At 43.4% G+C, this 72,089-nt stretch overlaps 2 protein-coding genes and 1 non-coding gene across 6 annotated transcripts; all 3 read left to right on the forward strand.

Annotated features, from left to right (window-relative positions):
• The first annotated feature begins 20,693 nt into the window (after positions 1-20,693).
• Positions 20,694-28,158, forward strand: LOC115830351 (melanoma-associated antigen D4-like). 4 transcript variants are annotated; one of them, XM_030807408.1, is made up of 13 exons: positions 20,694-20,834; positions 21,460-21,998; positions 22,264-23,097; positions 23,522-23,725; positions 23,829-23,892; positions 24,086-24,165; positions 24,554-24,645; positions 25,272-25,351; positions 25,437-25,479; positions 25,871-25,933; positions 26,881-26,995; positions 27,321-27,763; positions 27,947-28,158. In XM_030807408.1, the coding sequence occupies exons 2-12, from the start codon at positions 21,789-21,791 to the stop codon at positions 27,753-27,755; spliced, it is 2,220 nt and encodes a 739-aa protein (XP_030663268.1). In that variant the 5' UTR covers positions 20,694-20,834; positions 21,460-21,788; the 3' UTR covers positions 27,756-27,763; positions 27,947-28,158. The 4 variants fall into 4 exon arrangements, with proteins under 4 accessions (XP_030663268.1, XP_030663265.1, XP_030663266.1 ...); XM_030807405.1 differs by having other exon boundaries at positions 27,321-27,751; XM_030807406.1 differs by having other exon boundaries at positions 21,737-21,998; positions 27,321-27,751.
• Positions 26,505-26,632, forward strand: LOC115833460. Its single transcript, XR_004028890.1, has one exon. It is a non-coding gene; the product is annotated as a small nucleolar RNA SNORA11 (small nucleolar RNA).
• Positions 28,159-35,701: 7,543 nt separating the features above from the next.
• LOC100586678 (putative uncharacterized protein FLJ39060) lies at positions 35,702-38,804 on the forward strand. The gene is made up of 2 exons (XM_003276874.3): positions 35,702-35,997; positions 37,007-38,804. The coding sequence occupies exons 1-2, from the start codon at positions 35,746-35,748 to the stop codon at positions 37,124-37,126; spliced, it is 372 nt and encodes a 123-aa protein (XP_003276922.1). The 5' UTR covers positions 35,702-35,745; the 3' UTR covers positions 37,127-38,804.
• Positions 38,805-72,089: the final 33,285 nt, after the last annotated feature.

Genomic DNA, 72,089 nt, shown 5'->3' on the forward strand with positions numbered 1-72,089 from the left:
CAACCACCCCTGACCGAATTCCACACCATCTGGCCATCCAATGGCCTGCCGGTGTTTGCTGGTGTCTGTTGGTATGCTGTTCTGCTCCTCTTGACATCCAGGTGCTTGTGTGTGTGCCTGCTACGGTCTCAGGTCTTTATGGGCACAGGATGAGAGGCATGGCAGGCCAGAGTAGTCTTGGAAAATGCAACATTTGGGTGTGAAAACAGGAGTGCCAGTTCTCACTTAGGTTCATGGGAACAAGCCTGATGGTGCAGCCCTTGCCAGGGATCCTGCCCTTCTCTACCCAGCACATCCCTGCCCCCCTCCCGTATCAGAGCCTTGGCAGAGCAGCCACTCAGGCATTCATGGAGACTCAGGAGCTTTAGATACTCTGGCTCTGGGCTTCCCAGAAAAAGTAACTGCAACTCTGGTGAACTGGGAAGTTAGATCCCTGTACATACTTCTAGGAAAGAGCCTGAATCCAGGAAGCCAAGCAGTGACAGTCTGCGGTTCCCACTTCCACAGTGCCTCCTAGGACAAGACCCACAGGCTGGGAATTTCAGCCAGTCACTGGTAGCAGCGTTGTGCTTCCCTGGGACAGAGCTTCCAAGGGGAGGGGAAGGCTGCCATCTTTGGGCAAGCCATTCCAACTTGTGGGCTGTGGAGAGTCCAAACCAACTGGGACAGAAGGGATCCCCCAGCACAGCACAACTGCTCTACCAAAGAATGGCCAGACTGCTTCTTTAAGTGGCCACTGATTCCATTCCTTCTCACTGGGCAGAACCTCCCAACCAGGGCCTCCAGCCAACACTGCCAGTGTTCTGCAGCTGAAAGTGATTTGAAAGCTCCATGGGATGGAACTCCCAGAGGGAGGAGCAGGCCACCATATTTGCTGTTTGGGCAACTTAGCAGTTCCAGCCTTTGGGCTTTGGAGGGCCTAAACTGAACAGGAGTGGACACACAGTACCCCAGTACAGCACAACAGCCCCACAAAAACATGGCCAGAATGCTTTTTTAAGGATGTCCTTGATCCTGTTCTTCATCACCAGGTAGAGCCTCCCAACTAGGGTCTCCAGCTACCCCCACCAGTGTTCTCCAGCTGACAGAGGTTTCAGGCCTCCCTGGGACACAGCTCCCAGGAGGAGTGGCAGGCCTCCATCTTTGCTGTTTGTGCAACTTAGCCATTCCAGTCTTTGGGCTTCACAGTGTCTGAGGCAACCAGGGGCTGAAGTGGACCCCCAGCATAGCACAACTGCTGTGTGAAAACTTTGTCAGGCTACTTTTTAAAGCAGGGCCCAATCCCATTCTTCCTGACTGGGTCAGACTTCCCATCTGGGGTCTCCAGCCACCTCCTACAGGTGTGTTCAGGCTGGCAACAGGTCTGGGATGGAGCTCCCAGAGGAAGGGGCAGGCTTTCATCTTTGTTGTTTCACAGGCTGGTGATACTTTCAGTTACTGGAAAATCTGAGGTGACTAAGGGTGAGTGGAACCCCAGTATACTGCAGCAGCCCTACAGAAAAGTGGCCAGACTATTAAAAGAAAAACAAAAGTCCAGAGTTCAGCAGTCTCAAGAATTGAAGGTGAAGAAGCCCACAAAGATGAGAAAGAATCAGTGCAAGAACACTACAAACTCAAAAATCCAGAGTGCCCTCTTTCTTCCAAAAGACCACATCACTTTTCCATCAAGGGTTCAGACCCAGGCTGAGGCTGAGATGGCCAAAATGACAAAGGTAGAATTCAGAATATGGACAGAAATAAAGTTCACTGAGCTAAAAGAGTATGTTGTAACCCAATGGAAGGAAGCTAAAAATCATGATAAAACATTGCAGGAGCTGACAGACAAACTAGTCAGTATAGAGAAGTATGTAACCAACCTGATACAGCTGTAAATCACACTACAAGAATTCCATAATCCCATCACAAGTATTAATAGCAGAATAGACGAAACAGAGGAAAGAGTCTCAGAGCTTGAAGACTGACTTTCTGAAACAAGACAGGCAAACAAGAATAGAGAAGAAAGAATGAAAAGAAATGAACAAAACCTCCAAGAAATATAAGATTATATAAAGTGACTGAATCTGTGACTGGTGTACCTGAAAGAGACAGGGAGAATGGAACTAACTTGGAAAACACATTTCAGGATATCATCTATGAGAACTTCCCCAACCTTGCTAGAGAGGCCAACATTCAAATTCAGGAAATGCACAGAACCACAGTAAGATACACCACAAGAAGATCATCCCCAAGACACATAATCATCAGATTCTCCAAGGTTGAAATGAAAGAAAATATGTTAAAAACAGCTAGAAAGAAAGGCTAGGTCACCCACAAAGGGAAGCCCATCAGGCTAACAGCAGACCTCTCAGCTGAAATCCTATAGGCCAGAAGAGATTGAGGGCCAATATTCAACATTTTTAAAGAAAAGAAATTCCAACCCAGAATTTCATATCTACCCAAACAAAGCTTCATAAGTGGAGGAGAAAAAGGATCCTTTTCAGACAAGCAAATGCTAAAGGAATTTGTTACCACTAGACCCGCCTTACAAGAGCCCCTGAGGGAAGCATTAAATATGGAAAGAAAAGACCATTACCAGCCATGACAAAAACACACTGAAGTACACAGACCAGTGACATTATAAAGAAACCACATAAACAAGTTTGCAAAATAACCAGCTAACATCATGATGCAAGGACCAAATCCACACATATCAATACTAACCTTATATGTAAATAGGCTAAATTCCCCAATTAAAAGACAGAGAGTGGCAAGCTGGGTAAAGAACCAAGACTCATTGGTATGCTGTCTTCAATAGACCCATCTCACATGCAATGACACCCCTAGGCTCAAAATAAAGGGGTGGAGGAAAATCTACCAAGCAAATGAAAAACAGGAAAAGCAGGGGTTGCAATTCTAGTTTCTGACAAAACAGACTTTAAATCAACAAAGATTTAAAAAGACAAAGAAGGGCATTACATAATGGTAAAGGGTTCAATTCAACAAGAAGACCTAGCTATCCTTAATATGTGTGCACCCAACACAGGAGCACCCAGATTCATAAAGCAAGTTCTTAGAGACCTTCAAAGAGACTTAGACTCCCACACTATAATAGGCAGAGAGTTTAACGCCCCACTGACAATATTAGGTAGATCACTAAGACAGAAAATTAACAAAAATATTCAGGACCTGAACTCAGCTCTTGATCAAATAAACCTGATAAGATATCTACAGAACTCTCCACCCAAGCACAAAGGAATATACATTTTTCTCATTGCCACATGGCACTTACTTGAAAATTAGTCAATAATTGGAAGTAAAACACTCCTCAGCAACTGCAAAAGAACTGAAATAATAACAAAAAGTCTCTTGGACCACAGCACGATCAAATTTAAAATCAAGACTAAGAAATTCACTCAAAACTATTCAATTACATGGAAGTTGAATAACCTGTTCCTGAATGACTTTTGGGTAAATAATGAAATTAAAGCAGAAATCGAGAAGTTCTTAGTAACTAATGAGAACAAAGATACAATGTACCAGAATTTCTGGGACACAGCTAAGGCAGTGTTAAGAGAGAAATTTATAGCACTAAATGGTGACATAAAAAAATAGGAAGATCTCAAGTAACAACCTAACATTACAACTAAAAGTACTAGAGAACCAACAGCAAACAAGTCCCAAAGCTAGCAGAAGACAAGAAATAACCAAAATCAGAGCTGAACTAAAGGAGATAGATACACAATAAACCATTCAAAAAAATCAATGAATACTGGAGCTGTTTTCTTGAAAAATTAATGAAATAGACTGCTAGCTACACTAATAAAGAAGAAAAGAGAGAAGATTCAAATAGATATAATCAGAAACTACAAGGGGGATATTACCACAGAAATACAAACAACCATAAGAGAATAATATGAACATGTCTATGCACATAAACTAGAACATCTAGAAGAAATCTATAAATTCCTGGACACATACACCCTCCTAAGACTGAACCAGAAAGAAACTGAATCCCTGAACAGACCAATAACAAGTTCCAAAATTGAGACAGTAATGAATAGTCTGCCAACCAAAAAAAAAGTCCCAGGACCAGGTGAATTCACAACTAGACTCTACCAGATACACAGGGAAGAGCTGGTATCATTCCTACTGAAACTATTCCAAAAAATGGAAAAGAAGGGACTCCTCTCTAACTCATTCCATGAGACCAGCATCATTCTGATACTAAAACCTGGCAGAGACACAACAAAAAAAGAAAACTTCAGGCCAATATTCTTGATAAACATAGATGCAAAAATCCTCAACAAAATACTTGCAAATTGAATCCAGCAGCACATTAAAAAACTTATCCACCATGACCAAGTAGGCTTCATCCTTGGGATGCAAGGTTGATTCAACATATGAAAATTAATAAATGTGATTCATCACATAAACAGAACTAAAGACAAAAGCTACATGATTACCTCAACAGATGCAGAAAAGACTTTTGATAACATTAAACATCCTTTCATGTTAAAAACTCTCAATAAACTAGGTATTGAAGGAACGTACCTCAAAATAATAAGAGCCAACTATGACAAACCCACAAGCAGCATCATACTGAATGAGCAAATGCTGGAAACATTCCCCTTGTAAACCGGCACAAGACAAGGTTGCCCTCTCTCACAACTCCTTTTAAACATAGTATTAGAAGTTCTGGCCAGGGCGATCAGGCAAGAGAAAGAAATAAAGTGTATTCAAATAGGAAGAGAAGTCAAACTATCCCTGTTTGCAGATGACGTGATCCTATATCTAGAAAACCCCATAATCTCAGCCCAAAAGCTTCTTAAGCTGAAAAGCAACTTCGACAAAGTCTCAGGATACAAAACCAGTGTGCAAAAATCTCTAGCAATTCTATACACCACAAACAAGCAAGCCAAGAGCTAAATCACAAACGAACTCCCATTCACAATTGCCACAAAAAAGAATAAAATACCTAGACATACAGCTAACAAGGGAAATGAAGGACCTCTACATGGAGAACTACAAACCACTGCTCAAAGAAATCAGAGATGACACTAGCAAATGGGAAATCATTCCATGGGCATGGATAGAAAGAATCAATATTGTGAAAATGGCCATACTGCTCAAAGCAATTTATAGATTCAATGCTATTCCCATTAAACTACTATTGGCATTCTTCACAGAACTAGAAAAAACTATTTTAAAATTCATATGGAACCAAAAAAGAGTCTGAAGAGCCAAGGCAATCTTAAGCAAAAAGAGCAAAGCTGGAGATATCACGCTACCCGACTTCAAACTATACTACAAGGCAATAGTAACCAAACCAGCATGGTACTGGCACAAGAACAGACACATAGATCAATGGAACAGAATAGGGAACCTGGAAATGAAACCACATACCAACACCTTATTTTCAACAAACCTGACCAAAAAAAGCAACGGGGAGAGAATTCCATATTTAATAAATGATGCTGGGAGAACAGGCTAGCCATATGTGGAAAACTGAAACTGGACCCCCTTCCTTACACCATATACAAAAATCAACTCAAGTTGTATTAAATACTTAAATGTAAAACCCAAAACTATAAAAAATAGAAGAAAACCTAGGCAATCTCATTCAGGACATAGGCACAAGCAAAGATTTCATGATGAAGACACCAAAAGAAATTGCAATAAATACAAAAATTGACAAATGAGATCTAATTAAACTAAAGAGCTTCTGCACTGCAAAAGAAATTGTGAACAGAGTAAACAGACAACCTACAGAATGGGAGAAAATTTTTGTAAACTATGCATCTTACAAAGGTCTAATACCCATTATCTATAAGAAACTTAAATTTACAAGAAAAAAAACAACCCCATTAAAAAGTGAGCAAAGGACACGAACAGCCACTTCTTAAAAGAAGACATGCATGTGGCCAACGATCATATTTAAAAAGCTCCACATAACTAATCATTAGAGAAATGCAAATCAAAACTGCAATGAGATACCATCTCACACCAGTCAGAATGGCTATTATTAAAAAGTCAAAAAATAACATGCTGGCGAGGTTGTGGAGAAAAAGGAATGCTTTTACACTGTTGGTGGGAGTGTAAATTAGTTCATCCATTGTAGAAGACAGTGTGGTGATTCCTCAAAGATCTAGAGAAAGAAATACCATTTGACTCAGCAATCCCATTACTGGGTATATACTCAAAGGAATATAAATAATTCTATTATAAAGACACATGCATGCAAATGTTAATTGCAGCACTATTCACAATAGCAAAGACATGGAATCAACCTAAATGTCCATCAATGATAGGCTGGATAAAGAAAATGTACATATACACCATGGAATACTATGCAGCCATAAAAGAATGAGATCATGTTCTTTGCAGCAACATGGATGGAGCTGGAGGCCATTATCCTCCTGTTAGCAAACTAACACAGGAACAGAAAACCAAATACCTCATGTTCTCACTTGTAAGTGTGAGCTAAATGATGAGAACATATGGACACATACAAAAGAACAACACACACTGAGGCCTACTGGAGGGCAGAGAGTGGGAGGAGGGAGAGGATCAGGAAAAAATAACTACAAAATAAGCAATGGAAAAAGGACTCCCTATTCAATAAATGATGCTGGGATAACTAGCTAGCCATATGCAGGAGAATGAAACTGGACCCTTACCTTTCACCATATAGAGAAATCAACTCAAAATGGACTAAATACTTAAACATAAGACCTAAAACTAAAAGAATCATAGGAGCAAACCCAGGGAACACCATTCTAGACATTGACCTTGTGAAAGAATTTATGACTAAGTCCTCAAAAGCAATTGCAAAAAAAAAATTAACAAGTAGAACCTAAGTAACCTAAAGAGCTTCTGCACAGCAAAAGAAACTATCAACAGAGTGAAAAGACAACCTACAGAATGAGAGAAAGTATTTGCAAACTGTGTACCTGAAAAAAGTCTAATATCCAGAATTTATATGGAACATAAACAATTTCACAAGCAAAAAATAAATAACCCCATTAAAAAGTGGTCAAAAGACATGAACAGACACTTCTCAAAAGAAGACATGTGGCCAAAAAACATATGAAAAAAATGCTCCACATCACTACTCATCAGAGAAATGCGAAGCAAAACCACAAAGAGATATCATCTCATGCCAGGCAGAATGGCTATTAACAAAACGTCAAAAAACAGCAGATTCCGGTGAGGCTTCAAAGAAAAGGAAATGCTTATACACTGTTGGTGGGAATGTAAATTAGTCCGGCAACTGTGGAAAGCAGTTTGGAGATTTCTCAAATAACTTAAAACAGAACTACCATTCAACCCAGCAATTCCATTACTGAATATATATCCAAAAGAAAATAAACTATTCTACCAAAAAGACACATGCACTTGTATGGGCATCACAACACTATTCAAATAGCAAAGACATGGAATCAACCTAGGTGCCCATCAATGGTAGATTGGATAAAGAAAATGTGGTACATGATACACTATGGAATATCACTTTGCCATAAAAAAGAACTAAATAATTTCCTTTGCAGCAACATGGATGCAGCTGGAGGCCACTATCCTATGGATTAACATAGCTGCAGAAAACCAAACACTGCGTGTTCTCACTTATAAGTGGGAGCTAATCATTGGGTACTCATGGACATAAAGATGGCAATAATCAACACTGGGGACTATTAGAAGATGGAGTGAGGGACTGGGGAGGAATGAAAAACTAACTTTTGGGTCCTATGCTCACTACCTGGGTGATAGGATCATTCATATCCCAAACTTCAGCATCACACAATATACCCATGTAACAAACCTGCACACGTACCCCCTGAATCTAAAATAAAGTTAAAATCATAAAAGAAAGAAAAGATCCTTGATATGATTCCCACTTTTTTGTTTAATTTGATGAGAATTATTTTGTGGTCCAAGGTACGGTTTATTCTGGAGAATATTCCATGTGCTGATGAAAAGAATGTGTATTATGCAGCATTTGGATGAAATATTCCGTAAACATTAGTTAGGTCCATTTGATCTAGAGTGTAGTTTAGCTGAAATGTTGCCTTGTCAATTTTCTGTCTAGATGATCTGTCCATTACTGAAAGTTGGGTGTTGAAGTCCTCTATTACTATTGTATTTCAGTCTATCTCTCCATTCAGACCTATTAATGTTTGCTTTATATACTTGGAAGCTCTGGTGTTGCCTGTGTAGATATTTATAATGGTTATATCTACTTGCTGAATTGACCCCTTTATCATTTCATAGTGACCTTCTTTGTATCTTTTTATAGCTTTTGATTTGTAGTATATTTTATCTAATGTAAGTATAGTTGATCCTGCTCTTTTTTAATTTCCACTTGGGCAGAATATCTTTTTCTGTTCCTTCACTTTTAGTCTGTGTTTGTCTTTATATGTGAGATGGGTTTCTTGTAGGCAACATACAATTGGGTCTTGTTTTTATCCATTCTGGAACATAGAGTTTTATGTTTTTAATTCAAGAATTTGGTTCATTTGCATTCAGTGCTATTATTGGTTAAGGACTTACTACTGCCATTTTGTTGCTTGTTTTCTGGTTGTTTCGCAATTTTTCTGCTTCTTTCTTCCTTTCTTACTGACTTCCTTTGTGGTTAAATGATTTTCTCTGGCACTATATTTTAATTCATTGCCTTTTTACTTTTTATGTATCTATTATAGTTTTTTGCATTGTGGTTACCATGAGGCTTGCAAAAAATATCTTACAGATATAACAAGTTATTTTAATGAGATGACAAAAATAATAGAAACAAGTAAAAACAACCCTCTACACTTTAACTCCATCCCTCTACATTTTGACTTTTTGTTGTCTCAAGTTACGTATTTTCATATTGCCTATCTCTTAACAGGTTGTTGTAGCTATTATTGTTTTGATAGATTTGGCTTTTGGGCTTCATACTAGAAATATGAGTAGACTGCTCACCACAATTACAGTATTAGAGTATTCTGGGTTTGTCTGTGTACTTAATTTTACCAGTGGGTTTTATACTTTCAAATGGTTTCTTGTTGAATATTTAGTGGCTTTTTTTTTCTTTCAGATTGAATAACTCCCTTTAGAATTTCTTGTAAGATGGATTTAATGGTGGAAAATTCTCTCAGCTTCTGTTTGCCTGGGAAAGTACTTATCTCTTCTTCGTTTTTGATGAGTAGCTTGGCTGGATACAGTATTATTAAATGACAGTATTTTTTTCAGCATTTTGAAAATGTAATAAAACTCTCTCCCACTCCCAATCTGTATGGTTTCCATTGAGAAGTTTGTTGCCAGATGAATTGGAACTCCTTTATATGTTACTTGCTTCTTTTCTTTGCTGCTTTGAAGATTCTCTCTTTGCTCTTGACCTTTGATAGCTTGATTATTATATTCCCTTAGGTAGTTTTATTTGAGTTTTATCTGTTTGGTGTTATCTAACCTTCCTGTACCTGATATATTTCTTTCTTTCTCAAGTTTTGGAAAGTTTCTGTTAGTATTTCTTTGAATAAACTTTCTACCCCTTGACCTTGCTCAAATTCCTCTTGAACACCAATAATTCTTAGATTTGTTATTTTGAGGTAATTTTCTGTATCTTGCAGATGATCTTCATTTCCTATCATTCTTTTTTCTCCTTTGACTATGTGTTTTCAAATAGCCTATCTTTGAGCCCACTGATTCTTTTTTATTTGATCCAGTCTGCAGATGAGGGCCTCTAATGAATTTTTCAGTTCATTAGAAAATAAATATTTCTTTTCCAAGATTTCTGTTTGATTTATTTTATTATTTCAATCTCTGTCTTAAATTTCTCTGATAGGCTGGGCATGGTGGTTCATGCCTGTAATACCAGCATTTGGGGAGGCTGAAGCAGGCAGATCACTTGAGGCCATGAGTTTGAGACTAGCCTGGGCAATACAGAGAGATCCTGTCTCTACAAAAACTAAAAATAAATAAATACATACATACATACATACATAAATTTATTTCTCTCATAAATTCCACAATTGATTTTCTGTGTTATCTTGGAGATCACCGCATTTCCTTAAAACTACTATTTTGAATTATTTGTCAGAGGGCTCACATATGATCATCTCATCAGGGTCAGTCAGTTGTTTCTTGGTTTGTCCATTTGGGGAGGTCATAGTTCCCTGTCTGCTGTTGTTTCTTGTGGATGTTTCTGTGAGACCTTACACTAGTCTCATAGAAAGCTAGTGATCCTTATTTAGGCCTCATTTGATCTCTAAGAACTTTGAATTTGACATTTAGATGGTGCAAGTTGGAAATACATCCCATGGCCAAGTCACTGGCTTCTGCTATTTCTCAGTTAGAACTGACCACGTAGGTCCTCTTCAGTAAGTACTCCCCTATATCTAAATAATCGTCTTTCTTTGCATGCAATTTTAAAAATGGATCTCACATTTTATAATTGCCTTGAAATAGACAATGTATATCACTACTGCTCTCTTGAGAAATCTATTATAGCTATTACTAAGTAATATTTTGAAAATATTTGGCACAATACTTTTTGGCTTCTCACCAGTCACCACCCACACTCCCCACAAAAGGAGCTTAAGATAAAAAGGGATTATTTGATTATAAATTTTTTTCTTAACAACCACTCTGAATCAGCCTTACAAGCATGCTGGTTGATCAGCCACTTGGTTAAGTCTGTATTAACTGTTATAAGGCTGCTAATTACCAATGGATAACCAATGCTGGACTCTTACAAGTTGTCATAATGTTTTTTTCCTCTGTCCTTCCCAAATAAACACCATTGTAAAGCCATACCCATGCCACATGCACCGTTAAAAGGTAGCCAGACTTGAGTCATTGTAAAATTTAACCTACCCCATGTTTCAGGAGAGAGGAAAGGAAGAGCTTATGCGAAAGCTAAAGTCACAGTATTACAAAGATTTCAGTATGGGAAGCATTTCTCCATTAGAGCTCATTAAACTATGCAAGATATTGCCCATAATACTCTATCAGGGTCAAGTAACAATTCACCCCTATGGTGAATTAAAACACTGTGGAGCTTTGGAAAAATCAACATTTAAAGAAAATGACTGTTTTCTCTGAGTCTCCTTACTCTTACAATACCTGCAAAAACATTCTTGGTATCTAATGATGATGGTTCCAATATTTTTATGGCTTGTGAAATTAAATTCTCTATTTCATTTTAGAAGTTTGATATAATGAATTTCCAATGCCAGCAGCGGGGCAAATTCCATTCGGAATTCCTTGTTTTGTCCCTGAGAAAATGATTCAGTTTCACCCCCTGCGCCCCATAGTGGGGAATTCTCCATGGCATATTATACAAAAGAGTTGATATTTCATTATTTTTATCCTTAACAACAATTAAAGGAGAAACCCTATATCAGTCTACTACCCTTGCAATATGTGTTTCCCACACAGACACATGAATGCAGCTTGCTTCTGAAAGAGGAGTGCCTTCTTGTCCTTGTCCCTTTCCCTGCAGCTTTATTACTGCTGAGATGTCAGCAACTAGCTTTTCACCAAAAGCAATGCCTAAAGTGGTACCTTTAGGTTTTAAGAACAGCTTTAATTTCTCATAGCTAATGCTAAGAGCTTGTGGTAAGGAAAAGAAAAGGGGAACATGTGGAATTTCATATTTTGATCACTGCACAGCTGTCAGGAAGATGTTCCTGTGCTTTCTTCCTGCTCCTGGCTTTCTGCTTGTCACCTTGTAGTACAACGTCCTGTCTCTCTCTCCCATCACTCCCTCATCTCCCCTGATTCTGCCCTCTCTGTTTGCTGCTATCTATCTATCTATCTATCTATCATCTATCTATCTATCTATCATCTATCTATCATCTATCATCTATCTATCTATCTACCTATCTATCTATTATCTATCTATCTATCTATCATCTATCTATCTATCTATCTCTCTTTCTTTCTCTCTCTCTCCCCCTCCTTCCTGCATCGTTTCAGTCCTCCAACTGGCTTTTCATTCCATCCTTCTCCCATCCATGCTTTCTCCTTCTGTATTCCAGGTTTGGGACTCTTTCATCACTTTGCTCTCCCACACACATCTCTGTCTGTTTCCCCACTACCAGGGAAGCCAGCATGTGGGAAGATCATCAGTACTTACATAAATTCACCAGTCTCTCTGTCAAGCCATCCATCTTTTCCATTTGGTTTTTCAACTCATTCATTCATTCACTCATTCATGCCTCCAACAAACATATTTGAGATTCTAATATATAACAGGCACTGGACTAGGCAGGCCCTTAGGATATACAGTGGAGAAGAAAACAGATGATGATAACTTTCACCCTGGGGCTTTCACTGCAATGGGGAGAGAGTTGTTTCAAGAAGAATCCCTCTAAAAATATGTATCATTATGACATATACTGGGATAAATGGTATAGAGGAAGTTTCCAGACCACTAAGAGAAAGTAAAAGAGAAAAAATAATTTAAATCGAGGGTGAAGTGTTTTGTGGCCAGAAAATGCTATCATGAAGAAGTGACATTTAGCTGAGGACTTGGAAATAAGCATGAGCTACACAGGTGAACAGCAAAGAGGGTTACCAATTCAGGCATATTGGGAGCAAAACTATAAAGTCAGTCACTAAGACCAACAAGCATGGCTTCAACAGGGGACTTAAGAGAAGGTCAGAATAATTCAAGCAAGGGGAGGGTGGGGATACGTTAGGGTCAGAGGTTTGAGAAAGTCATTTCCAGCTCACATCACTATTCTTGCCATTCTTTTAGGCAAGGCCCCCTTCTTGTTGCCATTCATTTATTTAATCCTTTTTGTTTGCATTCTCTACTCCCACTGTGCACTGCTCATCTAAATGTACCATTCTAATATGTTTGTTATTTATCATTTTTCTTATGTGATGAAAAACACGTAAAGTGTGACATGTGTTCTTGCTTTATGTAAGATTATTTTTAGATATATAGTTATGTATGTTACATAATATGATATATAGACAGTGATATCCCATATTGTGTCTATTTTTTTTTTTAGAGATAAGGTCTCACTCTATCACCCAAGCTACAGTGCAGTGGCATCTTCTTAGCTTACTGCAGCCTGGAACTCCTGGGCTCAAGTGATACTCCTGCCTCAGTCTCCCAAGTGGCTGGGACTCCAGGCATATCCCACCACACCTGGCTACTTGTTAAATTTTTTGTAGTGACTGGGTCTCACTATGTTGGTGAGGTTGATCTTCAACTCCTGGCCTCAAGTGATCTTCCTGCCTCGCCCCCACAAAGTGCTTGGATAACAGGTGTGAGCCACCACGCCCGGCTTCTTTACATCTTTGTTAATTATAATCGACATATGTTAGACTGAGCATATTTAACATATACGATCTAATAAGTTTTGGTACCACACCTGTGAAACAATCATTATAGTAATGATAATGAACATCTGTATTACAAACTAAAATATCCTCGGGCTCCTTTGAAATTCCAGAATTTTAATAAACATAATCTTACTCCCTGCACCCTTTTTTTTTGGTTTAGCTTCTTTCAGACAGCATGTTTTCAGATGCATTTATGTTGTCGAAAGTGTCAACAATTCATTTCTATTTAATGCTCTGTAGTATTCCATTGTATGGACATAGCACAATTTCATAATTCATCTCCCTGTTGATGGACACTTGGGTTGTCTTCAGGCTTTTGGCTATTACAAATAAACTTGCTATGAATATTCATAAACAGGTAATCATATGAAAATATATTTTCTTTTCTCCTGTGTATGTCTTGGAGTGGAATGGCTGGTTTATGGGAGGCGAATATTTTCCTGGGTAAACGACTACCAAACCAATTTCCGAAGTGTTTCCATCATTCAGAAGTTCCACATCATTGCTAGCACTGGCTATAATCAGTTATTTTAATTTCAATCATGCTCGTGTATCTACAACAGTATTTAAATTTGATTTTAATCTGCATTTCCTGAATGATAAATGATGGTATCTTTTTGTGTGGTTATTAGCCATCTGTATATCTTCTTTGGTGAGGTAGTCTGTTGAAGTCTTTTTTCCATATTTATGGTTGAGTATTTGCCTTCTTATAATTGAGTTATAAGACTTGTTTATAGTCTAGAAGTGTCCTGTGTTGGATATAGATATATGAATTCTAAATATTTTATCACAGACTGTGGATTTCTCTTTCAATTTCAAAAGAATGGCTTTTAAAGGCCAAAAACTTTAATTGTGGTGGAATCAAATGTATTAATTTCTTTTCTTTTATAGTTTGTGGTTTGGGTGTCTCATTTTGAAAATCTTTGCCTAAACCAAAAAGATGAAGAAAATTGGAATTTCCTCAAAGAGGGCATTACATAAGGGTAAAGGGTTCAACTCAACAAGAAGGCTTAGCAATCCTAAATATATATGCACCCAACAATAGGAGCACTGGCACCCAACAACACGATCACTCAGATTCATAAAACAAGTTCTTAGAGACAAACAGAGGGACTTAGATAACCACAAAATAATGGTAGGAGACTTCAACACCCCACTGACAGTATTAGACAGATCATCAGGCAGAAAACTAACAGAGTTATCCGGGATCTGAACAGTATACTTGACCAAATAGACTGAACAGACTATTCTACAGGACTCTACACCCCAAAACAGTAGTATGTACATTCTTCTCATCTGCACATGAAACATACTGTAAAACTGACCACACAATTGGCCATAAATCAATTTTCAGCAAAATAAAAAAAAAAATGAAAAACTACCAACAACCCTCTCAGACCACAATACAATAAAAACAGAAATCAATACTAAGAAGATCATTTAAAACCATACAATAACAAGGATGTTAAACAACCTGCTCCTCAGTGACTTTTGGGTAAACAATGAAATTAAGGCAGAAATCAAGAAATTCTTTGAAATTAATGAAAACAAAGCTAACACATACCAGAATCTCTAGGACACTGCTAAAGCATTGTTAAAAGATTTTAGTGCAAAATGCCCATGTCAAAAAGTTAGAAAGATCTCAAATTAATAATCTAACATCATACCTAGACAAACTAGAAGAACAAGAGCAAGCCAACCCCAAAGCTAGCAGAAAACAAGAAGTAACAAAAATTAGAACTTAACTGAATAAATTTAAGTTGCAAAAAACCATACAAAAGATCAGTGAAACCAGGTGTTGGTTACTTGAAAGAAAAAATAAGACTGATAAACCCCTAGCTAGACTAATTAAAAAAAAAAAGAGAGAAGATCCTAATAAACATACTCAGAAATGACACAGTGGACATTACCACCAACCCCAGAGAAATACCGAAAAACCCCAGAGACTATTGTGAACACCTGTATAGACACGAACTAGAAAACCCACAAGAAATCAATAAATTCCTCCCAAATCAATCAAATACACCCTCCAAAGATGGAGCTGGGAAGAAATTGGTTCCTGAACACACCGATAATGAACTCCGAAATTGATTCGGTAATAAACAGCCTAACAACAACAACAACAACAAAACAACAACAACAACAAAACAACAACAACAGCAACAAGAAAAAAGGACCTGAGGAATTCACAGCTAATTCTACCAGATGTACAAAGAAGAGCTGGTGCCATTCCCACAGAAACTATTCCAAAAAAAAAACTGAGGAGGAGGGACTTCTCCCCAACTCATTCTATGAGACCAGCATCATTTTGATACCAAAATCTGGCAGAGACACACACACAACAAAAGAAAACTTCAGGCCAATATCCTTGATGAACATCGACGCGAAAATCCTCAACAAAATACTGGCAATCCGAACCTAGCAGCACATCAAAAAGCTAATCCACCACGATCAAGTAGGCTCCATCCCCGGGATGCAAGTTTGGTTCAACATACAAAAATCAATAAATGTGATTCATCATATACACAGATCTAAAGACAAAAAACGTATGGTGATCTCAATAGATGCAGAAAAGGCTTTTGATAAAAGTTAACGTCTCTTCATGGTAAAAACTCTCAATAAACTAGATATTGAAGGAACATACCTCAAAATAATGAAAATCCATCTGTGAAAAACCCATGGCCAATATCATGCTGAATGGGCAAAAGCTGGACGCATTCTCCTTGTAAACCGGCACAAGACAAGGTTGCCCTCTCTCATCACTCCTACTCAACATAGTATTGGAAGACCTGGTCGGGGCGACCAGGCAAGAGAAATAAATAAAGTGCATCCAAATAGGAAGAAAGGAAGCCAAACCACCTCTGTTTGCAGATGACATGATTCTATATCTAGAAAACCCCATAGTCTTGGCCGAAAAGCTCCTTCAGCTGATAAACAACTTCAGCGAAGTTGTAGGATACAAAATCAATGTACGAGGATCACTAGCATTCCTATACACCACCACCAACCAAACTGAGAGCCAAATCAGAAAGGCAATCCCATTCCCAATTGCCACACACACAAAAATAAAACACCTAGGAATACAGCTAACCAGGGAGGTGAAAGAGCTCCACAATGAGAATTACAAAGCACTGCTCAAAGAAATCAGAGCAGACATAAACATAGGGAAAAACATCCCATGCTCATGGATAGGAAGAACCAATATCATTAAAGGGGCTACACTGCCTAAAGCAATTTATAGATTCAATGCTATTCCCATGGAACTACCAAGGACATTCTTCACAGAGCTGGAAACAATTATTTAAAAATGTACATGGAACCAGAAAAGGAGCCTGGATAGCCAAGGCAATCATAAGCTAAAAGAGCTATACTGTAAGACTACAGTGACCAAAACAGCATGGTACTGGTACTGGTACAAAAACAGGCACATAGACCAATGGAACAGAATAGAGAGGCCATAAATAATGTCTCCCATCTACAACCAGCTTTTTTTTTTTTTTTGACAAAGCTGACAAAAACAAGCGGTGGGAAAAAAGACTCCATATTCTATCAATGGTGCTGTGATAACTGGCTAGCCATATGCAGAGGATTGAAGCTGGACCCCTTCCTTACACTATCTACAAAAATCCACATGAGATGGATTAAAGGCTTTAATGTAAAACCCAAAACCATGAAAACCCCGGAAGACAACCTAGGCAATACCATCCTGGACACAGGAGCAGGCAAAGATCTCACGACAAAGGCACCAAAAGCAATCACAGGAGTAAAAATTGACACATGGGATCTCATTAAACCTAGAGCTTCTGCACAGCAAAAGAAGCGATCAACAGAGTAAACAGACAACCTACAAAGTGGGAGAAAATTTTTGCAACACTATTCATCTAACAGAGGTCTAATATCCAGCATCTATAAAAAGCCTAAACAAACGCACAAGAGAAAAACAGACAACCCCATTAATAAGGTGGCAAATGACATGAACAGACACTTCTCAAAAGAAGACATACATGTAGCCAAGAAGTATACGAAAAACAGCTCAATATCACTGATCATTAGAGAAACGCAAACCAAAACCACAATGAGATACCATCTCATAGCAGTCAGAATGGCTACTACTAAAAACAAAAAATAGCAGATGCTGGCGAGGTTGCCGAGAAAAGGAAACCCATATACACTGTTGGCAGGAGTGTACGTTGGTTCAACCATTGTGGAAAGCAGTATCGCAATACCTCAAAGAGCTAAAAGCAGAACTACCATTTGACCCAGCAATCCTATTACTGGGTATAGAGCCAGAGGAATATAAAGCATTCTACCATAAAGACACATGCACCTGGACTATTCACTGCAGCACTGTTCACAATAGCAAAAACGTGGAATCAACCTAAATGCCTATCAATGACAGACTGGATACAGAAAATGTGGTGCATATACACCACGGAATATTATGCAGCCATAAAAAAGAACAAGGCCATGTCTTTTGTGGGAACAAGCATGGAGCTGGAGGCTATAAGCTCAGCAAACTAACGCAGGAACAGAAAAGCAAATCCCACATGTTCTCGCTTATAATTGGGATCTAAATGATAAGAACTTATGAACACAAAGAAGGAAACAACACACACTGGGGTCTCCTTAAGGGGGAGGGTGGGATGACGGAGAGGAGCAGAAAAGAGATAACTATTGGATACTGAGTTCAATACCTGGGTGATGTAGTCGCATGTGCAACAAACCCCCGTGACACGTGTTTACCTATGTAACAAACCTTCACATGTACCCCCCAAACATAAAAGTTTTTAAAAATGTTACAGTGCAAGTCTATTGATGATCAATTCTTTCAACTTCTGTATGTCTAAACACCTACTATTTTAACTTCATTTGAAAAGATATTCATTGAGTATAGACTTAAGAGTTGACATTTATTTTTATTTCACGATCTTAAAGATGGTGTGCCACATGACTTCTGACTTGCATATTGCTAATGAGAAGTGTGCTGTCATTCTTTTTTTGGACATCTAAATGTTTCTTATGGTTTTTTTTCTGATTTTCTAGTTACTTAGGAGAAAGGGTAAATCTCTGGGAGAGCAGATAGGTAAAATGTCAGGAATGCGCACCATGGATTCTCTGTGCATAGCACCTTGGACATACTTTAGATTATGCGTGGCAACGTGGATGCCTCCTGAAAGCACAGGGCTCAGTGAAAAGAAAATTAAGAAATCTGGTGGATACTTGTATTTCCAGCCATGATGCATTAACAGGGACCGGATTTACCATCTCGCCCAAATACGTGTAAACCAAAAAGATTATAAGGCTTAACGTCATGGCACCACCTGCATACGGGACAGTGATCCCTGAGAGAAAGGGAACCTGACCAGGTGAGCCCTCTGATCGCCCAATTCCAGCAACTTCTTGCCCGGACAGAGTTTGCAGGCTGCAGCACAGGGGAGCTGAACACAACAGAGCCCGGTGGACGGTCTGAGTGAAGGAGACAGAGTTGAGAGCTCAAGAGGGCCATGGGACCAGAATTTGCCGGGAGTAATGGAGAGGAGACAGCTGCACAGAGAGGCAGCTCTGGAGACCCTTCAGAGCTTGCCCTTCTGGATGCAGCGTATCAGAAAGGGGGGGGGGGTGGTGATCGATGACTCCCAGTTTCTGGAGTGAGTGGTTGTGTGGATAATGGCGCCATTTACTGAGACTGTGAAGATGGGTGGGACAGGGGGAACAGGAGCGATGGGGATGTGTGAGTGTATGGGAGGAGTGAGTATACCACGTGACCAGTTTTGGACAGGCAAACCATGAAGAGCCCTTGAGACTTCCAAGTGGAGATGCCACGTAGGTGGGTGAATGTATGTACTTGGACCTCAAAAGTGAAGTTCAGACTGGGGTTGTAGATTTTTTGGAGTGATTAGCACGTAGCACTTTCTGAAGGCGTTCGTTTGCAGGGTGTGTTCCTCTCCCGCAGAGGACGTGTTACAGGGGAAGGGCCAAAGAGGCACAGGCGGCTGACAGGAGAGATTGATATACAACAGCTGGAGAAAGCCACAGAGCCAGGCAGAATGGATACTGGTCAGCGGAGAGTAAAAGCTGCTGTCCTAGCAATACCTTCCATTCATACACAGGGGTCCTGGTGAGGCTGACATAAAAACAAATATAAAAATCTACTACGAATTTTACAAACAGTCCAGGTTCGACTGCAGATGAGACCACAGCATTTTCTGCCTCAAAAGACATCCAAGTGGAGATGTCACGTAGGCGGGTGAATGTACTATGCACTGGGACCTCAAAAGTGAAGTCTGAACTGGTCTTGTAGATAGTGGAGTAATTAGCTCAGACACACAGGTGTCTAATTGTCCTGGCGGACACCAGGAGGGTCTCAGCGGCAGCGCGATTGTATCACTGATAAGGAAGAGGCCTGACAATCTGAGTAGAGAGTGAACCCGGCGGAGCAATTCTCATACCTGGATGGACCCACACAGAGCCGCAGAGGCGGGGGGCGAGGCGGGGGGAGGCTCTGTCTCCCTGTGTCCTGAATGCAGAGCATGAGCTTAGGCCTTCTACAGCACAAACCTTTCTTCTTTGGGACAGATGTTGGGGTGGGGGAGGCCTGTCACTCAAACGGGGGAGGCGGTGCCTCTGTCCCCAGGCCAGCAGGAGCAGGAGGTGGGCTTAGGAGTCCGGAAGACCCAGGCCCAAATTTTGCATTTTCTGTTTCCTGGCTCTGTGGTCTAGTTCATGCAATGTGTCTGTGCCTCAGCTTCCCGATCTGCCAAATGGGGATGCTGACATCCACTTCCCAGCGCTGCTGTGAGAGGAAGAAAAGCCCCAGCACAGATCCCTCTGTGACATACAAGCTGCATAAAGGGTAGCTGAGGAAGCAGATGTTCCCAGTATGTCTGGGGGCCAGAGAGTTGGCTAGTGGAGAAGCACACAAAGCGAAGTACCATCCTCTGGCCATGTCCATTTCGTAGCCCCGCAGGTTGAGGATTTCCACTTGTTGCAGTTAGAGACCCAGCTTATTAATTGTGAGACCTCACTAATTGTGACCTAAGGGGTCGTGCCGGGGAAACGGGGCATAGTGTATCCCAGACCAGGCTGGAGGAGTTTGGGTGAAAGGGCAGGGCACGACAGAGAAGCATTGTGCAAAAGTGGGGGGACTGAGAAGAGATGATTGGGTGGGTCGAGCTGCACTGCAGGGTATGAGTGTGCGCGCCTGCTGTAGGAGGAGGAGGAGGAGGAGGAGGAGGAGAGGTGAAGTGGATCTGGCGGGAAGAGCCCCCCCACCCTACCTTCGACCCCACCGCCCACCCACCCGCGGAATCGCATGCGCACTGGAGACCTGGAGGAAAGGGCTTTTGTTGGGAAAGCGGGCGGGCTGGAGGGGTCCGCGCATGCGCAGGCTACCCAGCCGCGGGGGGTGCACGGAGAAAAGGGGCGGGGTGGTCCGGGCTGCTGTGCTGGCAGCAGTAGGCGAGGGCGCGGCTGCGGGGTTCCTGGTGCTGAGGACGGACGCCATTGGAGCCCCCGAGAAGGTAAGGATCCAGCCCCAGACAGGACCGGGAGAGGGCGAGTGGAACCCGACACGCTGCGCCCTCCCTCCGCCTCCGGATCTGAACAAAGCCCAAGCACTCAGAACCGGAACCCCATTAGACTCAAGGTCTAGATAGGAGCCCCCATCACCATCAGACCCCGGCGCCCCGATCTGAGCCCTACTGAAACCGGAGCCCGGGAGCCGCACCCCTTTAGCAGACCCGTGTGCTCCGAGCTGAGCTCCCTTGGACCTGAGGCCCCACCCCCACCCCAGCCACTCCTAGATTACTCGGACCAACCGAGCTGACCGCTTGCCCCCTTCCTGGAGTGCCCAGTCCTCGCGTTTGAGATCTGCAGCGCTCCGATTGGAGCCTCACCTAGGTCTGAGGCCGCCACTCCATCCGCCTCTAGTGCTCGAGTCTGAGCCCCACCTAGGCCCCCCGCCCGGACCTAGCCAAAGGTCCCTGGGGTTCTGTTTCGCTGAGCTTGCGGCTTGCCACTGCCCCCGTTGTCTGAGCTCTCCCATCTGCTCCCCCTTCATCCCGGTCCCCTTCTCTGGCCCTTAAATCCAAACCCTTTGTTTCTCTCTTCCCCAATGCATCCCCTTTGGGACTCTTCGGACCCCAGCCCTCAAGAACACCCCCTCGTCAAATCTAGCCGCTGGGATGGCGAGCCTGCCCATCCTAAACTCCGCTTTCAGTGCGGCGCCTCCTGCGACCTCCTCTGCCCCTTTCCTTGGGCTCTGTCCTTGACCAGGTCTACCCCATCAGAAAGCCAAACCGTCTCCCCCCCACCTCCCTCCCTGCGCCCTACTGCCTAATATTGCCTAGTAACCTGATGATTGTCGCCCCTCACCTCCCGGGAGATCCCGCCTCCCATTGGATCCCGCCCCCTTCCCCTGCAGCTGCTTCACCCTCCCTCTCAGGCTGCGCTCTCATCTTCCTGGGACCCGCAGCATGGCTGAGGGAAGCTTCAGCGTGCAATCGGAAAACTACAGCGTTGAAGACATGGATGAGGGTAGCGACGAAGTCGGCGAGGAAGAGATGGTTGAAGGCAACGACTATGAAGAATTCGGTGCGTTTGGTGGCTATGGCACCCTCACCAGCTTTGACATCCATATCCTCAGAGCCTTCGGAAGCTTGGGTCCAGGCCTTCGCATCTTATCGGTGAGGCCCCTTCCTGGCCACCTGCTGGCCTGGGCCTTTCCCCTGTGAATGGGGGAGGGAGGAGGGGGGAGCAAGGAGGGTTGTGTGGGAAAGGACTGCCCAGCTTCCCCAAGCCTTCCCTCCCCTGCTCGGAAGAAGAAGATTTGGGAAGGTCTTGGGGTGTTCAGGGCTGACTGCTGGGAAGAGGCTGGCCAGCACAGGGAGGCTAACACAAGTATGTCGTCGAGCGGCCCGCCTTCCCCAACCCCTCTCTCTGGCCTTGCAGAATGAGCCCTGGGAACTGGAAAACCCTGTGCTGGCCCAGACCCTGGTGGAGGCATTGCAGCTGGATCCGGAAACACTTGCCAACGAGACGGCCGCCCGTGCTGCCAACGTAGCCCGCGCCGCCGCCTCCAACCGTGCGGCTCGGGCCGCTGCCGCCGCTGCCCGTACCGCCTTCAGTCAGGTGGTCGCTAGCCACCGGGTGGCCACGCCGCAGGTCTCAGGAGAGGATACCCAGCCCACGACCTACACCGCCGAAGCTCAGGGGCCCACCCCTGAGCCACCCCTTGCTTCTCCGCAGACCTCCCAGATGTTAGTCACCAGTGAGATGGCTGCCCCCGGGGCTCCGGCAACCTCCGCACAGTCCCAGACAGGCTCCCCGGCCCAGGAGGCCGCTACCGAGGGCCCTAGTAGCGCCTGTGCTTTCTCTCAGGCTCCGTGTGCCAGGGAGGTGGACGCCAACCTGCCCAGCACAGCCTTCCTGGGTCAGAATGATGTCTTTGATTTCACTCAGCCGGCAGGTGTCAGTGGCATGGCCTTCCCGCGCCCCAAGAGACCTGCCCCAGCCCAAGAGGCTGCCACAGAGGGCCCCAGTGCCGCCTCCGGTGTGCCCCAGACGGGACCTGGCAGGGAGGTGGCAGCCGCCCGGCCCAAGACCACCAAGTCGGGGAAGGCGCTGGCCAAGACTCGGTGGGTGGAGCCTCAGAATGTTGTGGCAGCAGCTGCTGCCAAGGCCAAGATGGCCACGAGCATCCCTGAGCCGGAGGGTGCAGCTGCTGCCACTGCTCAGCACAGTGCTGAGCCCTGGGCCAGGATGGGAGGCAAGAGGACCAAGAAGGTGAGATCCCCCTGCCCCCTGCCACCTCCACGCCCCCTTGCTCCTGTCCTTTCCTTCTCCTCCCTTTCCTGCTCCTCTCCTCCCTCTCCTCTCCCCCTTCTTCCTCTCTTCTCCTCTTTCCCCTCCTTCTCTCCTCACCTCCCCTCTCCTCCCCTCCTCTCCTCTCAGCTAGTCCATGTTTCTCCAACACAAGTTTGCTGAGCATGTTTTCACTCCACGTAGTCCCTACCCTCAGGACTGGTGGGAGAAGAGGCTGGCTCAGTGCCTGGCACTTAGTAAGCACGCAGCACATGCCAGCCGCTGCTGGTACTGCTCTCGTTTCCAAGAGCCTGCTACGGGTGAGGTGCGTGCCGGGTGCTTTTGTGTCTCACTTTGGCACGGGAAGCCTGGTAGCCCTGGGTCTCTCCTCTCTCGAATGATACAGTCCAAGCACCTGGATGATGAGTATGAGAGCAGCGAGGAGGAGAGAGAGCCTCCTGCGGTCCCACCCACCTGGAGAGCATCACAGCCCTCATTGACGGTGCGGGCTCAGTTGGCCCCTCGGCCCCCGATGGCCCTGAGGTCCCAGATACCCTCAAGGCACGTACTGTGCCTGCCTCCCCGCAACGTGACCCTTCTGCAAGAGAGGGTAAGAAGCCCACCCTCCCCCATCTCCCTCCTCTCCTCCCTTGTGGGCCACATCTCTGCTGTCACCCATGCCTTGACCTCCCCGCATGTTCCTCCTTCTCCAGGCAAATAAGTTGGTGAAATACCTGATGATTAAGGACTACAAGAAGATCCCCATCAAGCGCGCAGGTAGGCAGCCCGTGCCCCCTTCACCATCCCCTAGTCTGTGGGCATCCCTTTGCTTGCGTGCCGCGGCTGGTCCCTCCGTAGCCACGGGACGGGGTCCTGGCTGTGCCACCCTCGGCAGGGCTGACCAAGGGGCTACAGCTCTGTGACCCCTGCTCAGCCCAGGTGCTTTCTCCAACTCTTCCCCCTCCTGCAGACATGCTGAAGGATGTCATCAGAGAATATGACGAACATTTCCCTGAGATCATTGAACGAGCAACGTACACCCTGGAAAAGGTGGGTGCAGGATGGGAGCAGCTCTGTGGAGGAAGAGCGGGCATGGGGGTGGGGTGACCCTGCAGCCCCTCAAGGCCCAGTCTCTGGAGCCATCTCTCACCTCTCCGACTCTGAGCTTCCACTGCACTGGCAGTTTGACTTGTGCTTCCTGCCCTCGGCTTCTCTCTCTCATGCTCTCTGAGTCTCTCGCCGTCTGGCCAGGTGGGTCTCATCGCCTCTGCCAGCGTCAGCTCCCACAGCGAAGGTCTTCCGTGCGCTGTCTTCTTCTGCCCTCGCTCACGAGTTTGGATTCCTTGCTGAGGAGCAGTTCTAACTGGGAATCACTGTCTGCCGGCAGGATGCCCAGCATGGGGTTTGGATCTCACACTCTGTTTTCTCCCCCATGTAGAAGTTTGGGATCCACCTGAAGGAGATTGACAAGGAAGAACACCTGTATATTCTTGTCTGCACACGGGACTCCTCAGCTCGCCTCCTTGGAAAGTAAGAAAGGGAAGGCGGGTCGTGGCCTTCCTCCGTGGTGTCCCTTCCCTGCCCACACCCCTTCAGTGAAGCAGGAAGACGGGGCTTGAGTGCGGCGCACGGCTCCCACACACAGCGAGGGCTGCCTGGTGACCGCTGGATGAAAGGAATGATAGCCTGGGGTGAGGCCTTGCTGCCGTCAGGTCTCCCCAAGTTGCTGCCGGGCTTTATCCCCAAAGCTTCGGAGGAAAGTGGCTTGCCTCTTTCTCCTGCCTGCCTGGCCTGGGCCCGGCAGAGCTGGCCTAGGGGACAGCTTCCTCTTCAGTATAGGTCCTGATGTGGAAGCGGCAGGACAGGTCTGGAGCCATCTCTGGACACACGTTTGCCATTTGCAGAGCTTCGGCTCCCTGCCTTGCCCTGTCCTCTGCAGAACCCTGTCAGGGAAGTGTTAGTACCCATGTTTTATAGAGGAGGTGATTAAGTCTCAGGCGGAGGTGCGAATGGTCTGCCAGCAGCTAGTGAACTGTGCCTGTCCTGGGAAGAGTTCCCCTCAAGCTGGGAAACCTGAGAGAGGCTAGTTGGGAGAGCCTGGTGGTGGCTCTCAGGCAAATAGCTGCCGAACAGGATTTCTCTTTCCACACCTTTAGAACCAAGGACACTCCCAGGCTGAGTCTCCTCTTGGTGATTCTGGGCGTCATCTTCATGAATGGCAACCGTGCCAGCGAGGGTGAGTGGCTGGACCTGGAACTGGGGGGCTGCCCATAGTCTCATCTTCTGGGTGCCAAACTCTTGTACCTCCTCTCCCCTCGCAGCTGTCCTCTGGGAGGCACTACGCAAGATGGGACTGCGCCCTGGGTATGATTGGCCTCTCCAGCTCCTCCCCTCGGTGCTGTCCTCTGGCCAAAGAGGTCCTGGGATTGCAATAGCCTGGTGGTCTGGCGCAAGGGCGTGGGGCGCCCTGGGCTCGGTAGAGAGCAAAGGATCTCACCGGGGCGGATGGGGAAGCAGTGCTGGACACTGCTCAGCCCCCTTTCTGTTCTGTGGCCCCAGATGACATCTAAGAGGGACAGTCAGAGTCAGGGGTTCCATCAAATCCCTACCTGGGGCATCCCTGACCAACAGTCCTCTGGCTTCTGCTGCATGCCCAGGCCTCCACAGCGACTCCCCGTGGGCTGGGAACTCATAGTCATGCTAGGGAGGGCCCCTGCCACCGTCTCTGCTCATGGATTCCTTTCCTGGCCCTCAGGGTGAGGCACCCATTCCTCGGCGATCTGAGGAAGCTCATCACAGATGACTTTGTGAAGCAGAAGTAAGTATCACCTGAGCTAACTGCGGCTCTCACTCGAGCATCCTTTGTGTGCTGGTCTGGCTGAGAAAGCAGTTCCCTATCCCAAATCTTCAACTGGAGGGATGGGTGTCTCTGGCCTGGGAGTGAGCGGCAGTGGGGGTATGCCAGCGTGTGGGGAGCCGAAGGCCAGGGCGGTCTTGGGAAAAGGGAGCGCACATCACCTGAGAACATGGTGTGGGGTGTGATAATGGCCACTATCTCCTTGAGCACCTGCCCTGTAGACTGACACAAGAGTTCCCCCTGGTTTACACCTAAGGAACCCGGAGCTCAGAGAGGGGACGTCTCTGAGCATGGCTCCCAGCCGGTAAGGGCCTCAGCCCAACTCTCCTGATTTTCAGGACAGGGGCCACCCTCTCCCCGTCCCTGGAGGACTTGCCAACGCACAGGCGGGCATGCACACCAACAAAGGGTCAGGACTTGAGGAGGATGCCTGGAGCACGCTTCTCCTGGCTGACTGGTTCTTCCTCTCCAGTCGTTTCCTCTGGTGGGCCTCTCCAGGGCTCCGCCGGGGTGTGGCCAAGACCCTGGAGGTGGGGTGTGCTCAGAGCAGGGGGCCTGAAGAATGGCTCCTCTGTTTACAACACACCCAACAGGAAGCTGGGGTCATCGTGGTGAGGGGCACAAACTTGTGGCCTCCCTACAGACAAATGCCCTACACATGGCCCTCCTGCACCTACCTCCGCATGGCTTCCGGGAAGACCAATGGCAAAAGGCTTTGAGGGCCTCACTTTTGCAGGCAGAAGTCCTGGGAGTGGGTTTGGGAATGAGTGAAGGGCTGGAGGGGCAGGGCAGTCCTCTTCCAGGAGCTGAGCTGCGGCATCGGGTTGAGGAGGGGCCCCCTGGAACCCATCCGTTCAGCAACAGGTCTGCTTGGCTAGAAGCAAAGTTTACTTTCCTCTCATGCCAAGGTACCTGGAATACAAGAAGATCCCCAACAGCAACCCACCTGAGTATGAATTCCTCTGGGGCCTGCGAGCCCGCCATGAGACCAGCAAGATGAGGGTCCTGAGATTCATCGCCCAGGTAAGGGAGAGCCTCTGTTGGGTGCCCGGCACCAGGGGTGGTGCTCTCCACACCTTGCGTGTTTCTTGATCGAGGCCTCCTTCCCATTACCCCATATTCCAGTGAGGGTACCAGACACTCACAGAGGCACCTGAGCACCCTACACAAGGTCACAGATGGGGCAAAATCCCAGGTCTGGCACAGGAGAGTAGGAGCCCCCAATCCCTGTGGTCCTGATTTTTGCCACCGTCATTGCACAAAGCACACAGGAGGGGGTGAGGCGGGTCGCGGGTGCTCAGCCACTGTGGGGTAGCTCTGTGTCTATGCTCGCCCTTTTCCTCCTCAGAATCAGAACCGAGACCCCCGGGAATGGAAGGCTCATTTCTTGGAGGCTGTGGATGATGCTTTCAAGACAATGGATGTGGATATGGCCGAGGAACATGCCAGGGCCCAGATGAGGGCCCAGATGAATATCGGGGATGAAGCTCTGATTGGACGGTGGAGCTGGGACGACATACAAGTCGAGCTCCTGACCTGGGATGAGGACGGAGATTTTGGCGACGCCTGGGCCAGGATCCCCTTTGCTTTCTGGGCCAGATACCATCAGTACATTCTGAATAGCAACCGTGCCAACAGGAGGGCCACGTGGAGAGCTGGTGTCAGCAGTGGCACCAATGGAGGGGCCAGCACCAGCGTCCTAGATGGCCCTAGCACCAGCTCCACCATCCGGACCAGAAATGCCGCCAGAGCTGGTGCCAGCTTCTTCTCCTGGATCCAGTAAGAGTTTCGGTATAGAAATGAGACTCTGCAGGAGGGCTGCGGAGCGGGGTGAGATGTCAGAGGGAGGGCCGGCGTGGGGGCGTTGGGGGCAACGGCAACAGCATGGACGGATACTTATTTTGTTACGTATACCCCTCCCTGGTCCGCTTGTGTCCACGGATGTTGTCACTTTGGTTTCTTGTGCTTTTATAGGCACCGTTGATGAACTGCAGCGATCTTACTGGCCAAGCCAGAGCGCCTCCTCTCAGATTCCTTCTCGACACAGCACCCTAGGTGGCTTCTTCCTGTCAGTCGGAGGTGGCATGCAAGATGAAGCTCTCTTTGCTCTTCCTGCTTTCATTTTGTGCTTTTCCTTGTGCTTTCATGTTTTGGGTATCAGTGTTACATTAAAGTTGCAAAATTAATTTAGACGCTTCTTCCTTTACCTGCACACCCATTGCCATACCTGGCCACGCTTGGGCTTGTAGCAAGGAAACTTCTTCAGGCTCTCTGGGGTAGGTGGGCCCCACCTCTGCCAAAAAGGCCCACAGGGACAGGTGGGATGCTGGGAGGTGCAGAGGTTGGTTACGCCTGAGTGTGCGACCAGGAGTTTGGAGAGGCCCCAGTGTTCATGGTTATGTGATTTTCTACAAGCCTTGCTCAGCAGCCCCAGGGACATGGCAAGAGGTGGGGCCAGAGCAGGGGCGGGGTGGAAAACGGCAGCTTGGTGCCACTGCCCCTCCCGCCGAGGGACAGGTCCAAGGCTCTCACCAGGACCCACCTCCCACACCCCCTCCTTGGAGACGATGTTCCAGAACCCTTGGCTCATCATCCACACAGTTCAGGACCCCGTCCTCGGTACAGAGTCTGACGGACAAGGAGGTGGGCCCCGCAGTGATGTTCGCAGCCCTCCAGTGGGTAGAAGGAGGGGCCGTGATTGCTGAGGGAGCAGGATGTAATAAAAACAACGCACGGTGCACGCGCACACAGTCCCTTGCCTGTGACGGAACGGCGGCCTGTTTGGGGCTTCGCAGCCCTTCTCCCCCAGCAGCAGGGCTCTCCCAGTGAGGACAACACCAGGCCTACCTAGGTCCTGGTGTGTTCAAGGGCTGGGTGATGTCTGGAGGGGTCTGAGGTAGGGCTGCACGTGCTTCAGGTACAAGACGGTGAGGGCAGAGACAATTTGGTCTCCTGGGAAGGGCTCAGTGGTAGGCAGGGACAGTGTCCAGGGCTTTCTGGAGTTCCCCGGTAATGTCCAGGGCTTGGGAGGACAGAGCCCTAGATAAGGAGGGAAAACATAGCAGTGGAAGGCTCCCTGATTCCCACCCCCCCACCCAGCCCCAGCCTCTGTTTCCCCAGGAGGGGCTGCCATCTCCGCCACGGCCAGATCCTGACCTAGACGGGGCTACCTAATTTGGGAGGCCCAGTGGAAAATGAAAACACGAGTCTCCTTGTCAAAAACTATGAAGGATTTCAAAACAACAACAGCAGAGCATGGAGCCACATGGGGAGCCCTGGTGAGCATCGGACTGCATTGGTTGCACACCCCAGAAGCTGTCCGTCAGAAAGGCTTTGGGTGGGTCTCCATGTTGGCTGCCGCTGTGATTTCTGCTTCTCTGGTGCTTGGGTCCGTGCTTGGCCACACTGACATTCTGGGACTCTGACAGAAATCCAGTCCCAAAGTTTTACTGGAACACACACACACACACACACACAGGCACACAATGGAGTCCCCTTCCCTTTATGTCTCCTGGTTTGTGGTCTGGGCTGTGGAAGAGATGAGGGATGCCTGGGACTCCACCCCTGGCATCATAAATTTAATGCCATTTGGCCGGAACCTCCCCAGAAACCCTTGTGCACATCGTGGGTACATGCCTGTCCTTGGATCAGGGTGGGGGTAGTCACCATAAGCCACAGGAGTGAGTTTGAACACTGTGTGCAGAGGGCACTTGAGATACGGAAGCTCCGCTGGAAAGGAACAGGAAGCAGCCCTCAGAGGCAGGGTGCCGGCCAGATCACGGCCTCCTCCGGCCTCCAGGCTTGCTGGACACTCCCCCTTTCACATCACTTTGCCGCGGTGGGGCCTCACCAGGGACCCCCTCCCCCTACCCTGTAGGGGCAGCGCTGAGAGCAACTGGGAAGAGAGGAGGAGAGCTGGGAGGCGGGAGCGCCCTGGTGGGAAATGGGGACGGACTGGACTGCGCGTCCTGCAGGAGGGTCAGACCGGCCACCCTGGAGACGGCCACCACCTCACTCACATGGCAAGCAGGAGACCCAGGCAGGCTTCCCCCCTGCCCCCAGCCTGGGGCCTTCTGCAGACCCCACACTGCAAAGGCCCACAGTCCATGTCAGCAAGTGTTTTCTGAGGCCCTGCTGTGGCAGTGGACAGCACTCACAGCCTTCTCCCAGCCTGGCCCGCTCCCTCTGATCACCCCTGCCCCAGGCCTGGCGATGGACGAGCATTCGTGCATTCACTTGTTTCCAGTTATTGACATTATGCATAAAGTTGTTCTGAATATTCAGGTACAATTTCTCATCTGGGCCTACGTTTCCATTTCTCCGGCAAGCCCGAGAGGTGGGGGCAGTAAGGCCATTTCACGGTCTCAGCCAATTGAGGCTCCAAGAGGGGAGACCCTCTCCCCAAGTCACACAGCCAGGAAGCGGCAGAGCACAGACTTGAACCCGGGACCCTCTGAGGCCAGGGTGCGTGCACTGGGCCCTGCTGTCGGCCGCCCCTGCCATCCAGGGGCTCGCAGTGTCCTGGGGGTGATACACCCACCTGCTGGGCACTCTCTCCTGACACCCACCCTCCCACCCACGTGCACATACCGCTCCCCATCTCCCTTCATTGTGCATGATCGCCACCCCTCACGGCTTCTCTGAATGACAGGTTCCACCCTAGGTTTCTGAGGCCTGCCACCGCCCTCGCAGCCTCCTGAGACATCAGGTTGGGTGTTTTCCTTCCTGGGCATCCATCCTGCTGCTCCTCCTCGTTTTTGTCGTCATCAGGCCCTGGGCCAAGGGGGTTTTGCCCACTACCTCATGACACCCTCAAAGATCGTCTGAGCTACTACTGTGCACTTGAAGAAACAGACTCAGAGAAGGGAGGTGACTTGCCTGAGATCTCTGACCCAGCTTTGCCGCTGCCTCCACTAGTGACCTTGGCCCAGCCTCTTCTCTTGACCAGTTGCATATCGTTTGGTGGTTTGGTGTGGCATGTGAAGAACCATTCACATGATTTGCACATTGATTATTATTTGTCGTCTTAATACTGAATTATAAGAGTGCTTTTTTGCGTGCAAACTTTTCCATTGTCGGGTAGCGTATATCGCAAACATTGCCGCAATGAATGGTTTGCTTTTTCATTTCGCTGATGATGAAAAGCCAGATTTCCAAATTTGATGAAATTCACTTAACGTGTTTCTGCGTGGCTATTGCTTTCTGTGTCATAGCTATAAGAGTCCTTCGCCTACAGCAAGTTTTTCAAGGCTTTATCCTGAATTCTCTTCCAGAGGTCTTATGCTTTAGCTTTTTTGTTGACATTTAGGGTCTTCACAAACTTCAGAAGTTTGAAATCATACCAATTATCTTTTCTGACCGCAGTGGAATGAAACTAGAAAGCAATACCGGAAGGAGAATTGAAAAAGTCACAAACAGGCGGAAATTACAACACTCTCTTCAATAACCAGTGGGTCAAAGAACAGACCACAAGGAAATTAGAAAGTATCTTGAGACACATGACAATGAAAACACCACATACCACAACTAAGGAGATGCAGGGAAAGCAGTGTTAAGAGGGAAGTTTATTGTGGTAAATGCTTACAGCGAAAAAGAAGAAAGATCTCAAATCAACAGCCTATCTTTGTGTTGCGAGAACTAGAAAAGGAAGAACAACGTACACCCAAAGTTAGCAGAAGGAAGGAAGTAATAAAGATTAGAGCACAAATAAAGGAAATAGAGAATAGACAAATAATAGGAAAAAAAAAACAATGAAACTAAGAGCTGGTGTCTCTGAAAAGGTGAACATAGGATAAGCAGATTAAGAAAAAACAGAGAAGGGTCAAATAACTAAAATCAGAATGACAGAGGGGCATTACAATTGATACTACAGAAATAAAAAAGATTATAAAGAGAAGACCAGGAACAACTATACCCCAACAGATTTGATACTTTAGAAGAAATGGATAAATTCTGAGAAACATACACGCTGCCAAGACTGACTCCTGAAGAAGTAAAAAATCTCAGATCTTGACAACTCGTAAGGAGACTTAAACAGTATTCATCAACCTCCCAACAGAGAAATCCCCAGGACTAGATGGCTTCAGTGGAGAATTCTACTAAACATTTAGAGAAGAATTAGGACCAGAAACACACATACACACACACACACACACACACACACACACACACTTCCCAAAAGAATGTTTATGCATGCATATTCAACAAAAGTCTAGCACACCGAGTTCAACAACACATGAAAGGCCCATGACCACGTGGGATATATTCACGGAATGCAAGGAAGTTTTGATCAATGAAAATCAACTAATTTAGTGTACGGCATCAACAAAATGAAGACAAAACCACATGATCGGCTCAATTGATGCACTAAAAGCATCTGACAAAAGTCAACCCCTTCGTGATAAAAACACTCAAACTCCTTGGAACAGAAGGAAACAACCTCAACGCAACGTCACAAAAGTCCTATATAAAATACTCATTGTGAACACCGTACTCGATGGCGAAAGAGTGAAAGCTTTTCCTCTAAGATCAGGAGCAAGACAGAGATGCCCGCTTTTGCTACTTCTTCTCAACATAGTCCCGGAAGTTCAGAGGGCAATTAAGCAAGAAAATGAAATAAAAAGGCATCCTTTTTATTTCACTTCATTTTGTTTTTAGAAAAGGCATCCTTTTTATTTCCTGTATTCTAAATAACCCATAGCTCAAGGAAAACATCACCAATGAAATCACAAAGTATTTTGAACCTGAAGAAAACTTATGGGACATATTTTAATTGTCTAGATTGCATGAAAAAGAAAGGCACAACATCTGTATCTTTCTCAACAATGTTGAACAACAGATTAAATCTGAAGAAAGCAGAAGAAATGAAATAACGATAAAAGTATAAATCAGTTAAAGATAAAACAACACAGCCAGAGGTGGTTTTTTGTAAAGATGATGCGATTAAGGCATGCCTTGTGTGGGCCTGAACAAAAAGGAAGCAACCCGTGTCCGGAGTGGCTAAGGAGACATCACTATGGGCAACGAAGGCATTAAAGAGATCATTATTCAAAACCATGAGCAACTTTATGCCCACAAATGTGAAACTTTGGATATAATTTACACATTTCAAGAAAATACAACAAAATGACAGAAAACAGACTAAACATCTGAATTGTCCTACAAATTGTAAACGGGCGGAATCTGAAGGAAACGACAGCAGCAGTCACAAGAACCTACAGACTCTGATGCCGCCACCAATTATTTCTACAAAACGTTTGTGAAGGAAGGAATGTCAATCTTACCTTCTTGCCAGGTAACATAAAAAAGGGGAAATGCTTCCCATCCCGTTTTATGAGGCAAAAACCTTAAAGGGCATGGTAAGAAATGAAATGCACAGGCCTATCTTTCACATAAGCACAGAAGAAGAAATCTTGAATAAAGCACTAGCAGAACAAATCAGTTAAATCTCCAAAAAGGAAAACGTATCACAAACAAGTCAAGAGTATTCTAGAAATGAAATGGTTCAGCGCTTGAAAAAATCTATCTCTCAGAAGTAATGTGCGGAGGAGAAAAAATATGATATTCCCTACAGACGCAGGAAGGGTATTTCATGGGTTTGATTTATTTAAATGACCATGCACTTATGATAAAACCTCTTAGCCAACTACGAACAAAAGGGAACTCTCTTGATTCCGCTGGAATACCTTTTAAAAGCCTATGAAAACAATGATACTTACTGGTGACATGTTGACAGCTTTCCCTCTGAGATGCGGGGGGAAAAAAAAAAACAGATACATCCACTGTCACCACTCACAGTGCCATGAAGGAAGAAAAAGTAATCAAAGCAGTCCTGCAAGCACAGCCTTAAATGCATACGCACGTTAACCAAAGGACATCCTTGTGAACGTGCACCATGATAATAACACTAACACTCCAGCGCTGGAAACTACTGAAGAGTCCATTAGAAATAAAAGGCATGAATAAATTGCGGCATCGTCATACAATTCAAAATACTGCGCAGGAATGCAAAGAAACGAAATTCGGCTACGGAGCACAACAAAAGTGAATCGCAAGGAGAAAAACCTAATGTTGCCAAGAGAAACCCGGATTATAAAATACGTACTATACTGATTCTACTCATGTGTAATGCGTTCACAAACAGGCAGGATTATCTTCAAGTGTTAAAAGTCACAAGAGTGGTTAGATTTGCTGAGGTGGAAGACAAGAGTGACTGGCATGAGAGTGCTTTTGAGCTGCCGGCAATACACTACACCACTTCTCAACCCAGATCGTAGGGGATCAGATGTCCCTGTGGAACCATTTACTGAGTGGTACCCTCATTTTGCGTGCAACTCCATTTTTGTATTATATTTCATTACAGTGTACATAAAGATATTTAAATGAATACTATCCCAGGAATGTCCATAAGCAATGGATTCTTCAGCGATTTGTATATTCTCTGACCACAATGCCACAATGGGGTCTAGAAATTAATAACAAAAGATCATTACAAACCCCCGTATATGTTTGTAAATTAAGAAACATCCTCCTAAGTAACCCATGGCTCTAAGAAAAACTAACGTTGAAATAAGAAAATATTTTGAGCTTACTAATGAAGCAAACTCCAGAGGTCTTTGCCTGCCAATATCACTAAGTCTCCTCTCTGGGGAAGTTTAGATTACACAGGAAGACTCCCCTGCATCTCTGAGAAGGGGCAAGATGCCAGCAATCTGGACGCCAAACTCCAGGGGAGGTGAGGGACTGAAGATTGCTGTAGACAGCAACTGAAATCCCTACGCCGAGTTGGGATGTATGCCTTCAAGTGAGCCTGAAGTTCCAAAGCCCATAAATCTGCTGGTTCATGCTCTGCAGAGAGTACATTTGTCCTCCATCTCCCAGAGTTGGGGGAGAGCGATTTGTCATGCTACGAGGAGCTGAGAGGGGATCTGGGTGTCTAAGTGATTTGTAAATACACTTTCTAGAGCAATCGTGCAATTTACAGCCCCCACCGTTACCAACAACGTGCCGGGATACATGGCAATGTCAGTGTTGCAGACAGTTGGAAGGTCTGGTGAGAGGGGATAAGTCAGTTGCTTTCCTGCCGTCCTCACTGCCAGTTGATGCTCAAGCTCTGTTGGCAACACAAGTGAGACTCCGTCTGTAAAAAAACAAAACATAAGAAAAAAATTAACATGTACTCCCAGCTACTCTGGAGGCTGGGGCTGGAGGATCCCTTGAGCTCAGCAGTTCGAGGCTACAGGGAGCTATGATCGTACCACTGCACTCCAGCCTGGGCGACAGAGCGAGAACCCCCCACACCCTCAAAAAAGATCAAGCTCTCTTAATCAGTTAAGTCACTGTCACTCACCTGTTTCCTTCCCATCTTCTGCTACTTTCTTTCTTTTGTCTCCGCAGCCAGTTTCTTTGTCTTTATGGGGTAAAGCCTTAGGAGAAAAGGATGCAGCCAGGAAAGAGGGAGGGGGAAGAGAGGTGAGAAGTGAACGTGAGAAAGAGAAGGGGTGAGTGAAGTACATGACCAAAGGTGCCCTGGGGAAGCTGGGAGCAGGAACAAGGGTCCCCGGGCGAGTTGAAACTACCCCTCATGCTCTTTGGCCTGTTGGGTGCTCAGGTTGCAGGGAATGGGCATCCGGTTGGACCTCATGAGAACTCACACCTTGGGGCGTGGAGGGCAGGACACCATGAGAGGAGTTCCACCCTGCTGCAAAAGATAGAAGAGGAGAGTTGCCCCCAACGTAAAAGGGAAGGCAGTGACAGAAAGAGGCAAGCAGAGGATGGTGGATGGCAGAACAAGGACTATCATCACTGACATTTTCTTCACTGAGCCCACCCCAGAAATGAGCTCCCTTCCTGTGCGCCCTCACAGCTCCTTGTCGTTGAATCTCATATCACTGATGGTAATTTGCAGAGGAATAATTAAATTGGTGATTCACTTTAGGATGTACTGCCCTCCGAGGCTGAAAGCTAAACACATAGAGCCCACGTTACGCCCAGTACCACTTAAGGAACTAAGGATTAGTCACTGGGTAAGTATCAGGGGAGGGGAGGGCAGGGAGGGTGAGGGGAAGGAACGGCATAGAGAGAAGCAAAAAGCAAAATGAGGGGAAAACCAGGGAGGACAACATGAGAAAGGAAAGAGGGAGAGAAAGGGCAGTGAGGGATATGGGAACTCGGAGGGAGGACAAAGGGAAAGATAAGGCATGGAGGAGTGAGAGCAGAGAGGGGAGATGAGGGGTGATGACAGAGGCTGAAGTGAGGTAGGAAGAGAGAGGAAAGAGGAAAGGAGTGTAGAGGAAATGGATGAGGGAGTACAGAGAAAGGAACAAGGGGAGAGGTCCTTTACCAAAGGGCGACTGATGAGCAGGGGGCAAGATGAAGGGGCAGTGAGGGAGAAAGGGTAAGGAGGAGAAAACTGCCAGCTTTGAGAATTCTACCCTGCCCCTGGAAAGAGGGGATCCCCATCCCAGGTCAACCTGGGGCTCCCCGTGGGACTATCTCAGAGGGAGGAGCTGGATAAGCCAAGAGCAAAGGGTGCACGGGACCGCTCTTGCCTTGCTGCATGTGTCATTCAGGGCCTTCCCAACCAAACAGGGGGACCGGTCACATCAACAGCCACCTCTGCTGAATCCAAGCTCTGCACCGGATCCTCCTTTCCCCTGCCGGATACGGGTTTCAACAAGCAAATTTAAGGGAATCACTCCCCTTCCTGGGATCCCTCCCTGACTGTATCAGTTGCAACCCCTTTCGTGGTCACAGAGGCCTGGCCTCTCCCACAAGAACCCTGTGGGCCAGCCAGTGTGATGCTCTGTACATCATACTTGTTCAGGATGAAGCCTGTGTGTGTGTGTGTGTGTGTGTGTGTATGGGGTGGGGGTGTGTGGGATGTGTGCGTGTGTGTGTGTGTGTATGTGTGTACTAATCACAAGGATCAATATATCTGTGGGGATTGTGAATTCTTTCGATGTGACTGCCTTGCTAGAATCGCCCCTCCCAGGGGCCTTTATTTCAAGGACCAACTCTGCTTTTCTCCCACAGCCCAATGAATGCATCAGACACTCAGCTTCAGTTCCCATGGCAACAGGGGTTAATGGCCTAGAGACTAAGGATGAGACAAAGAGAAACGCAGAGAAATGTGCGTGTTCTGTCTTCCTCTGAGGTACGCAAGCCCCTTATTCAGGAACTGAAAAGAACATTCGCTTTAGTTCTACCCTGCCCTTCCCTCAATGCTGGGTGGAGGAGGGCAGAAACGCAGACGGGCCTGACATGAATCCAGAATTTCTACATCCTCTCAATGCACCTGCACGGTTTGGAGACAGGCTTCTTTGTCCCCGAGCCATCATGTTACCACCAATGTATTGTACCTGCAAACCATGCCTGTGGCACCTAGGATTCCTGCTACCCCAACTCACTTTCCTCTTTACCACCCTCTAGCCTCTATCATAGTAGGGGAGTTTTTTCAGTCATTCCTATTTTCTGACAGAAAGTTCCAGCCAGCCCAATTTCAGAAGCGCTGTCTCAGGAGGGCTCCCTGATCCTTCCTGCCAGAGTCACACAGGACACACCTCTCCCTCTTCTCCTCTGTGGCCTGGGAGACCTCTGCCCAGACCATGGGACAAGTTCCTAGGGCTCCCCCTTCCTGCCACACTCCTGTTCCGCCAGGGCCTTGGGGAGACTCAGATGAGAGAGGTTTCTGATAGTCTCCCACTTCTGGAAGCAGCCAAACTAATGAGAGGCCTCTTGCCTGCCCCTCTTCCTGAGAAGCCCACCACCTCCTGTGTATTGACTCCCCTTACCAGAGGCTGGACAAACAGGGTGCCAGGCAGGACATGAGACATCCCACACTATAAATTTGTGATAAACAACAACTCAAAAGCTGGGCATATGCCCCCGACTTCCCCTCCCTTCTTTCCATTTATTCCAGTGAGTCTCAGAAGTCCCTTTGTCCAGCTGCACTCTCCTCTCCTGGGACCCAGCTGCCCTCCATTTCCCATGTCCTGGAACCCCTCAGTCCAAAATATCTAAGTAAACTCGTCTTCACTGCAATGGTGCAACCCACACCCACAGCCATGCCCTACGCCAGAAGGAACCACATGAAGTTCTGCCCATCTTCCTGACCTCCACAGATGTTGTGCGACATCCAGTCTCCTCTGGGTCAGGGGGTTTGTCTCATATGCACTCCTGAGTGCCCACCTGCCAGTGACTCCCCTGTGTTTCACACCCCTCTCGGGGGATCTCAGATCCACTCGGCTGCTGGTCTCTGTCTGGATGACCATGACCAGTTTCCCTTGGAGAAGGACCAATGGGGAACGGCAATGCCAGGAAGGCAACGCTTCGCTTGACTGCTCTGCTCCTTAAATCCCCAAAAGCACCACTCACGGGACTATAGACGCTATGCCAGTTATAGACTTCAGTGAAGGATCAATAGTGACTACATGAAATTATAGTGGAACAAACTACTAGCGAGTGATGGCTAAGTATCCATGCTGCTAGAATCCAAAAGGAATCACCCATCCCCTGCCTCCCACGGAAAAGATAAGGTCTTCTGAGGACATTCCATTTCCAGTGAATTCCTGTTCATGGCTTTTCTTCCTGTTTTGAGCACTGCCCTTTTCTCTCCCTGCAAAGGAGGAAGTCCCCTCCATTAATCTGCTTCATTGTAGGGAGTTCTTTATTTCTCAGTAATGGGATCTGTCTATGTCTCCACCTCCCTGTGAACATATGAACACCCAGAGACAATCACCAAACACTAAGGGGCTATGAGTGTCACATCATAATCCCTCACCTAGCTCTGTGCAGTGGCTCACACCTATAACCCCAGCTATGCAAGACACCGAGGCAGGAGGATTGTTTGAGGCCGGGAGTTGGACACGAGCCTGGTCAATGTAGCGAGACCTCATCTCTAAAATTATAAAAACAGAAAAAATTAGCCTTATATGGTGGCACGCATCTGTGGTCCCAGCTACTCGGGAGACTCATGCAGGAGGATCACTTGAGCCCAGGAGTTTGAGGCTGCAGTGAGTTATGACAGCACCACTGCACAGAGCTTTGGGAGGCTGCACTTTGTAGCCAGGAGTTCAAGACCAGCTTGGGCATCACAGCGAGACCCCATCTGCAGACAAAAATAAAATTAAATTAAAAAAATTAAAAATATCTCTGACCGATACATTTCTCAAAATTTGAATTTGTCAGTTTACATTAACCTTCGTTACTCAGCCTGGATCCTATGGACTCCAAACTTCATTTCCTCATCCTCTGGACATCTCTGCCCTGCCAATCACTCATTCTCAATTTGGCCATCCCCGGGGATGGAGGTTATCAGCATGGCTTTAACTGAGAGCATGAAGCATGGGGCTGGTGGCTCATATTTTTAACACAGCCAGCCTCTCTGGTTGACACCATCTTTACCCCGCACTGTTTCACAGTTTGAATTCCTGCAGATGTCCACTGTTTCTCTGCATCTTCAAATTCTCCTGCTCCAGTGGCTATTCCCATCAGCATACAATTATGCTCCACTGTCCTCCATTTTAAACAAATACCTTCCCTTGGCGACACTTCCCTAGCAGCTGTTCTCCCACATACCTGCTGCCTTTCACAGCAAAACTTTTCTGGTAAGTTGTCTGAACAGGTTGTCACCACTTCCTCATCTCCACCTCCGATGTCTTGCATGGCCTTCTGTCCTCTAATATGCTTTTTTTTTTTCCATGCTCTTTAGTAACTTACATTATGTCAAATCCAATTATCATCCCTCTTACCTGGCTTGCCCTCTTAGTAGCATTGAACGTGCTGGCCAGTATTGGTCTCTTGAAATCTCGTGGATTCCATGAAACCATCCTCTTCTGGTGATCTTCCTTCCAGGATAGATCCTATTCTTTGAGTTGTTTCTTGGCTCCTCTTCTTGTAAACTCCTCTACTTTTTGGTATGCTCCAGATTGTGGCCTTGTTTCCTCCTTTTCTACATTTTTTCTCTAAGAAGTTTCCTTTCACTTTATAGATGTAAATAACACCTACATCTGCCACCTCCTGTGTCCATCAGTATGTTTGGTTAGCAACAACAGAAAAACACTCACGATTGCTCAACCAAAAAAAAAAAAAAAAACCTGATGCAAGAATATCAGGTTGCACACGAAGTCAATAAGAGGGCTGCATAACCAGGATTGGAAAGCAGGTAGGATCCATGGGAGTCTGAGACATAGAAACAATCACGAAGGTCATGCCTGAGAAATAGCTTTGTTTTGACATTGTTCTTGCAACCTTGCTACTCTGCCAGAGAGGCCGCTTTGGAAACCTTCTACCACATTTAATTTTTCAGCCTTATGGAAGTCTTAGTATGTGTTTCGTTTTGTAATAATTCAGAAATATCCCTCCAACTTGTATCCTAATATACTAGCATGTATGTTTAACTTAGGAATAAGTTATGAACATTTTGAATTCCCTCAGAGATTCTTTCCTCCTTCATTAAAAGAAACAGCTTTATTGAGATATAATTCAGATACCACAAAGCTCACCCTTTTAAAGTGTACAGTGCAGTGGTTGTTAGTATATTCCAAAAGTTGAGCAACTCCCATTCTGTAGGTGGCCTTTTCACCATGTCGATTGTTTCATTCGGTTCAACATAGGTTTTTGTTTTTGTTTTTCGCTTTTATTTTATTTTATTTCTATATATATATATTTATTATACTTTAAGTTCTAGCATACATGTGCACACCGTGCAGGTTTCTTACATATGTGTACATGTGCCATGTTGGTGTGCTGCACCCATTAACTCGTCATTTGCATTAGGTATATCTCCTAATACTATCTCTCCCCCATCCCCCCACCCACAACAGGCCCCGGTGGGTTCACCACAGGTTTTTGGTTCGACGTAGTCTCACCAGTCTAACGTGGCTTTTTGTTGCTTGTGCTTTTTGTCATATTCAAGAGATAATTTCCAAGTCAAATGCCATGGAACTTTTCACCTATGTTCTCTTCTAGGAGATTGACAGGAAAAGATATTTGAAAAGGATATATATGATCAGGGATTAATATCCAAGCCATACAAGGAACTCCTACAACTCAATACCAAAAAAGAAGACAACAAACTGACTAACGAATGGGCAAAAGACTTGAATAGACGTTTCTCCAAAGAGGACATGCACATGCCCAACAGTATATGAAAAAGTGCTCAGCATCACTACTCATCAGAGAAATGCAAATCCAAACCACAATGAGCTATCACCTCACACTTCGAAAGATAGCTATTATCAAAACAAAAAAGAAAGAAAGAAGAAAGAAGGGAAAGAAAGAAAAGAAAAGAAAAGAAAAGAAAGATAACAAGTGTTCTTTTGGAGAAGATGTGTAAAAATTCCAACACGGGCACACTGGAGTAGGCACGTAAAGCGGTGCAGCCACTATTGAATACATCATAGTGGTTCCTCAAAAAATTAAAAATAGAACGACCATATGATCTGGCAATCCCACTTTTGGGTATATATCCAAAAGAATTGAAATCCGGACCTTGAAGGGTTATATGCACTCCCACCTTTACTGAAGCATTACATCTAACTGTCAAAATTTAAAAACAATGTGGAAACAACCTAAATGTTCATCGACAGATGAATGGATATTAAAAATGTGGTATACACATAAAATGGCACATTATTCCGCTTCCATGAAGAAGGAATTCCTGCCATCACACACAAATAATGTGGGTTCTAAATATTTCAGCTATCTAAAATAGTCAAACTTAAAAACTAGAGTGCAATGTCGGCTGCTTGAACCTGGAGGGAGGGGAAAACAGGGAGTTGCTATTCTATGGGTATGAAGTTTCCGTTGTGCAAGGGGAATACATTCTTGAGATCTCCTGTACAACCCTGTGCCTATGGTTAAGAATATGGTATTTTGCACTTAAAATTTTAGTGAGAGCGGATCTCATGTTACGTGTTCTTAGCACAATAAAATAAAATTTAAAAAACAGAAAGTTGTGCAACTATCACAACCATGTAATTTAAGAACTTTTTTATTTAAAAAACATGCTGTATGTATTTAAGTGACCTAATCTCCCCTCTTCTTCAAACCACTGGTACCCTCTGATCTATCTTCTGGCTCTCTGATTTTGCATGTAGTGAATGTTTCCTATAAATCAGATCATACAATACATGACCTTTTTGACCAGCTTCTTTCAGTAAGCACTATGTTTTCCAGATTAATCAATGTTGTGGCTCGTACATTCGATTAACTGCCATATAATGACACCACATATTGGTTACTCATTCAACTGTTGATGGACATTTAGATTCTTTCACTTTTTGGCTATTATGGAGGACGCTGTTATGGACACTCTTGTACAGGATTTTACCTGAGTTATTTTTTCAAATCTCTTGGGTGAACACCTGGAATGGACTTGCTGGGTCATAAAGGAACTCTTACTTTTGGAGGGACTGCTGCACCCTCTCCCAAAGTGATTGAGCCATCTTACAATCCCATGAGAAATGTCTTAAGATTCCAGTTCCTCCACAACCTTGCCAACATTTATCGTTGTCTATCTGTTTGATTTCAGCCATCTTAGTGAGTGGGAAGCGGTATCACAATGTGGATGTGACTTGCACTTCTCTAATGACTAATGACACTGAGCATCTTTTCTTGAGCTTATTAGCCATTTGTATATGTTCTTTAGAGAAATGTCTATTGCAATCCTTTGCCCACTTTTATTTGGGCTGTGTGTCTTTTTTATTAGGCAGTCGTAAGTGTTTATTAGATATTGCAAATAGAGTCAAATATGAGATATATGGTTTTCCAATCTTTTCAGTCATCTCATAAGTTGTCTTCCCTGTCCTTGATGGTGAGCTTTGAAGCACAAAAGTATTTAATTTTAATGAAGTACAATTCCTCTGTGTTTCATGTTTTTCACCTGTGATATGGGTACTATATCTACAAAGTCAATTCCAATTTCAAGGTCATGAAGATTACCCCCAAAGTTTTTTTCCAAAAGTTACATAGCTTTTTTCCCCTTAGGTTTATGTCTATCATTCATTTTGAATTAATTTTCAGGCATGGCATGAGATGGTGGGTCCACTTCATTCTTCTCCTTGGGCATAACCATTTGTCCCAGCACCCTTTGTGGAAAATGCTATTCTTTCTCACTTTGAGTTGCCTTGATACACTTGTCGAAAATCAACTGAACTTAAAAGAAGAGGTTTATTTCTAAAATTTGCATTTTTATGACACTGATATATATGCCTAAATTTATGCCAGTACCACAACACATTGATTACTGTAGCTTTGCAGTAAGTTTTGAAATAGAGACATGTGAGTCCTCCATCGTTGCTCTTTTTCAAGATTGTTTTGGCTTTTCTGGGTCCCTTCCATTGCCAAGGGAATGTTAGAATCAGATTGTCAATTATGGCAAGAAGATCCTGGTGGGATTTTAAACAGAGAGTACGTTGTACCTATAGATCCACTTGTGGACTGTTACTATTTTAATAATACACAGTCTTCCCCATCCATGCATAAGGGACACCTTCACATTTCTTTAGGTCGTCTTTAATTTCTTTCAATAAGGTTTTGTAGTGTTCTGCGTACAAGTCTTACACTTCTTTTGTGGAATTTATTTCTAACTATTGTGTTTCTTTGGATGCTATGATAAGTGGAATTGTTTTCAAAGTGACCTTTATTGGATTATTCATCGGTAGTATAAAGACATAAAATTGTGTGTTTTACATTGATGTAGATATTATATGGAATAAACTCAATGACTCGTCCTGACGGTATTTTCTTTTCTGGCTTCTTTAGTGTTTTCTATGTACAAGATAATGTCATCTGTGAGCAGAGACAGTTTTGCTTATTCCTTTCAAGTCTGGAGGTCTTCTATCTCTTTTTCTTGCCTAAATGCATTAGCTAGAAGCCCCTGTACAATGTTAAATAGAAACGATGAGAGCACACATTGTTGCTTGTTGAGGGTGAAAGTTTTCAGCCTTCCACCGTTAATCATGATGGCAATTGTGAATTTCTGGTAGAGTCTACTGAGTTGCAGAAGTGCCTTTTTTCTCCAGTTTCTTCATATTTTTGTAATTGTGAAATGGTTTTGGATCTGTCACAAGTTTTCTCTGTGTCTACGGAAATGATAATATGGGGTTTTTATTTGGTTAGTGTGGTATATTATATTGATCGATTTTTGTATGTTGAACCAACTTTACATTCCTGGAGCAAGTTCCACTCGGTCTTTGTGTAAAATCTTTGTGTGTGTATGCCTGTGTGTGTGTGTGCACGTGTGTGTGTTGCTGGATTAGGTAGGTGTGTAATTTGTGGAGGAGATTTGCGTATACATAACAGATATTCATCTGTAGTTAGGTTAGTTATTTCCTTCTGATGCCTTGTCTAATTTTGGAGTTTGGTTAAAGTTGGGCTCAAAAAACTAGCTGGGAAGGGCGCCCTTCTGTTCTTGAGCAATCCTGTGAAGCTTTGGTGTTAAGTGTCCTTTAAATATTTGGTAGAATTCCACCAGTTAACCCTGGACTTTTCTTTGGGGGAATATATTTGTTGGTAATTCAATCCCTTTACTTGTTGTAAATCAATTCAAATCTTCTACTTCTCCTTTAGGCAGTTTCAGTAATTTGTGCGTTTCTGGACATTTGTCGTTTTCACAAGATTATCTAATTGGTTGCCATGCTGTTGTTCACAGTATTTCCCATAACCTTTTTATTTCTGTAAGATTGTATTAATATCCTATATTCTAGTTTTGATTTTTGTAATATGCATCTTTTCTATTCTTTCTTAGTCTGGCAAAAGCATGTCAATTTCATTGATCTTTGTTAATGAACCAGCTTTTGGTTTGGTTAATTTTCTCTATTATTTCCTATACAGTCCTTATTTCCTTCCTTCTGCCTGTTTGGGGTTAGTTTACTTTTCTTGCTCCTGTGTCTTAACATAAAAATTTAGGAGAATTTTTTGAGAGCACTACTCTTTTTTTAATATAGGCGTTTATAGCTATACATTCGCATCTAAGAGCTAATTTGGCCGCATCCTACAAGGCTGGGATCTTGTGTGCATCTTTCTCCCTTCAGTTGTGTCCATTTTTGCTTCGTGTCTTGTGGGGCACTATTGCTATGTGTCTATATATTTTTATAACAATCTTTGTATCTTCCTGATGGATTCAGCACTCTACCATAAAACGTCCTTCTCTGTATCTAAATCGAATTGTCTTAAGTATATTTTTGTCTCAGAGAATATTAGTAAAGCCATTCCAACTCTCTTTTCATGATTGTTTCCACACTATACTTTTTTCATGCTTTTATTTTAAGCAATTTACGTCTTTGAAAGTAAAGCACACCTCTTCAAGATAACATGTAATTGGAGCATTTACACAAATCTGTTCTGCCAATCTCTCCTTTTGGTTTTGTTGAGGGCATTTTCTTCTACATTTATAAAAGATATTGTTCTGTAGTATGCTCTTCCTGCGATGTCCTCTTCTGCCTTTGGTTTCTGGGTAATATTGGTCTCATGGAATGACTTCAGTGAGTTTGAGCAAGTTACTTAACTTTCGTGAACCTCAAAGACTAAGAGGGATGTGAATGGGCTGAGTCTGGAAGGTCTTCTTTTCTCTAAGCAGTCTTCTCCAGGTGGTGGTGGGGCGGAGGCACCTGCTAGGAGTAGAATGAGGAGTGGATGGATAGTGGGGTCAGATGTCATCTTGTGCATCCCTTATCTCCCAGGTCCTCCCTTCACCTTCCTGCCCATCCTGTCTCCCTCCCCATTTATAGCTACCACAAGGAATTCGAAGGAGTTTGCGGAACTTTAGATGAAATTTCTCTTCCTCCAAAAGTGGGTTGGATAAGAGGCGCTCAAAATATTTCTGAACCCAAATATTTTTCAGAGAACATAGGATGATGAAGAAACAATGTGCCGTTGAACTTCTATACTCTCTTCCACACAGTGAAAAGCATATTTAGTCTTTACAGTGGGTAATAAAATCCCTGAGTCCAGAAAATGAAACCTGGGGGAACGAAGAGGCTTCACTGAGGCTTCAGTATTTTGGCAATCTTCATAGCCAAGGAAGGGCTTGCTGGGGCACTGTATGCCGTGTGATGGCTGTAGAATCACACGGCATACAGAATGGAAGATCATGCTTCCTCTTACCACGGGAACTCCCAATCTGGTTTGAAAAAGGGGACCCATACATGACATTATTCAGTACAATGAAAGGTGCTATAGAAGCTGAAGAGCCTTCGAAAAGATGGACGAGAATTAGTCACCGCCATTGAGAAGTTCAGAGTCTGGTGGGAGAGATAAGGCTCATAGACAATGATACTTATCATAGTGAATATTACCTTTCTTACAGGAACAAAGAGGAGGGAAGAAAGAGCTTCCTGAGGGAGTCAGGAGCACTTGCTCCAAGTTTAAGCGACGAGTTGCAGGTTATCAACCATCAAAGCTGTGGCAATGACATTCTGGGAAGAAGGAACAGAGTTTGCAAAGAAGGAAGCTTATTTGACACACGTTTTTTGAGAACTCTGTCTTCCCCAAATACTGTGCAAGGTTTGAGAGCTACAGAGGAAATGAACCATGCCTCTGTCCGGATCACTAATGAATCCATGTACCCTGAACTGGCAAGGGAAACATTCACAAGCCAGTTCTCATCATTTTAAAAGGTATAATGACTCCAAGGATGCCTGGGGAAGGCCATCTCGTCATCCGGTCAGGTCCCCCACAGGGGAAGTCAGTACCATGCTATTATCACTGTTATTCCCAGTTTTGTAGGTGAAGCAATTAAACGTTGTCCACACATCCAGAGGGAATTGGGCTACAGAAGACTGCCTCACATTGATACAATTTACCAAAATTATACCCATATGGTACACAAAATGAGGTCAGGTGCATCATTTGAATGAAACATTGACAATTTTAAAACACATTAAATAATTTTTCCTAAAAGATACATTTTGCCTCACTTACATTTGTTTTTTACAGTAACTTTCTATTTATGACAAGTGATGTTGGATTTCCGCTGGTGGTAGTGATATTAAGTTTCCTTTGAAAATATTGATGAAAAACTATTTTGTTCAAAGGAAAACACTATGCCTTCTAAACACGACAATGAAGATAGCATGTGATATTAATGAATTGAAATTCTAAACAAACAATAAGAAATGCAAGTGAAATATTAATGTAGATCGGAAGCATTTGGTATTATAATAGTTTTACCACAATTACATATGGCAAAAAGAGTGAAGGTGGTAAACGGATGATTACTGAAATCAGGGACCAACTCGAATTTTCTCCCAGAGTCCAATGAATGCGTCAGACACTCAGCTTCGGTTCCCATGGTAACTGGGACTAATGGTCTCGGGACTAAGAACGAGACAAAGAGAAACACAGAGAAATGTGCACATTCTGTCTTCCTGTGAGGTACACAAGCCCCTATTCAGCAAATGAAAAGAACATTCACTTTAGTTCTGCCCTGACCTCCCCTCACTGCTGGGTGGAGGAGAACGGAAAGGCGGAGGGATCCAATACCAATCTTAAGCGTTTACATCCAGGCTTACCAACAATGTATTGTACCGCCGCCATCTTACCAACAATGTATTGTACCTCCAAACCATGCCCGTGGAATCTAGGATTCTTGCTATCGCAATCTACTTGCCCTGTTCCCCACCCACTAGCCTCTATCATAATATGGGAGGTTTTCAGTCATCCCCATTTTATGTCAGATAGTTCCAGCCCGATTTCAGAAATGCTGCCCCAGAAAACTTCCCTGACCCTTCCTGTCAGATCGCACCCTTCCTGTCAGAACAGAACAGACTCCCTCCCTTTTCTCCTCTGTGGCCTGGGAGACCTCGGCCCAGATCATGGGACCAGCTTCTAGGGCTCCCCCTTCCTGCCACACTCCCATTCCACCAGGGCCTGGGGGGAGACCCAAAGGAGGGAAGTTTCTGACAGTCTCGTGTTCTGGGAAGCAGCCAAACTAATGAGGGGCCTCTTCCCTGTCCCTTTTTCCTGAGTATCTATCTCCTTTGTATTGGCTCCCTGTATCACAGGCTGGACAAATAGGGTTCCAGGCAGGACATGACACATTCCACACCATAAAGTTGTGAAGAAAAACCACACAAAAGCTGGGCATAGGCCCCCAACTTCCACTCCCTTCCTTCCATTTATTCCAGCGAGTCTCTGAAGTCCCTTTGTCCAGCTGCACTCTCCTTTCCTGGGACCCAGTTGCCATTTTCCATGTCCTGGAAACTCTCCACCCAAAATACCCAAGTAACTTCATTGTACTATTCCTTTCTTGCATTGCTGTAAAGAAATACCTGAGACTGGGTAATTTATAAAGAAAAAGGTTTAATTGGCTCACAGCTCTGCAGGCTGTACAGGAAGCCTGATTTTGGCATCTGCTCGGCTTCTGGCAAGGCCTCAGGAAACTTGCAATCCTAGCGGAAGGCAAAGGAAGAGGGAGCACTTCACGGGGGGAGGGAGCACTTCACATGGGCGGGGCAGAAGGAAGAGGATCAGGAGGAGATGCTACACACTGTTAAACAACCAGCTCTCATGAGAACTCTATCCTGATAACAGCACTAGGGAGATGATGCTAAAGCATTGGAAACCACCTCCATCATCCAATCACCTCCTATCAGGCCCAACCTCCAACACTGGGATTACAACTGGACATGAGATTTCGGCAGAGACACAGGTCCAAACCATATCCCCCATCTTCACTGCAGTGGAGCAACCCACACCCATAGCCGTGCCCCCCACCAGAAGGAACCACATGAAGGTCTGCCCATCTTCCTGACCTCCATGGACAGTAGGCGATGTCCAGTCTCCTTTTGGTCTGGGGGTTTGTCTCATATGCTCTCCTGGGTACCCACCTGCCAGTGACTCCTCTGTGTTTCACACCCCTCTCAGGGGATCCCAGATCCACTTGGGTGCTGGCCTCTGTCTGGATGACTAGGACCAGTTTCCCTTAGAGAAGGGCCAATGGGAAATGCTTATGTGAGGAAGGTAATGCTTTGCCTGACTGCTTTTCTCTTAAGTCCTCAAAAAACACCACTTACAAGACTGTAGACTGTATGCCAGTTACAGACTTCAATGAAGAGTCAATAGTTTCTATATGAAATGATAGTGGAACAAACCACTAGTGAGCAATGGCTAAATATCATTGCCCCAGGCGTCTAAAAAGAACCACCCATCTCCTGCCTCCCTGACGCCCCCAATCCCAGCTACTTGGGAGGCTGAAGCAGGAGAATCACTTGAACCTGAGAGGCGGAGGTTGCATTGAGCCAAGATTGCACCACCGCACTCCAGCCTGGGCAACAAGAGCAAAACTTCGTCTCAAAAAAAAAAAAAAAGAAAAAGAAAATATGTCCAATATTGAAAGTGGGGTGTTAAAAGTCTCCAACTATTATTGCATTGTTTCTTATCTCTCTCTTTAGCTCTAATAATATTTGCTTTATATATCTGGGTGCTCCAGTGTTAGGTGCATATGTATTTAAAATTGTTATATTCTCTTGCTGAATTGATCCATTCATCATAATACGATGACTTTGTCTCTTCTGATAGTTTTCATCTTAAAATCTATTTTATCTTATATGAGTATAGCTACTCCTGTTTCTTTTGATTTTTATTGGCATGGACTATCTTGTTTTATCATTTTATTTTCAGTCTATATGTGTTTTTATAGGTGAAGTGTGTTTCTTGTAGGCCACAGATCCTTGGATATTGTTTTTTCATCCATTCAGCTACTCTTTCAGTTGGAAAGTTTGGAAAGTTTAGTCTATTTACATTCAATATTATTATTGATACTATGAATTTATTCCTGCCGTTTTGTTATTTGTTTTCTGATTGTTTGTAGTCTTCTCTTCCATTTTTCTTTTCTTCCTGTCTTCTTTTTAGTGAAGGTGATTTTCTGTGGTGATATGATTTAGTTTCTTGCTTTTTATTTTTTGTGTATTTATTGCATTTTTTTAGTTTGAGGTTAACATGAGGCTTGCAAATACTATCTTATAGTGCATTATATTAAGCTAATAACAACTCTGTTTTCTTTAACAAATAAACATACAAACAAACAAAAAGAAAGGTAATAAATTCTGTATGCCTTAACTTTGTCCCCCAGCTTTTTAATATTTTTGTTACTATTTATATATTTTTGTATTGTCTATGTCTTGAACAGTTGTTGTAGTTATTATTTTTAATTGGTTTGCCATTTAATATTTCTTAAAATAAGAGTACTTTACACACTACAGTTACAGTGTTATACTGTTCTATGTTTTTCTGTGTACTTACTATTACCAGTGAGTTTTGTACCTTCAGATGATTTCTGACTGCTCATCAATATCCTTTTCTTTCTGACTGGAGTATTTCCTTTAGCTTTTCTTGTAGGACAGGTATAGTGTTGATGCAATCCCTCAGCTTTTGTTTGTCTGAGAAAGTATTTCTCCTTATGTTTCAAGGATATTTTCACCAGAAATGCTATTCTAGGGTAAAAGGTTTTTTCCTTCAGCACTTTTTTTAAATTTTACTTTCAGTTCTGGGATACACGTGCAGAATGTGCAGGTTTGTTACATAGGCATACATGTGCCATGGTGGTTTGCTGCACCCATCAACCTGCCATCTAGGTCAGCACTTTAAATATGTGATGCTACTCTCTCCTGGCCTGTAAGGTTTCCACTTAAATGTCTGCTGCCAGGCATATTGGAGATCCATTTTATGTTATTTGTTACTTTTCCCTCCGCTTTTTCTCAAGCAGGGGTCTTGCCCTGCAGTCATCACAGCTGAGAATGTTCTGAGTCTAACCTGAAGCCAGCAAGTCTTAGAGAATTGTCCAAGGTCCTTGATGTAGTACCTGGATATCATTGCTGGTTATCCAGGACCTAAGGGCTCTTCAGTTAGCAGGTGATGAATCCTGACAAGACTGAGTGCTTCCCTTCAAGGTATTATGTTCTCTCCTTGTCCAGGGTGTGTCTAGAAATGTTGTCCATGAGCTAGGTCCTAGAAAGGCGGATTCATGACTCTGCCTGTCGCCTTATCCTGCTGTGGCTAAGCTGGTATCCAAGATGCAAGAGAAACTCCTCCTCACTCTTTCCTCTTCTCTCCTCATTTATTAAGAAGGGACCTCTTTTGGAGCTACATGCTGTGCAGCCTGGGGTGAGAGAAGGGGTGATGCCAGAACTCCCTTAGGATCCTGGCTGGTGTCTCAGTAGGTTGTGTGTCCCCCTAGTCTTCTGGCTCTGGGCCCTGTTCAGCAGTAGAACTTGCCTAGGAGTTGTAGTCCTTGTGGCCTAGACTGCATTTCATGTTATTTAGCATCCCAGAGAACTTTAGCCCACGGGGGCAAGATTTGCTGGAACTCAAATTCTGACCTCTGGGACTGGTGATTCTCATCTGATTAAGGCTGGTTTAAATGCTCTTGCCATGGGCAGACATTTGCTAAGTTTGATCCCATTTTGCTTTCTGCTGTATAAAGGGCAGCATTGAGTCCGGTGCCTCACAATTGCTGGCTCTCCCTTTCCACAGAGCACAGAAACGCTCTTCACACAATGCTGCTGCTGGGGTGTGGGAGAGAGGTAGTGTCGGTGATTCATGACTGTTTTTACTACCTCTTCCATGCCTCTTTCAGCAATATGAATTTAAAACCTGGTACTGTGAGTGTTCAGCTGATTTTTGTTCCTACAAAAATGCTTTTTTTCTGTGTAGATAGTTGTTAAATTGGTGTTCATGTTGCAGGGACAATTGGTGGATCCTTCTACTCTGCCAACTTGTTCCACCCCCACCCTCACACCATAAATTTGTGAAAAAAGACAACAAAAGAGCTGGTCATAGGCCCCCACCTTCCCCTCCCTTCTTTCCCCTTATTCCAGCAAGTCTTGGAAAGTCTGTCCAGCTGCACTCTCCCCTCCTGGGACCCAGCTGCCTACCATTTCTTATGTCCTGGAACGCCTCTGTCTGAAATACCCGTGTAACCTTGTCTTCACTGCAGTGGAGCAACCCACACCCATAGCCATGCCCTACACCAGAAGGAATCACATGGAGGTGTGCTGCTCTCCCTGACCTCCAGGGATGTTGTGTGACATCCAGTCTGCTTTGGGACAAGGGGGTTGTCTCATATGCACTCTTGAGTATCCACCTGCCAGTGACTTCTCTGTGTTTCACATCCCTTTCAGGGGATCCCAGATCCACTTGGCTGCTGGTCTCTGGATGATCAGGACCAGTTTTACTTGGAGAAGGACCAATGGGGAATGGCAATGCCAAGAAGGCAATGCTTCTCTTGACTGCTCTGCTTCTTAACTCCCCAAAAGCACCACTCACAGGACTGTAGACTCTGCCAATTACAGACTTCAATGAAGGGTCAATAGTGACTACATGAAATTATAGTGGAACAAACTACTGGCAAGCAATGGCTATGTATCCATGCTTCTAGAGTCCAAAAAGAATTGCCCATCCCCTACCTCCCACAAAAAAGATAAGGTCTTCTGATGACATTCCATTTCGGGGGGAATTCCTGTTCATGGCTTTTCTTCCTGTTTTGAGCACTGCCCTTTTCTCTCCCTGGAAAGGAGAAAGTCTCCTCCATTAATCTGCTTTACTGTGGGGTTTTCTTTTTTAATCAACAATGAGATCTGTCCACATCTCCACCTCCCTGTGAACATATAAACACACAGAAACTTGAAGGAACTATGAGTGGCACACAATAATCCCAAACCAATACATTTCTCAAAATATGAATTTGTCAGTCCAGATTAGCCTCTAGTAGTCAGTCTGAGTCTCAGGGACTTCAAACCTCTCATTTCCTCATTCTCTGGACATCTCTGTCTTGCCAATCCCTCATTCTCAATTTGACCATCCCTGGGATGTAGGTTATTGGCATGCGGGTTATCACTGAGTATGAAAGTTGGGGCTGGTGCGTCACCATTTTAACAAATCCAACATCTCCAGTTGATCTAATCTTTACCTCTCACCCTTGCAAAGTTTTAATTCTTGCAGATGACCACTGTTTCTCTGCATCTTCAAATTCTCCTGTTCCAGTGGTTATTACCATCAGCATACACTTATGCCCCATTATCCTCCATTTTAAACAAATACCTTCTTTTGATGACACTTCTCTACCAGCTATATACCTGCTTCCCTTCACAGCAAAATTTTTCTTATAAGTTGTCTACATGGGTTATCCCCACTTCCTCATCTCAGTCTCCAATGTCTTGCATCCCATTATGTTCTTTAAACCTGCTTTTTATATAGTTTATAATAGATAAATAAAATAGCAATCCTAAGAGGAAAATGTATAGTGATATACACCTACATTTTAAAAAGAAGAAAAATACGAAATAAACAACCTAAATGTACACCTGAGGGAACTAGAAAAAAATGTAAAAATCTAGAAACACCAAGATAATCATTTAGAGTAAGGGTGTCAGACACAGATCCTGGTCCAACTCCTAGGTCCATCACTTCTGGCCATGTGACAATAAGAGAATTACTTTTGCTTTCTCAATTCCAAAATCTTCTGTGAAATTTCTATAATGACCAAACTCAAGAGGTGTTTGAGAGAATTAAATGAGGTAGTCCCTATAAAGTAGTAGTAGGATACCTGGCAAACAGTGAGTGATCAATGCATTTTAGCTACCATGAATGTCATTGTTCATGTTACTAGTGACCATTACTTCTCAGGTCATTGCTCCTCCCTTCATCATAGTAACTCAGATGCCAGGAAGATGCTTGCAATGAGGGCTTGTTATTGAAAAGGGGGAAGATGTAGGTATGTCACAGACTGGTGAGGCTGGTCTAGTGATTCTTATGGTTCCCCTGCCATATTTCCCTTCCATTTCCTTTAAGATGAGTTCAGGAGGTAGTTAGCCTTGTAAATTCCCTTTGAAGGATTATGATTTGCATTATATTCTTCAAAGAGATCACCCAAAAGGACATTAATTGCAGGGAATATTGCATTTTGATATTTTGAAAAGGCTCTTGATTTTTCAAGTTTCATTACCACATGACATTTTAGGTACTGCTGAGTCATAGTCTGGCACTTGGAAGAGCAGAATTTTGCTGGGAATGAAGGTGATGTGTTGCAAGATGGATGAGCCTGGCGTAAACTCCGTTTCTCACACAATAGTTGGCCAGCTGGTAAGGCTTCATCTTGCCAACTCTGTATTAGAAAGCTGTTTCCATATAACATATAAAACAGAGCTTCTAAGTACACACATGGGTTGATGTGTGGACCACAGTACCAAGCTATTCCATATCATGCCAACCATTTGAAGCCAATATTCTTCACACCAGAAAGCCTAAAAGCCCCCTTATTCACCAGGCAAGAGTTTAAATTCAGCATCTCCGTTCCAGGCCCATGTGAAGGCCCTATGAGAAGTAGAGGCACAGGGACAACACTGGGAGTGGGGAGGGGGGCCATAAGCCACATGTCCATTCTTTCTCTGTCTCTTTTTCCTTCACTATCTTCTCTAGGATCATATGAAAAATTAACATGGGCCGGGCATGGTGGGTCACACCTGTAATCCCTGCATTTTGGGACGCCGAGGTGGGCAGATCACCTGAGGTCCGGAGTTTGAGACCAGCCTGGTCAACATGGTGAAACCTCGTCTCTACTAAAAGTACAAAAGTTAGCCGGGCATGGTGGCGGGCACCTGTAATACCAGCTACTTGGGAGGCTGAGGCAGGAGAATTGCTTGCATCTGGGAGGGGGAGGTTGCAGTGAGCCGAGATCACGCCACTGCACTCCAGCGTGGACAATAAGAGTGAAACTCCATCTCAAAAAAAAAAAATGTAAGATATCTGATTTAATATAATTGTTATATATTATCATTTTATACCATGCAAAAAAGAGGAAACTATCTTCAAAGCTACTAAATATGGAAGATGTTTGTGCATCAAAAATAATCACCAAAATGAGTGCAGTGGAAAAAATTCTCTGGGTTCAAATCCTGGCTCCACCACAGGATGTGTGACCTTGAAGAAGTTATTAAACAAGTCTCTTTGATTCACAGGGGTCAGTGGTGGTACCTGTGTTGGTGAGGGCAAATATGTATAGGAGAACTGTGAACATGTTTTTTCTTCAACTTTTCTTCTAATTCCTACCATTTAGATATCTTAAGATCATTTCTATTACTTGCTGCTTTTGTTGATTCTGGTTCACACTTCTTGATATGTCTAGAAACGTTTTTGTGTGCAGTACATTGTGAATGATGCATTGTTTGAAATTTGAACTTTAACGTCTTCCATAAAGGTTGCTCAGTTTTGTTGTGGCAGGTAGTTGAATTACTATTGGGCCTTTTCGTCCTGCCAAGCTTGCTTTTATTCTTTGTTAGGATGGTTATACATCAGTTTTGAACTTAGTTCTAGGGCAAAGTATTTACTCTGAAATATGGTCCTTACTCCTAATGCCTGGCTTAGTTGTGGTCTGAATTGAATGTCCACAATGTTCAGCAAGGTCTCTGTGCTTAGCCCCACATCACTTGCTCTGTCATAGGTTTCTTGGACTCTTGTCCTAAACCCTTGACCAGAACTGCCTTCTCTCCAGATATGACAAGCAACTTCAAATGCTTCAGTAGCAACAAACTGTCTCTCCAGCTCAGGGAAGTCCTTGCATTTTGTTTGGACTCCATCTCCTTGTGCCACAGTCTGGAACATACCCCCAGTCACATTGTGTCCTGTAGAAAACATTGGTTTATCTCATGGGATTTCCTTCTCTCAAAGATCACAATTCTGCCCTGCCTGTTTTACAATGCTCCCAAACGGTCTCCTAATAAATTTTGTACAGTTTTATAGTTGCTTACACTGTAAGTACATGTCATGAGCCAGTTACTATGTCATAGCCCAACTAGTATAACTAGTTTTACAAATCCCAATCACCATTCTATTGAGAGGAGGAATTTAATCTCAAAAGGGATTTAACATATTTTTCATTGCTTTTTGCAGAACACAGATTAATTTAGAAACGATACACGATCTAAAAAATTCTGTCTCAGTCACTCCCGGGAAAATGTTATCTAACCTCAACTGTCAGAGAAACAATCTTTGAGTACATAGAATGGGATTGTGGGAAGAGAAGGACCATATTCAGCCTTCACTGGCACATAGACAATCTCCTCATGTGAAGGAGAATGGAGGTACCTATCTTTTCTGCTTTCCCTAAATCAGTGAATGGTTGGCTGAATAACTGACTGACTTTGTAGTGCAAATCCAGAGAAGTATGAAGAAATATGGAAGGAAAAGTTAGTTAATATTGCAAAATTTTGTGCAGCTCAAGTTATAAAGTTCTCTGTGTACTCTACATAATCCATAAACCAGAAGTAGACATTTACCTCTCTGACCAGAGTTTGCTTAGTAAGTAGTGACTACGAAATTTTAAACATTGCGAAAGGCCTACTGGACATTGACAAGAACCTGGTTTCACTAAAAGCCACTGACCTTGGCAATGGCAAAGGTGGGTTTATCCTCCAGAATGACATGGGCTGGAGGTTGAAGAGGCTATCCAGAAGTTTCAGCCAGGAGCTGATCACCAACCTGAATCAGGTTGCCCACCTGCATCCCTCACAAACATTACAGAATTGTAGTAGCCTTCCTTGGTTTATATGAGGAGTCAGATTGTTCATGCTTATCTTAGAAATTGAATTAAATACAAGTCAGTCCTCTCTACTTTGAAAACAGCACAAAAACAAACTTAGGGCAGCAATGTTGTTTTGGGAGTGCTCTAAAAAAATCCTATTCTTGCTCTCACTTGCTAAGCCCAAACCCTCCTTGCTCTTTCTTCATGTTCTACTGCTCTAATTCTGGGATTAAAAACCCAAGTGTAAGAGGTTTCCAAATGCGGAACATTAGGCCACCAAAAACAAGGACCCCTAGTATCTCTGAGGCAGCCCTTGTTGCTTTCCTATAATTGGCTTAGGAGATGAGAAAGTAGTTTAGAATATTCAGGAGGTTGGGCAAAGAGAGGGAAAAGGGTGGGCAAACAGACTTACTCCTCACTGCTGTCACCTTCTTGGTACCTTGACTTAAACTTTGCCCTAACACCTTTCAAATAGGATTGAAAAGCATGAAAGGAAACATAAAAAATTAGAAACGCAGCATCAACCCCATGGAACCAGGGAAATTCAATTAGAACAGAAGGATAAGACTGGGAGGCTTTCGCCTTAGGGAGTTGTTACTAAACTCCTTCATGATTAGAATGCATCCAGTTTCCCCAGCATGGAATATTTAGAGGCCAGAGACATAATGCTTCTGAAAGGAGTGCCACACCTGGAAATAATAAGTCTATTGCTCAGCTCCCAACCCTGCCCAGAGCAGCACTATTGAGTCAACGGGCTGCCTTCTCTTCCTGATGCAATGACAACAACATTCTTCCCCATAGGTTCCAGAGTGAACAACCAAGAGTCACTGTCAATTTAGGACAAGCAAACACCAAACATCAGTGGCTGTAAGGAGGACAGAGCAGTCACTGAAAAATAAGTTATGACCCAGACCCTCAGGGAAGAATACATCAATGACTTAGTAAAGAACAGAGAGTTCTGTGCTGACATTGGGTGTCAGGTAAAGGAGAATGGAATAAACCTCAGTTGAATAGGGTGAGAGATAAGCCTGCTAAGGTATTTTGGTGCAAATATAGAAAGATTTTTAAAGGCACATGCCAAAGAGTTTTATTTTATTAGTGATGGTTGAAATAATTTTTATCAAGGGAGTGTTTTTGTAAAATTCATATTAGAAGCACTGTGGGGAACAGAAAAAATGATGGCCTCCTCTCTTATGTAGCGAATAGCATAAACTGCTGCACTTGTCTTCACTAAAAAGTTTCTCCTGGGAATTCTTTGAATATTTCATGATGAAGTATCCATGCCCCTGTCTCAGACACTGGGATGTTATCTAATCCTCTCTGTTAGCAAAATACTCATGCTGGTATTTTAAATTCATTAGATAAAAATAAATGTATTAAATAGGAAACTTACATTCAGGAGACAAGAAAATGTTATTCTTCTGGCACAAGTACATATTATAAACTATGACCACTAAGCACTAAGCTAAGTATTTTTTAAAGTTATTTCTCAAGTTATGCTGTGTTATAATGCACCATGAACAAACATTTTGAATGCTGGCTGATACAGAGTCTTTTAGCCAAGATTATTTGTATTTTGATGAACTCAAATAGAAAAGTGCCTCTCATCCTGAAGTCATTTTACTGCACCAATGTTAGCTTTGTCATAAGGTTCTCCAAGTCCCCTTTCCTGAGTATGTATTAGGGAATACTTACTTTATGACCATTCCACTAGGGCTTAATTTGAGTGATGCCACCATGTGATACGAGTGTGATCTCAGTAGTGGGTTTATTTTGGGATGGCAGAGGAATGCAGGCTTGACCACAACCTATGAGAACAGAGAACTGACTTTCCAGTCGTGGAGAAAAAGTTGTGGAGCCAGCATTATAGAACAGATTATGGAGAGTACAGGGAAGATGCCACCTGTTTATGTGGAGGCATATTTGGAAACTGATCACCTAAGAGAAATTTATCTCATGTGATTTTTGACCCTCAATAATTAACAACTGACACTGGTCTGAGTGTGAGATTTTTGTGCAAGGGTAATATTACATGTTGATAAGTGGTAGTGATTCTGCAAGACATTTGGGCCACCCCTAAGAAAAAAGGAAAGTTAAAATATACAACTTAGTGATAGCTGAAAGCCATTTCTAAAAGGATGGTACTGATATGTGTCATCTCTTTCAAAGCAAATGTAAAACGTGAGGTAAATAATTAACATTTGGTGAAAAAAAGCTGATAATTAGTTAAATATGTAGAAACAGTTACTGAAGATGACCAGAAATTTCTAATTTTAAATGAGAAATAGCAGAAGCCAGTAAGTCAGCCATGGGATATTTGCCAACTTGGGCAGTGTAAATTTAAAGGTTAAACTTCTGAGAGACAAAATGAGGCCTAAATGAGGACAATCTACTTTCTGTGAGACTTGTTCTAGAACCAGAACACTGGCTTTCTGGTATTTGAGGTTGGTGCATGGGCCCTGGAGGGAAAAGACAGCTGTTGGGGAACCAGGGGGATTCAGGAGGCTTTGACCATCCTCTCATCAACAAATGTTCACCTTATCTTTTCACACATGAAATCTGCCAACCATGCCTGAAAGCACCAAGTGCAGAGCTCTAGATGAGGGCATGGCAACACCTGAGGGCATGACTATATGAATGGGTGTATGTGACATTTTAATGTCACTGAGAAACATCAAGTATATGTGGTCACTGGTGAGAACTGGACAGTTTAGGGCTAGTATTTGTCCAGAGGACATAATAAAAATGTAAATGCTATACATACAACATACGTAAAAATGCTATACATACGACATTTTCTTTCTCCATTGTCAATGGACCATCAATGGACTAAGGTTGTTTCCATTTATTGGGTATTATAAATAATGCAGCAGAGGAGGGAGCCAAGATGACCGAATAGGAAAAGCTCCGGTCTACAGCTCCCAGTGTAAGTGACACAGAAGCTGGCTGATTTCTGCATTTCCATCTGAGGTACCCAGTTCATCTCACTAGGGAGTGCCAGACAGTAGGCGCAGGACAGTGGGTGCAGCGCACCAAGCATGAGCTGAAGCAGGGCGAGGCATTGCCTCACTCGGGAAGCACAAGGGGTCAGGGAGTTCTCTTAGTCAAAGAAAGGGGTGACAGATGGCACCTGGAAAATCAGGTCACTCCCACCCTAATACTGTGCTCTTCCAATGGGCTTAAAAAACGGCACACCAGGAGATTAAATCCCGCACCTGGCTCAGAGGGTCCTACGCCCACGGAGTCTAGCTGATTGCTAGCACAGCATTCTGAGATCAAACTGCAAGGTGGCAGCAAGGCTGGGGGAGGGGTGACCGCCATTGCCCAGGCTTGCTTAGGTAAACAAAGCAGCCAGGAAGCTCGAACTGGGTGGAGCCCAGCACAGCTCAAAGAGGCCTGCCTGCCTCTGTAGGCTCCACCTCTGGCAGCAGGGCACAGACAAAAAAAAGACAGCAGTAACCTCTGCAGACTTAAATGTCCCTGTCTGACAGCTTTGAAGAGAGTAGTGGTTCTCCCAGCAAAGAGCTGGAGATCTGAGAATGGACAGACTGCCTCCTCAAGTGGGTCCCTGACCCCTGACCCCTGAGCAGCCTAACTGGGAGGCACCCCCAAGGAGGGGCAGACTGACACCTCACACGGCTGTATACTCCTCTGAGACAAAACTTCCAGAGGAACGATCAGGCAGCAGCATTCGCAGTTCACAAAAATCCGCTGTTCTGCAGCTTCCGCTGCTAAGACCCAGGAAAACAGGTCTGCAGTGGACCTCTAGCAAACTCCAACAGACCTGCTGCTGAGGGTCCTGTCTGGTAGAAGGAAAACTAACAAACAGAAACGACATCCAAACCAAAACCCATCTGTACATCACCATCATCAAAGACCAAAAGTAGATAAAACCACAAAGATGGGGAGAAAACAGAGCAGAAAAACTGGAAACTCTAAAAAGCAGAGTGCCTCCCCTCCTCCAAAGGAACGCAGTTCCTCACCAGCAACGGAACAAAGCTGGACGGAGAATGACTGACGAGTTGAGAGAAGAAGGCTTCATTCAGATGATCAAACTACTCCGAGCTACTGGAGGAAATTCAAACCAAAGGCAAAGAAGTTAAAAACTTTGAAAAAAATTTAGACGAATGTATAACTAGAATAACCAATACAGAGAAGTACTTAAAGGAGCTGATGGAGCTGAAAGCCAAGGCTCAAGAACTACGTGAAGAATGCAGAAGCCTCAGGAGCCAAAGCGATCAACCGGAAGAAAGGGTATCAGTGATGGAAGATGAAAGAAATGCAGTGAGAAGGGAAGTTTAGAGAAAAAAGAATAAAAAGAAATGAACAAAGCCTCCAAGAAATATGGGACTATGTGAAAAGACCAAACCTACGTCTGATTGGTGTACCTGAAAGTGATGGGGAGAATGGAACCAAGTTGGAAAACACTCTGCAGGATATTATCCAGTAGAACTTCCCCAATCTAGCAAGGCAGGCCAACATTCAGATTCAGGAGAGAACGCCACAAAGATAATCCTCGAGAAGAGCAACTGCAAGACAAATAATTGTCAGATTTAACAAAGTTGAAATGAAGGAAAAAATGCTAAGGGCAGCCAGAGAGAAAGGTTGGGTTACCCACAAAGGGAAGCCCATCAGACTAAGAGCTGATCTCTCGGCAGAAACTCTACAAGCCAGAAGAGAGTGGGGGCCAATATTCAACATTCTTAAAGAAAAAAATTTTCAACCCAGAATTTCCTATCCAGCCAAACTAAGCTTCATAAGTGAAGGAGAAATAAAATACTTTACAGACAAGCAAATACTGAGAGATTTGGTCACCTCCAGACCTGCCCTAAAAGAGCTCCTGAAGGAAGCACTAAACATGGAAAGGAACAACCGGTACCAGCCACTGCAAAAACATGCCAAATTGTAAAGATCATCGAGGCTAGGAAGAAACTGCATCAACTAACAAGCAAAATAACCAGCTAACATCATAATGACAGGATCAAATTCTCACATAACAAGATTAACTTTAAATGTAAATGGACTAAATGCTCCAGTTAAAAGACACAGACTGGCAAATTGGATAAAGAGTCAAGACCCATCAGTGTGCTGTATTCAGGACACCCATCTCACATGCAGAGACACACATAGGCTCAAAATAAAAGGATGGAGGAAGATCTACCAAGGAAATGGAAAACAAAAAGCGGCAAGGGTTGCAATCCCAGTCTCTGATAAAACAGACTTTAAACCAACAAAGATCAAAACAGACAAAGAAGGCCATTACATAATGGTAAAGGGATCAATTCAATAATAAGAGCTAACTATCCTAAATATATGTGCACTCAATACAGGAGCACCCAGATTCATAAAGCAAGTCCTGAGTGACCTACAAAGAGACTTAGACTCACATGCAATAATAATGGGAGGCTTTAACACCCCACTGTGAACATTAGACAGCTCAATGAGACAGAAATTTAACAAGGATACCCAGGAATTGAACTCAGCTCTGCATCAAGCAGACCTAATAGACATCTACAGAACACTTCACCCCAAATCAACAGAACATACATTCTTTTCAGCACCACACCAGACCTATTCCAAAATTGACCACATAGTTGGAAGTAAAGCTCTCCTCAGCAAATGTAAAAGAACAGAAATTATAACAAACTGTCTCTCAGACCACAGTGCAATCAAACTAGAACTCAGGATTAAGAACCTCACTCAAAACCGATCAACAACATGGAAACTGAACAACCTGCTCCTGAGTGACTACTGGGTACATAACGAAATGAAGGCAGAAATAAAGATATTCTTTGAAACCAAAAAGAACAAAGACACAACCTACCAGAATCTCTGGGACACATTCACAGCAGTGTGTAGAGGGAAATTTATAGCACTAAATGCCCACAAGAGAAAGCAGGAAAGATCCAAAATTCACACCCTAACATCACAATTAAAAGAACAAGAAAAGCAAGAGCAAACACATTCTAAAGCTAGCAGAAGGCAAGAAACAACTAAAATCAGAGTAGAACTGAAGGAAATAGAGACACAAAAATCCCTTCAAAAAATTAATGAATCCAGGAGGTGGTTTTTTTAAAAGATCAACAAAATTGATAGACCACTAGCAAGACTAATAAAGAAGGAAAGAGAAGACTCAAATAGACACAATAAAAAATGATAAAGGGAATATCACCACTGATCCCACAGAAATACAAACTACCATCAGAGAATACTATAAATACCTCTACGCAAATAAACTAGAAAACCTAGAAGAAATGGATAAATTCCTCGACACATACGCCCTCCCAAGACTAAACCAGGAACAAGTTGAATCTCTGAGTAGACCAATTACAGGCTCTGAAATTGTGGCAACAATCAATAGCTTACCAACCAAAAAGAGTCCAGGTACAAGGAGGAGCTGGTACCATTCCTTCTGAAACTATTCCAATCAATAGAAAAAGAAGGAATCCTCCCTAACTCATTTTATGAGGCCAGCATCATCCTGATACCAAAACCGGGCAGAGACACAACCAAAAAAGATAATTTCAGACCAATATCCTTGATGAACATTGATGCAAAAATCCTCAATAAAATACTAGCAAACTGAATCCAGCAGCACATCAAAAAGCTTATCCACCATGATCAAGTGGGCTTCATCCCTGGGATGCAAGGCTGGTTCAACATACGAAAGTCAATAAATGTAATCCAGCATATAAACAGAACCAAACACAAAAGTCACATGTTTATCTCAATAGATGCAGAAAAGGCCTTTGACAAAATTCAACAACCCTTCATGCTAAAAATTCTCAATAAATTAGGTATTTATGGGACATATCTCAAAATAATAAGAGCTATCTATGACAAACCCACAGCCAATATCATACTGAATGGGCTTTTGCCCATACTGGAAGCATTCCCTTTGAAAACTGGCACAAGACAGGGTTGCCCTCTCTCACCACTCCTATTCAACATAGGGTTGGCAGTTCTGGCCAGGGCAATTAGGCAGGAGAAGGAAATAAAGGGTATTCAATTAGGAAAAGAGGAAGTGAAATTGTCCCTGTTTGCAGATGACATGATTGTATATCTAGAAAACCCCATCGTCTCAGCCCAAAATCTCCTTAAGCTGATAAGCAACTTCAGCAAAGTCTCAGGATACAAAATCAATGTACAAATATCACAAGCATTCTTATACACCAATAACAGACAGAGAGCCAAATCATGAGTGAACTCCCATTCACAATTGCTTCAAAGAGAATAAAATACCTAGGAATCCAACTTACAAGGGACATGAAGGACCTCTTCAAGGAAAACTACAAACCACTGCTCAATGAAATAAAGGAGGATACAAACAAATGGAAGAACATTCCATGCTCATGGGTTGGAAGAATCAGTATCATGAAAATGGCCATACTGCCCAAGGTAATTTATAGATTCCATGCCATCCCCATCAAGCTACCAATGACTTTCTTCACAGAACTGCAAAAAACTACTTTAAAATTCACATGGAACCAAAAAAGAGCCCACATCACCAAGTCAATCCTAAGCCAAAAGAATAAAGCTGGAGGCATCATGCTACCTGACTTCAAACTATACTACAAGGCTACAGTAACCGAAACGGCATGGTACTGGTACAAAAACAGAGATATAGATCAATGGAACAGAACAGAGCCCTCAGAAATAATGCCACATATCTACAACTATCTGATCTTTGACAAACCTGACAAAAACAAGCAATGGGGAAAGGATTCCCTATTTAATAAATGGTGCCGGGAAAACTGGCTAGCCATATGTAGAAAGCTGAAACTAGATCCCTTCCTTACACCTTACACAAAAATTAATTCAAGATGGATTAAAGACTTAAATGTTAGACCTAAAACCATTAAAACCCTACAAGAAAACCTAGGCAATACCATTCAGGACATAGGCATGGGCAAGGACTTCATGTCTAAAACACCAAAAGCAATGGCAACAAAAGCCAAAATTGACAAATGGGATCTAATTAAACTAAAGAGCTTCTGCACAGCAAAAGAAGCTACCATCAGAGTGAACAGGCAACCTACAAAATGGGAGAAAATTTTCACAACCTACTCATCTGACAAAGGGCTAATATCCAGAATCTACAATGAACTCAAACAAATTTACAAGAAAAAAACAAACAACCCCATCAAAAAATGGGTGAAGGACATGAACAGACACTCCTCAAAAGAAGACATTTATGCAGCCAAAAAACACATGAAAAAATGCTCATCATCACTGGCCATCAGAGAAATGCAAATCAAAACCACAATGAGATACCATCTCACACCAGTTAGAATGGTGATCATGAAAAAGTCAGGAAACAACAGGTGCTGAAGAGGATGTGGAGAAATAGGAACACTTTTACACAGTTGATGGGACTGGAAACTAGTTCAACCATTGTGGAAGTCAGTGTGGCAATTCCTCAGGGATCTTGAACTGGAAATACCATTTGACCCAGCCATCCCATTACTGGGTGTATACCCAAAGGACTATAAATCATGCTGCTATAAAGACACATGCACACGTATGTTTATTGCAGCACTATTCACAATAGCAAAGACTTGGAACCAACCCAAATGTCCAACAACGATAGACTGGATTCAGAAAATGTGGCACATATACACCGTGGAATACTACGCAGCCGTAAAAAATGATGAGTTCATGTCCTTTGTGGTGACATGGATGAAACTGGAAATCATCATTCTCAGTAAACTATCACAAGGACAAAAAAACAAACACCGTGTGTTCTCACTCATAGGTGGGAATTGAACAATGAGAACACATGGACACAGGAAGGGGAACATCACACTCTGGACTGTTGTGGGGTGGGGTTTGGGGGGAGGAATAGCATTAGGAGATATACTTAATGCTAAATGACGAGTTAATGGGTGCAGCACACCAACATGGCACATGTATACATATGTAACAAACCTGCACATTGTGCATATGTACCCTAAAACTTAAAGTATAATAATAATAAAATAAAGAAATACAAAATAAATAAATAATAAATAAATAAATAAATAAATAATGCAGCAATAAACATGGGGTGCAGATATCTCTTTGATTTCATTTCCTTCTGATATATGCACAGGAGTGGGATTGCTGTATCATATGGTTGGTTGTTCTGTTTTTAATTTTTTGAGAAACCTTCATAATGTTTTTTTAATGACTTTACTAGTTGATATTCCCATCAACAGTGTACCAGGTCTCCAATTTCTCCACCTCTTCACCAACAGTTTTTATCTTTTGACTTACTGATAATAGTAATCCTAACAGGTGTCAGGTGGTATCTTATTTTGGATTTGATTTTCATTTCCTGATTATTAGTAATGTTGAACATCATTTCACATATTTTTAGCCCTGTGTATGTCTTTGGAAAAATATCGACCCAGTTCCTTTACCTATTTTTTAAATCAGGGTTTTTTTGCTGTTGATTTGTAGGAGTTCCTTATATATTTTTGTTATTAACTCCTTATAGGACATAGGATTACAAATATTTCCTCTCAATCCACAGGCTGTCTTTTCATTTCATTGATTCTTTTTTCCTTTGCTGTGAAGGAACTTTTTAGTTTGATGTAGATCCACTTGTTTATTTTTGCTTTTGTTAACTGTGCTTTTGGAATGTTCTTTGTGTATAAAAATGTGATTTTAATTTGGTATATTGATTTTGTATCTTGTATTTTATTGAATTTACTTATTAGTTCTAATAGTTTATTTTTGTTAAGTCGTTTCAGTTTTGGTTTAGGGCTTTCTATGTGTATGATCATGTCTTCTGGAAATGGAGATAATTTTTCTTCTTCCTTTCTGATTTGAATGATTTTTATTTCTTGTCCTTACCTAATTGCTGTGGCTAGCAATTCCAGTGCCATGTTAAAAATAAGTGACAAGACTGCAAAAACATACCAAACTGTAAAGGCCATTGACACTATAAAGAAACTGCAGCAAATAATGGGCAGAAAAACCCAGCTAGCATCATAATGACAGAATCAGATTCACATATAACAATATTAATCTTAAATGCAAATGGGCTAAATGCCCCAATTAGAAGACATAGACTGGCAAATTGGATAAAGAGTCAAGACCCATCAGTGTGCTGTCTTAAGGAGACCTATCTCACGTGCAAAGACACACATAGGCTCAAAATAAGGGGATGGAGAAATATTTACCAAGCAAATGGAAAGCAAAAAAAAAAAAAAAAAAAAGCAGGAGTTGCAATCCTAATCTCTGATAAAACAGACTTTAAAGCAAGTTCTTAGGGACCTACAAAGAGACTTAGACTCCCACACAATAATAGCAGGAGACTTTAACACCCCACTGTCAATATTAGACAGATCAACGAGACAGAAATTTAACAAGGATATTCAGGACTTGAACTCAGCTCTAGGCCAAGTGGACCTAATAGATATCTACAGAACTCTCCACCCCAAATCAACAGAATATACATTCTTCTCAGCACCTCATTGCACTTATTCTAAAATTGACCACATAATTGGAAGTAAAACACTCCTCAGCAAATGCAAAAGAATGGAAATCATAACAAACAGTCTCTCAGATCATAGTGCAATCAAACTAGAACTCAGGATTAAGAAACTCACTCAAAACCGCACAACTACATGGAAACTGAACAACCTGCTCCTGAATGACTACTGGGTCAATAATGAAATGAAAGCAGAAATAAAGATGTTCTTTGAAACCAATGAGAACAAAGACACAATGTGCCAGAATCTCTGGGACACATTTAAAGCAGTGTTAAGAGGGAAATTTATAGCACTAAACGCCCAGAAGAGAAAGCAGGAAAGATCTAAAATCAGCACCCTAACATCACAATTAAAAGAACTAGAGAAGCAAGAGCAAACAAATTCAAAAGCTAGCAGAAGACAAGAAATAACTAAGATCAGAGCAGAACTGAAGGAAATAGAGACACAAAAACCCTCCAAAAAAAATCGATGAATCCAGGAGCTGGTTTTTTGTAAAGATCAACAAAATTGATAGACCACTAGCAAGACTAATAAAGAAGAAAAAAGAGAAGAATCAAATAGACCCAATAAAAAATGATAAAGGGGATATCACCGCCGATCCCACAGAAATACAAACTACCATCAGAGAATACTACAAACACCTCTACGCAAATAAACTAGAAAATCTAGAAGAAATGGATAAATTCCTCGACAAATACACCCTCCCAAGACTAAACTAAGAAGATGTTGAATCCCCGAACAGACCAATAACAAGTTCTGGAATTGAGGCAGTAATTAATAGCCTACCAACCAAAAAAAGTACAGGATCAGATGGATTCACAGACGAATTCTACCAGAGGTATAAAGAGGAGCTAATAGCATTCCTTCTGAAAGTATTCCAATCAATAGAAAAAGAGGGAATCCTCCCGAACTCATTTTATGAGGACAGCATCATCCTGATACCAAAACTTGGCAGAGACACAACAAAAAAAGAAAATTTCAGGCCAATATCCCTGATGAACATCTATGCAAAAATCCTCAATAAAATACTGGCAAACTGAATCCAGCAGCACATCAAAAAGCTGATCCACCACAATCAAGTTGGCTTTATACCTTGGACGCAAGGCTGGTTCAACATATGCAAATCAATAAACGTAATCCACCACATAAACAGAAGCAGTGACAAAAACCACATAATTATTTCAACAGATGCAGAAAAGGCCTTCGACAAAATTCAACACCCTTCATGGTAAAAACTCTCAATAGACTAGGTACCAATGGAACGTATCTCAAAATAATAAGAGCTATTTATGACAAACCCACAGCCAATATCATACTGAATGGGCAAAAACTGGAAGCATTCCCTTTGAAAACCGGCACAAGACAAGGATGCCCTCTCTCACCACTCCTATTCAACATAGTATTGGAAGTTTTGGCCAGGGCAATCAGATAAGAGACAGAAATAAAGGGTATTCAAATAGGAAAAGAGGGAGTCAAATTGTCTCTGTTTGCAGATGACATTATTATATCACCTCGGCCCCAAATCTCCTTAAGCTGATAAGCAACTTCAGCAAAGTCGCAGGATACAAAATCAATGTGCAAAAATCACAAGCATTCCTATACACCAATAACAGACAAACAGAGAGCAAAACCATTAGTGAACTTCTATTCACAATTGCTGCTAAGAGAATAACATACATAGGAATACAACTTACAAGGGACGTGAAGGACCTCTTCAAGGAGAACTACAAAACACTGCTCAAGGAAATAAGAGAAGACACAAACAAATGGAAAAACATTCTTCTCATGGATAGGAAGAATCAGTAGCATGAAAGTGGCCATACTGCCCAAAGTAGTTTATAGATTCAATGCTATCCCCAAAAAGCTACCATTGACTTTCTTCACATAATTGGAAAAAACTACTTTAAAGTTCATATGGAACCAAAAAAAGAGCCTGCACAGCCAAGACAATCCTAAGCAAAATGAACAAAGCTGGAGGCATCACACTACCTGACTTAAACTATGCTACAAGGCTACAGTAACCAAAACAGCACGGTACTGGTACCAAAACAGATACATAGACCAATGAAAAAGAACAGAGGCCTCAGAATTAACACCACACATCTACAATCATCTGATATTTGACAAATCTGAGAAAAACAAGCAATGGGGAAAGGATTCCCTATTTAATAAATGCTGCTGGGAAAACTGGCTAGCCATATGCAGAAAACTGAAACTGGACCCCTTCCTTACACCTTATACAAAAATTAACTCAAGATAGATTAAAGACTTAAACGTAAGACCTAAAGCCATAAAAATCCTAGAAGAAAACCTAGGCAATACCATTCAGGACAGAGGTATGGGCAAAGACTTCATGTCCAAAACACCAAAAGCAATGGCAACAGAAGCCAAAATTTTCTAATGGAATCTAATTAAACCAAAGAGACTCTGCACAGCAAAAGAAACTATCATCAAAGTGAACAGGCAACCTACAGAATAAGAGAAAATTTTTGCAATCTATCCATCTGACAAAAGTCTAATATCCAGAGTCTATAAGGAACTTAAATTTACAAGAAAAAACAACCCCATCAAAAAGTGGGCAAAGGATATGAACAGACACTTCTCAAAAGAAGACATTTATGCAGCCAACAGACATATGAAAAAATGCTCATCATCATTGGAGAAATACAAATCAAAACCACAATGAGATACCATCTCACACCAGTTAGAATGGCCATCATTAAAAAGTCAGGAAACTACAGATGCTGGAGAGGATGTGGAGAAATAGGAACGCTTTTACACTGTTGGTGGAAGTGTAAATTAGTTCAACCATTGTGGAAGACAGTGTGGTGATTCCTCAAGGATCTAGACCTAGAAATAACCATTTGACCCAGCAATCCCATTACTGGGTATATACCCAAAGGATTAAAAATCAGTCCACTATAAAGACACATGCACACATATGTTTATTGTGACATAATTCACAATAGCAAAGACTTGGAACCAACCCAAATGTCCATCAATGATAGACTGGATAAAGAAAATGTGGCACATATATGCCATGAAATACTATGCAGCCATAAAAAAGGATGAGTTAATGTCCTCTGCAGGGACATGGATGAAGCTGGAAACCATCATTCTCAGCAAACTAACACAAGAACAGAAATCCAAACACCACGTGTTCTCACTCATAAGTGGGAGTTGAACAATGAGAACACAAGGACACAGGGAGGGGAACATCACACACTGGGGCCTATTGGGGGTGGAGGGCTAGGGGAGGGATAGCATTAGGATAAATACCTAATGTAGGTGATGGGTTGATGGGTGCAGAAAAGCCCATGACATATATATACCTATGTAATAAAACTGCACGTTCTGTTCTGCACATGTACCCCAGGACTTAAAGTATAATAAAATACAAAGATAAAAATAAGTGACAAGCGTGGGCATCCTTGCTTTGTACTGGATCTTAGAGTAAAAGCTTTTAATTTTTCCTCATTTATTACGTTAGCTATGGGATTTTCATATATATCCTTTATTGTATTGAGTAAATTGCTTGTGTACCTATTTTGTTGAGAGTTTTAATCATGAATGGATGTTGAACTTTGTCAAATGGATTTTATGCATCTATTCAGATGATCATGTGGATTTTTTCTTTCATTTTCTTAATGCACTGTATCACAATGAATCACTTGTGTATACTGAACTATTCTTACATCTGAGGAATAAATTCCACTTGGAATTTATTCAACTGGGGTATGTTCCTTTTAAAATGTTGTTGTATTCAGTTTTCTAGTATTTTATTGAATAATTTTGCATATATGTTCATCAGGTATATTAGACTATAGTTTTCTTGTAGTGTCTTTGTCTGTTTTGGGTATCAGGCTGGTGCTGGCCTTCTATGATGAGTTTGGAAATGTTCCCTCTTCTGTCTTTGGGAAGACTTTTAGAACAATAGGTATTAATTCTTCTTTGGCAGTTTGATAGAATTCAGCTGTGAATTATTTGGTCCTTGGTTTTGTTTGCTGGGATAGTTCTGGCTACTGATTAAATTTTCTTATTTGTTATTGGTATGGGCTTTCTATTTTTTTATAATGTTTCTAGGAATTTATCCATTTCTTCTAGGTTATCCCATTTTTTGGCATATAATTGTTCATAATAATCCCTTATGATCCATTTGATTTCTGAGGTGTCTTAATCCATTTGTGCTGCTGTAACAAAATATCTGAGACTAGGTAATTTATAAAGAACGGAAATTTATTTCTCATACTTCTGGAGGCTGAGAAGTCTAACATCAAGGCACTGGTAGGTTCAGCGTCTGGTGAGGGCTGCTCTCTGCTTCCAAGATGGTGCCTCATTGCTACATCCTCCCAGGAAACGAATAATACAGTCTCACATGGCATAAGGGACAGAAGGGTAAAAAGAGTCAAAAGCTGTGTGAAGCCTTCTATATAGCAGTTTTAATCCTATTCATGAGATAGAAGCCTTCATGACCTGATCACCTCCTAAAGGCCCCTTCTTAATACTATCGAATTAAAGATTGATTTTCATGAATTTTGGAAGGGTATGATGGTTAGTGTTAGGTGTCAACTTGATTGATTGGATTGAGAGATGCCTACAGGGCTAGTGAAGCATTGCTGATGGGTGTATCTGTGAGGACGTTTCCCAAGGAAACTGACATATGAGTCAGTGGACTGAGAGAGAAAAACCCGTCCTCAACGAAGGCAGCCATCATCTGATTGACTAGGGGCTTGTCTAGGACAAAGCAGGCAGAAATGGGGATATTCAGTTTGCTCTGGCTTCTTCTCTCTCTCCTTTCCAGAGCAGGAGGCCTTTGTTCTTCTCCTGCCCTTGGACATCAGATTCCTGGTTCTCCTGCTTTTAGATTCAGACTTGCACTGGTGGCCTCACATGGGCTCTCAGGTCTTTGGCCTCAGACTGGTGATTGCACTAGTGGCTTCCCTGGTTTTTAGGCTTTCAGACTTGTACTGAGCCAGGCTACTGGCTTCTCTGGGAGCCACATGACCAGCTTCTCTGGTCCTCCAGCTTGCAGATGGCCTATTATGAGACTTTACCTTTCTGATTGTGTGATCCAATTCCTCCTAATAAACTCTCTTTCATATACATACTATTGTTTCTG

Source organism: Nomascus leucogenys, chromosome X (assembly GCF_006542625.1).
Source record: "Nomascus leucogenys isolate Asia chromosome X, Asia_NLE_v1, whole genome shotgun sequence".
Taxonomy (NCBI): domain Eukaryota; kingdom Metazoa; phylum Chordata; class Mammalia; order Primates; family Hylobatidae; genus Nomascus; species Nomascus leucogenys.

Coding starts and splice junctions, on each gene's coding strand:
- LOC115830351 (XM_030807405.1), top strand. CDS start 21,789: ATGGCTGAGGGAAGCTTCAGCGTGCAATCGGAAAACTACAGCGTTGAA. Junction 23,893..24,085: donor GATCCCCATCAAGCGCGCAG/GTAGGCAGCCCG, acceptor CCCCTCCTGCAG/ACATGCTGAAGGATGTCATC. Junction 25,934..26,880: donor GATGACTTTGTGAAGCAGAA/GTAAGTATCACC, acceptor TCTCATGCCAAG/GTACCTGGAATACAAGAAGA.
- LOC100586678 (XM_003276874.3), top strand. CDS start 35,746: ATGGTGGATGGCAGAACAAGGACTATCATCACTGACATTTTCTTCACT. Junction 35,998..37,006: donor AACTAAGGATTAGTCACTGG/GTAAGTATCAGG, acceptor TTTCTCCCACAG/CCCAATGAATGCATCAGACA.